A 71,479-nucleotide genomic window follows, 5' to 3' on the forward strand; every position below is an offset into this window, starting at 1 on the left:
ATCGGTTCCCCGCTCCGAGCATGGATCCTGGCCGGAAGCGATCAATTATTATCACCATCCCGGATGATGCCTAGGTTCTTTCCACCCCTGTCGGGGTAGATAGCTACCTCCGGTGCCTGGTAACCAAAGAAGACCAGGGAAAAATGAACGTAATGGATGTTCCATGCTTGTTCAACGAAGCACAACATGCGTTGAACCGGGTAAAGTGTTATTACACTCTTTATCTTCGAATTTAGTTTTTGATAACTCTAATGCCTTTTCTTTTTCATATTTTTTCAGGCCTCAGTACTCCACTATGAAACCTTTCTCTGGTATCGGGATGAGCTTAGCCAACTCGAGGCTGAGGTCAAAGAGCTTGTTGAGAAAAGGGACATGTATAAACTTCTCAGCGAGGAATGCGAAGGAGAAGTAAATAATCTCTAGGCTGAGTTGGGCGCGGCTAAGAAAGAACATGCCGACCTGGTGAAGGAGCTTGACCGGAGCGACCAGTTTCGAGCCGAGATGAAGGAGGTCAAGGCCATGGCCGAAGAGTGAAAGGAAAAAATGGACCGATTGGCTTCAGAGAAAGAGACTGCCTAGGAGCAGTTGGCCTCGGCGGCGGCCCAACTTCGAGCGGTGAGGGAGAAAGCTGATGTCACTACCCAAAATCTCACCTGACGCGATGGCGCCTATCTCAATACTAGGCAAGCCGACAATCTCAATAAAACACCATATCATTTAAATTTGAAAACATAATATTTAAATTCAGCGGAAGAAATCTCACAAATATAGATATAAATACTCCTAAACCCCGGTGTCACTAAGTACTTGAGCATCTAATATGAATACAAAGTCTGACTGATAAAACACTGTCTGAAAGTATAGAACAGTACAATAATTGAAGGAAAGAGAGTCAAGGTCAGCGAACGCCAGACAACTACCTTGATAGTCTCTAACTGATAGCACTCTGAGATCTAACAATCGTCGTGTCCGAAAGCACCTGGATGTGCATACGAGGTGCAGAGTGTAGTTTGAGTACAACCAACTCAATAAGTAACAAGACTAACCTCTGGACTGAAAGTAGTGACGAGCTCCGCAGGTGCAGTCCAGTACATAAATAATTGTACAAAAATATAGGCATACTTTCAAGTTCAACAGTTAAACTCAGTACAAGCAAAATAGATCAATAATATATGATATGAGGAACGTGAAATCTCAGTGAAAAGACCTCATGTACTACTAGTCACTAATCATTCGGTCACTCGGTACTGTTTATGGCCAATCCGGCCTAGGTATATTCCATTCTGTATATACATACACATCGACTGGCGGTTAGTCACTCAGTACCGTATAAGGCCAATTCAACCTTGGGGTAATTTATCCCCAAATGTAAATGATACAGACAAGATCCATGTCCAGGGAAAATTCGTCACAATATAAATAAGTAAGGCAAGTCCATGCCCTGGGAAGTCCATCCCAAATATATAATCATCTACGCTCACTCGGGGTGTGTACAGACTCCGGAAGGGCTCCTTCAGTCCAAACGTGATATAAAGCCAATATGGCCTACTGCAGGTGGGCAGTCCCGATCCTTAATAATAAAGCTTATAAGGCATGCTGCAGGCGGGCTATCCCGTTCCATATAGTAATAATATATATAAAGCCTATATGGTCTGTTGCAGGCGGGCAACCCCGATCCCATAAATATACTCACAATGGATGAACATGACTGAATATGAAATATATATTTTTAAAACAATTAAATTCAACAGCAACACAACCCTGTGGGTCCCAAAATATTGTCACGTAGCACAATCATGATCTTTAATACGAGTCTCAGCTCAATTTTCCTAACATGTGAAAAATGTTCAGATAATAACATGATTCTTTAATTTTACAACTTCACAAAATTTGTTCAAGACACAATTTCTATGGTGCATGTCCACACGCTCGTCAACTATCGTGTGCGTCACCTCCAAACAATTTATATAACACCAAATTCGGGGATTCATACCCTCAGAACCAAGTTTAGAAGTGTTACTTACCTCAAACTGTGTAATCTCTTACTCCGCTATGCCTTTGCCTCGCGAATCGGCCTCCAAACGCCTCGAATCTAGTCATAACTAATTTGATTCAGTCAATACAAATTATAAAAATTAATTCCATATAAAAATACAAATTTTTCATCAAAACCCCGAAATTTCACCCAAAAATTGCTCGTGGGGCACATGTCTCGGAAACCGTCAAAAGTTACAAATTAATTTCGCGAAGGGTTGGGCAGGTTGTGCATCGCGAACGCGAGGCAAGGGCAGCGTTTGCAAAGGAGGAAACTGGGTGAGACAAAATTGTGCTTCGCGAACACGAAGAGCAAATTTTTCCTAACCCTCAGTTCCTCTTCGCAAACGCCAGACTCCTCTCGCGAATGCGATGAAGGAAACTAGATAGTGCATCAGAAAAATTCCAGCATAGCTCCAAGTCCAAAAATTGATCTGTCAACCCTCTGAAACTCACCCGAGGCCCCCTGGACCTCAACCAAATACATCAACAACTCCTAAAACATCATTCAAACTTAGTCGAAACCTCAAATCACATCAAACAACGCTAAAACCACGAATCATATCCCAATTCAAGCCTAATGAAACTAAGAACTTTCAACTTCTACATTTGATGCTGAAACCTATCATTCAATTCCGATTGACCTCAAATTTTGCAAACAAATCATAAATGACATAACGAAGCTATGAAAATTTTCAGAACTGGATTTCGACTCCGATATCAAAAAATCAACTCCCCGGTCATACTTCCAAACTTAAATTTCTGTTTTAGCCATTTCAAGCCTAATTTAACTACGGACTTTCAAATAATTTTTCAGACATGCTCCTAAGTCCAAAATCACCATACAGACTTATTGGAATCATCAAAACTCTATTCCGGGGTCGTTTACACATATTTCGATATCTGGTCACTATTTTAACTTAAGCTTTAAACCTTGGAACTAAGTGTTCCAATTTATTCCAAAACCTCAACGAACACGAACCAATAACCCCGGCAAGTCACATAACAATTGTAAAGCAAAAATTAAGCAGTAAACGGGGGAACGAGGTTGTAATACTCAAAATGATCGGTCGGGTCATTACAGTTGAGGCTCGGTCCCAAAACATCGAAGACCTCCAGTCTCAACTGGGCTCGATTGTCGCTGAATGGGATGCCCTTGGTAAGGAGCTTAAAATAACTAAGTATGTGATCGAAACAACCAGGTTCGATGTTGAAGAGATGGTGGCCCAGTACAAAACTGACGCTGAGGCAGCCTATGACCGCCTTAAAGTCACTGTCGAGTACATGAAATGGCAATACCAAAGAGAGGCTCTCAAGGAGGTTCATGCCCGGGGTTTTAACCTGTCGGCCGAGATAAAAAATGTTAAGAGGCTCGAGGTCGAGTCCAAGAAGTTGGACGATCCCGAGGACGAGGAAGGCTCTGAGGGTTCCGGCAAATCCGAGGGCAGAGAAGACCCCGATGGCCCCGGTGACTAGGCGGGCTCTGGCGAAGATCAGGCTTAGGTGCCTTGTAGATTTTTATTTGTTTTTGTATTTTTGTATATTTTGTTGAGGTCGCTTGGCCTTTGTAAAGATCATTATCGGAATATTCATATATAAGGATTTTTCCCCTTTGACAATTTTTGAGTTTATTTCTTTCGGCTCCTTCTTTATGATTGCAAATATTTTGAATGCCTTAGCACAAAATAAATCGTAGTAATAGAGTTTTTCGATGTAATTTTGTTTAAAGCTCGTGGGGACTTGGTATGACCGGAAGCTTTCCCCAAAGTGCTTACCTAGATGTTTTTAGATTATAATTTTGCCAAGGGTAGCCTTTGAACCGGTTTGGAATTTTTAAAGGCCTTAGGTTTTGGTTACAGGCTTCAGACGTCTCTGAGCCATTTCTAGGATGGTCGTAGCCTTTTAAGTTTGGGTTTTGCCTAATAGACTTTGTACCCCAGGATTCGATACCCGAGTCGTCTGGGCTTTCCTAGGACGACAGTCCCCGAGTTGGGGTGGTCGTAGCTTTTAAAGTTTAGGCACTGCCTAATAGGTTTTTGTGCCCAAGTCGTCCGAGTTTGCCTTGGATGACAGTCCCCTAGTGGGGGTGATCTTTTGGATCTGGATAGAGGCGGCCCTTGGGCTCAATATCCTTAAGGAACAAAATGTAATAGTCTTAAGGGACAAAATTATGTATCTGCAAGGTAAAAACTATCTTTCATTTATGCGCGCAACATACAAGATTGCAAATGTGTACAAGCTTTGTGTTATGGCTCAAGTGGTCTATGTGTTATGGCTCAAGGGTAGCCTTTGACCGTTTGGCCCTTACAATAAATCATATCCACCGAACCCAGACTGTTCATGTTACAACCCATGTTTTCGTACGTACGAGTACGTCGTAAGTCAATTGATGTAAGCTCAGAAATGAAATCATATTTGAAAAGTTTACAAAGTAAGTTAATCATATTACCTCGGAGGTTACAAATATTGAAGATCATGAACAACAAGTACAAAGATAGTTGGAAGGTTTAGAAGCTAAAGGAATTGAAAAACATAATGTTTCGTCGAAAATCGACAAATTGGGAATGTTATAGCATGTACTTTTGGAGTGAGACCAGGGTGTTTAACATGATAAGGAGGCTATGTTATGAGTTATGTTAGTCGTATGATAGTCATGTGTTATATTCTGAAGTCAAGCGAGTGGTGGAACAAAAGTCGATGAAAGTTATCACAAGTTACGTTCATAAGTTTTACTGAAACTTTGGGTCCAATGTAACTGACATTTTCTCCCAATATACGTAGAGTTATGGGGTGTTCCACCCATCAAATTAAAGATCTATGAGTATATTTTCCAACGCATTAAACCGTTTGTCAATACGACATTGGAGTAGAGAGATATGAGAGTTTTTCCTAGACTGCACAGACTATCACCTACTTGCTTAAACGAAAATCCAAAAATTGGGCCTGTTCGGGTCATCCATAAATGGGCCAATTCGGGTCGTTCAAAGAGGCCTTTTTAAAGTCCTATCCCTTTCATATATTAGGCTGATAATAGGAAAAAATAACCAGACTTAATCTCTGCAAAAATCCTCCCAAATATTTCCCACAAACCCCAATTGATTTTCTCTCCCTTTCAAGTTCTAATTGGAGGTAAAGCCTAGAGTTTGAAGAACCAAGATAGGAGCTGAGTTATCCAACAAATAAGGTAAGTTTACTGCTCTCTTTCATCCATTTTTTCTGCTGTATATGCATAGTAAGTCGTTCTATATTTGTAAGAACTCACGGGATGGTGATCGGAAGCCGTGAGTTTGAGTTATTCACTTGTAGCGGACTGTTTTGTGGACTGCTTTATGAATTGTTTTGTGGTGCTGTTGGGCAGAATATTTTACTACTGCTTGTGGAGTTTTGGAGGAGGAAGGGTGTGGATAAACACCACATAAATGCAGGATGTTGGGCTGGTCGTTCATCGTAACAATTTCGGGTTGTTGACACTTCTACGGTGGTCGTTTTGTGTATGAAGAGATTGGGTTGTGTTGGACTATTTTGTAGTATTGTGTGGTGTGCATAAGGTTGGAAACTAATGTATATATGTTGTTATTGTTATTTTTGGTGTTGTGGTGTTATCTTGAATTTGGAGGAAGTAAGAATTATAGGGGAGATGCTGTCCGTTTTAATACAAAATAAGCTTGCCGTTCGTTGTGTGTTAGTTGTACCTTTCATAACTTAATGATAGTATTATTATCGTTGTTGCAGATTAAGGTGAGAAGAGGCGAGTCCAAGTTGGTGATTGAAAATATTGTGATAAGGTATGTTAAGGCTAAACCTTTCTTCATTTTGGCATGATCTCGTAACTACATGAGTTTGATAACGAGGCATAAAGAGAAGTTCGTATTCCTGAATTTATTCACATTATCCTAGTCTCAAAAGTTACAGTATTCTCCCATATCGGGACTTCATATTCAGTTTAGTATTGTCTTATTTCAGCTAAGAGAGCAGTGTGTGTGTGTGTGTGTGTGTGTGTGTGTGTGTGTATATATATATATATATATATATATATATATATATATATATATATATATATATATATAGTGTTACAGTATTTTTTTACCACCATCGAGCTATAATCGGTGGGCAGGCCCTTATTGGGCAACCTCTGATCAGATGGTAAGTTATATACCGAGCCTACTGTGGACGAGCGCCTATGAGCGAGCCCAGAATGGCCGAGATACAGAGCCTAGTATGGCCGAGCGCCTATGAGCAAGCCTACTATGGCAGGACAGTTACACATACCGAGCCTTATAAGGCCGGACAACTATTTTACATACTATATGGAGAGAGTTGATTCATATCAGCAGGTAAGCATATCTTCAGATTATTTTTGACTCCTAGTTACATTCCGTTATTATATCATCAATTCAGTTTCAGCTTTCAGTTATTTTGTTGCCTTACATACTCAGTACATTATTTGTACTGACGTCCCTTTGCTGGGGACGCTGCATTTCATGCCTGCAGGTCCTGATAGACAGCTGGATAGACCTTCCCAGTAGACAGAGACAAATATCAGCTTGGTTGGTAAGCTCCACATCCCCGGAGTTACCAAGTCTAGACCTTGGAGTCCGTTTTATATATATACAGGTTTGATGGGTAGGTCGAGGCCCTGTCCCGACCATGATACAGTTCAACTATCTCTAGAGGCTTGTAGACAAGTCTTGTATAGTTTGTATAACACTATATGAGTTTTTGGGTATGTTTACCCCTTAGATGAGACAAACGATATTTCCAGATGATTCAGAATATGGCCTTATCGGCCTAGGTTGAGGGTTATTCCTCTAGAGTTCACATTTACAGAGTGGTACGCTCGGACCGAGTATGGTACCGGGTGCCGGCCACGCCCCTTCAGGTTTGGGGCGTGACAGTTCAAGCACAAAGTTTCCTTCCTTACTAAAATTATTATCCGAGGGTGATGGCCTCCAGTATTCGAGGCCGATCGTAGAGAGGGTTCGGATACTGTTGATGTGATCCTCGACTCCGGTTCATAATCTGGTCTTCAATTCTAAGTTAGCACGATCTACCGTTGCCTCATTAAAAACCTTGCCGGAAAACCCATTTGGGACAAAATCGGTTCAAGGAAAAAAGAATGCAACGTGTGCTTTCGGACCTAATAACTGTATCATTCTTTGACCGTTGCCTGCAAGTGTTAGTCTAATTCGTAATATATGTAAAGAAAAGAATGGATGGGGCCATACCTTAGCAGTAGTATCGTGTTAAGTGGGCTACATTCCAGTTGTTCGGTAGTCGCTCACTGTTCCCTGCTTCGAGTTTGTATGATCCTTTTGTCGGTAATCTCGATAATTCGATATGGACCTTCCCAATTCGGTCCCAGCTTTCCCTCTTTCGGGTTTTCGGTGTTCAATGTCACCTTTCTTAACACCAAGTCCTTGATATTGAAGTGTTAGAGGTTGTCTCTCCAGTTGTAATACCTTTCGATTCGTTATTTTTGGGCAGCCAACCGGACGAGGGCGGCTTCGCGCCTCTCATCCAATAATTTCAAGCTCGTGCTCATGGCCTCATCATTTGATTTTTCGGTCGCATATTGGAACCTGAAACTCAATTCTCCTACTTTGACCGGTATTAACGCTTCGGCACCGTAGACTAACGAGAATGAGGTGGCCCCGATACTAGATTTTGAGGTCGTACGATATGCCCTTATGACTTCGGGCAAAAATTTCTTTCCATTTTCCTTTGGTGTCGGTCAACCTCTTCTTAAGGTTCTGGAGTATGGTCTTGTTCGTAGACTCCGCTTGCCCATTCCCACTAGGGTGATAGGGTGATGATAGGATCCTTTTGATCTTATTGTCCTCAAAAAATTTGCTCATCTTACTGCAAACGAACGGCTTCCCATTGTCGCATACGATCTCGGCCGGCATTCCGAACCGGCATATTATGTGGTCCCATATAAAATCAATAACTTCTTTCTTCCTAACTTTATCGAATGTCCGGGCTTCAACTCATTTAGAAAAATAGTCACTCATAAATAATATAAATTGAGCCTTACTGGGTGCCCATGGTCGGGGACCGACGATGTCCATCCCTCATTTTATGAATGACCAAGATGACAAGACCGAATGCAGTAGCTCCCCGGGCTGATGGATCATCAGTGTGTGCCTCTGACATCCGTCGCACTTTCGCATGAACTCCTTCGCATCTTTTTCCATATCGATCTAGTAGTAGCCAACTCTGATTATCTTACGAACTAGCGATTCAGCACCCAAATGATTCCCGCAAGTGCCTTAGTGAACTTCCCTCAAGACATATTCAGTATCTCCTAGTCCCAGCCATATGGCGAGTGGGCCATCAAATGTTCTCTTGAATAGGATATTATCTTTAGACAAACTGAACCTGGCCGCCTTTGTGCGTAAGGGTCTTGATTCTTTAGGATCCAAGGGCAGCTTCCCGGTGTTCAGGTAATCTATATACTTATTTATCCAGTCCCAGGTTAAGCTTGTCGAATTTATCTCAGCGTGGCCTTCTTTCACTACTAATTTCATAAGTTGTACGATCGTTACCGAGCTGGATTCATCGTCATCAACCTACGACCCCAAGTTGGCGAGAGCATCTGCTTCGTTATTTTGATCTCGAGGTACATGTTGCAGGGTCCATTCCTTGAACCGATGTAACGTTGCCTGTAGTTTATCCAGGTACCTTCGCATTCGTTCCTCTTTGACTTCGAACGTCCCATTGACTTGGTTCACCACAAGGAAGGAATTGCATTTAGCTTCAATAATATCATCCCCTAGGCTTTTAGCCAGTTCGAGACCTGCATTCATGGCTTTATACTCAGCCTCGTTGTTAGTTAATTTTACATTTCTAATAGATTGCCTAATTACGTTACCTGTCGGTGGATGTAACACGATGCCAAGCCCGGACCCCTTTGTGTTCGAGGAACCATCCGTAAAGAGGGTCCAGATCCTCGAGGAAGTCCCCGAGTTCAACAACAATTCCCTTTCGACCACGGGTATTAGGGCCGACGTGAGTCGGTCACGAAGTCCGCCAAAATTTAAGATTTGATGGCGGTTCGGAGACGATATTCGATATCGTACCCACTAATTTCCATGACCCATTTGGCCAATCTCCCTGAGAGCTCTGGTTTATGCATTATGCTTCTCAACAGGTAAGTAGTTACGACACATATGGGATGGCATTGAAAATACGGTTTTAACTTCCTAGAGGCGCTTAGCAAAGCGGGCACTAATAATTCCAGGTGAGGATACCTAGTTTCGGCCTCGCCCAGAGTCCTGCTAACATAATAGATAGAAAATTGCATACCTTCCTCTCCCGGGACCAAGACTCCACTTACCGCTATCTCGGATACCGCCAAGTACAGGTATAACTGCTCGTCTAATTTTGGAGTATGAATCAAAGATGGACTCGAAAGGTACCACTTGAGTTCTTCCAAGGCTTGTTGGCACTCCGGGGTCCACGAGAAGTTATTCTCCTTCAATAATGAGAAGAATCGATGGCTCTTGTCGGAAAACCTTAAAATAAATCGACCCAAGACGACTATGCACCCGGTTAACCTTTGGACGACCTTGACATTGTCCACCACGGTAATGTCCTCTATGGCCTTGATCTTATCGGGGTTGATCTCGATTCCTCAGTTGGACACCATGAATCCGAGGAATTTCCCGGACCTGACTCTGAATGCACATTTCTTCTGGTTTAGCTTCATATTATATTTCTTCAATATGTTGAAGGTCTCTTGCAAATGTTTCAAATGGTCCTTTGCTCTCACGGACTTAACTAACATGTCGTCAATATAAACTTCCATTTATTTTCCTATTTGCTCTTCGAACATCCGATTTACTAGGCGTTGGTAAGTGGCACAAACGTTTTTTTAGTCCAAATGGCATTATACGTTATAACAATAGGTGCCGTATTTAGTGATGAAGGATATTTTTTCCTGGTCGCCCGGGTCCATCTAACTTTGATTATACCCAGAATAGGCATCGAGAATACTAAGGATCTCGTGGCCGGCCATCGTATCAATCATGCAATCGATGTTGGGCAAAGGAAAAGAGTCCTTGGGGCATGCCTTGTTCAAGTCTTTATAGTCTACACATATTCTTAATTTATTCCCCTTTTGGGGACTACCACTACGTTTGCTAACCAATCCGGGTATTTAACTTCCCGAATAGATCCTATTTTAAGGAGTTTAGATATTTCGTCTTTGATGAACGTATGTTTGACTTCAGACTGAGGCCTCATCTTCTGTTTGACCGGTGGAACTTCAGATCCACGCTCAGCTTATGAGTAGTTACTTCTGACGGGATCTCTGTCATGTCAAGGTGGGACGGGGCGAAACAATCTAAGTTAGCTATAAGGAATTCAATGAGTTTTTTCTTAAGCTCGGGACTTAACCCCTTGCCCAGGTGTACCTTCCGATCGGGCAGGTGTTCGATCAATATGACTTACTCCAGCTCCTCGACCGTTGATTTGGTGGCATCAGTATCATTGGGGGATATGAAAGACTTGGGAACTCCGTAGTCATCATCCTCACCCGTCCCCTATTTTTCTAGCTCGGTGGGGGCTGGTGTCGGTGATTACTATTTGGTATCTTCCTTCATGACCAAGCTCAGATCCGTTGATGTCGAAAGTGCGGATATCGGGACCACCTCATCGATTGCGAATATCTCTTTTGTGGCTGGTTATTCTCCGTAAATTGTTTGAATCCCTCCTGGTGTTAGGAATTTCAACACCCGGTGCAGTGACGAGGGCACTGCCCTCATGTTGTGAATCTATGGTCTCTCGAATAGAGCATTGTATCTCATATCTCATTCGATCACGTAGAACTTTATTTCCTGAACGGTTCCGACGGTGTTCACCGGTAGTGTTATCTCCCCTTTAGTGGTCTTACATGCCATGTTGAATCCGTTTAGAACTCGGACTGCAGGCACAATTTGGTCTTGTAGACCCAACTGTTCTATGGCCTTCGATATGATAATATTGGCCGAGATACCTAGATCAATTAATACACGCTTAACTCAAGATTTATTCATGAGTATATAAATTACCAGTGCATCATTATGCGGTTGTACGATGCCTTCAGCGTCCTCATCATTGAAGGATAAGGTTCCTTCTGGCATGTAATCCCGAGTCCGTTTTTCCTTTGGGGGTGCGACTTTGGTGCGTTTTAGCATCGGTCCTTGGGGGACGTCGACCCCACCAATGATCATATTGATGACGTGCTGAGGTTTCTCTTTCTTGGTCTGCTTATTGGATTCCCTATTCCTGAAGTGAATTTTGGCTCGATCGCTCAGGAACTCTCGGAGGTATTCGTTGTTGAATAACTGGGCTACTTCCTCTCTCAGTTGTCGGCAACCTTCAGTTATGTGGTCGTGAGTGCCATGATATTTACACATTAGGTTGGGGTCCCTTTGGGCAGGATCATACTGTAAAGGTCGAGGCCACTTGGTGTCTTTGATGCGTTCGATGGTAGATACGATGGCAGCAACATCGACGTTGAAATTGTATTCCGATAACCTTGGCGCTTACTTAGGCCCGATGGGCCTGTCAAAACCGCTTTTGCTCATGAGCCTCCAGTTATTTTATCCTCGGTCGCCTCTCATTTCACTTCTCACAAGGTTTCGTCCAGGCCCATTACCTCTTTGATCTTCATTGTATGGTTGATACCGGTCTCTATTTGATCTTGGTTCACGATCAACGCCTCTTATTGATCTGTCATTACTTTGACTGGATAAACGGACTCGGAATAGGCCCTAAGCTGATCATTTTCGACCTTGATTTTTTATTGTTACTGGTTATGGACGTCGGCCCAAGTTACCGCCGAATATTCTATCAGATTTTGCTTCAACTGCTGTGAAGCCAATGAGCTTCGAGCATTGAGTCCTTGGATAAAGGCTTGGACGGCCCAATCGTCTGCGACCAGAGGCAGGTCCATTAGTTCCATTTAAAATCGGGACACGAATTTCCTGAGCATCTCATTATCTGTTTGCTTCACTTGAAAAGGTCTGACATTCTGGTCTCGACCTTGATGGCTCCGGCGTGTGCTTTCATGAAGGCGTCTGCAAGCATAGAAAATGATTCAATAGAATTAGGGGGTAAGTTATGATACCATATCATAGCTCCTTTTGACAAGATCTCTTGGAATATTTTCAGCAGGACAGACTCGATCTCATCATCTTCCAAGTCGTTCCCCTTGATGGCGCACATGTAGGAAGTTACGTGTTCATTTGGGTCAATTGTTCCGTTGTACTTAGGAATTTCGTGCATGCAAAACTTCTTTGGGATCGACTTCGGAGCTGCGCTCGAAGGGAAAGGTTTTTGGACAAACTTCTTGGAATTCAGGCCCTTCAATATCGGTGGTGCTCCTAGGATTTGGTCGACCCTAGAATTGTAGGTTTTCACCTTTTTGTCATTGACTTCGACTCTGTTTCAGGCTCGACTCTGTTGGGGGTGCGACTCTGGTTCTGCAATTGGCTATCGCTGCTTGTTGAGCCTGCAAAATTTTAAAGATTACTCGCAAGTTGATTCCATCACCTTTACCGTCATGTGTATTTTAGGCTACAGAACGGACTCCCCCACGGATGTTGTTCTCAGGATCAGTAGGCAAATTCACATTTATGGCCACACGGGAGTTAGCGTCGATTGGGTCCGCGGCCGAAACTCCGTTGGAGTCGACATGGGGCACCTCGTTACTGAGTGTCATATTGTTGTTCTCACCATGATGGCCAAACTCAGTATCCATGTTCAGAGGAGCATATTGGGAGTTCGACATTTTAAACTTTGACCTGAAATTAAAAACACTTAAAAGAACAAGTGTAAAATAGGGTGTGTTACGGAGATTTGTATCAAATTGTCACTATTATTTTTAGCCCCACGGTGGGCGCCAAACTGTTTACCCTAAAAACGGATAACAATTAAATTTATTAGTAGTTTTAAGAATACGTGAATTAATTCAATACAAACGGTAAATATTGCTAAATTGAACAAATAAAAGATGTAATAAATTGTCAAGCCATTCAAAAACAAGGGGAAAGGGATAATTCTGGACTCGACGGCAGCCTCAATGAGATATCTGTCCTCGATCCCAGACTTATAGTAATGGAACGCTGATCAACAAGTGTAAGAACTTTGAATAACAGAAAAATAATAGTATATTACCTTGGTATGCGTGTTATAATATGTTCAATGAACAATCAGACCCCCCTTTATATAGTAGGGGAGTCCTACTCTAGGTACAATTCCATAAAAGGTAAAAAATCTTCCGTTTAACTAATCACCGGATTTTTGCAGGTACGTGCCGAGATATACACCGTGATACCCGGCTGGTCACATATATCACAGCCTTCTATTAATCATGTCCGGTTGCCCGATAATGCTCTCTGAAGTCTTTTGGGATTTGGACCGATTCCGGGGTCATGGCCCCGATATTCCCGAAGACGAGCGTCGTGCCCCCGGACCCTGTCTCGATGAGACCCTTGCCTCGATTCCGGCTCCTTATCATCACGTCTCTTGCTTGATTTACCTTATCGGAAACCGCAACGTCCTATAGGCCTGATTTTACCCGTATACACTTATCTTGCAACATATGTGTACGATTTCTTCTTTAGATTGGTAGCGTTAAGGCACGAATCTGATATTGATCGTAGTTTGTTGGAATTGAGGACAAGAGCAGGAGATGTGGAATTTCCATAGTGACATGACACGTGTCCCATGAGGTGCCAGGCCGCACTGCCAAATTGTCAGTATTATGGAATTGGGCATTCACATTGGACAATGCGTATAAGATGGTGCTTTAACTCATTCCGTTGCTTTTCTTTGCCGTGACTCATTCGTTTTCTTAACTATAGTGACAAAGTAATATAATCAATAATACATGGATTAATAATACAGTAAATTATATAATGCCAGCAATGATTATAATGTTTTAGTTGAATATATACTTTTTTTTTTTGTGCAAAAAATAATATTCATTAATTAAACTTATGCGTACAAAGAGATTGGTGCGTAGGTAGCACCATATTATAAAGTACTGGACTAGTACAAACTACTAAACTACTATTAGTATCTAAGTTGTTTGTGGTATTCTTAATGGAACTCGTATACTATAAAATATTTATTTGCTATAAGCAAAATAATTTTTTTACTAATATGAAAGTTTAGTTTGGTCATTCTAAAATTATTAATAAATGTATTACTAATACTAGTGTTCTTATTTCACATACTATCCCGCATAAAATAATATATATATATATTTATGCATGACTTATATATGTATTATTTATAAGGAAAACAAAAAAGAGCAACCAAACATTATATAATTAATGCTAATATCTATGTGAAAATTAATGGTCCGTTTGGTCAAGCTTCTTTTGATTTAAAAGAATTTGTTTTTCAACGTTAAGGTATTTGACCAAGCTTCAAATGAAAAAAAAAAATACTTTTGAGAAGAAGCAAAATAATTTTTGAGAAGCAGAAAAAATAGTTTCTCCCCATAATTACTTTTTTAATTTTTTTTGAGAAAAATACACTTAAAAGTACTTTTTAAAAAATTGGCCAAATATTGATTACTGCTCAAAAGTACTTTTCAAATTAAATAGTCAAACACAAACTATTTCTCACGAAAAATATTTTTGTGAAAATTATTTTTGAGAAAAGTACTTCTTCATAGTTATACTTGGTTGAAATAAAACTTTTTTATTTTGACAAAAAAATACTACTTATAATAAGTTGAGTGTAGAAGCTTGGCCAAATAGAACATAGCCTGTTTGGCCAAGCTTCTCAGCAGGCCAAAAGTATTTTTTTTTCTTTTCAAAAAAGTATTTTTTCCCCTCAATTTGAGGTGTTTGACCAACCTTTTTGTTTTTAAAAAAAAAAGTGCTTTTAGCTAGAAGCAGAAAAAAGTAGCCTCTCTCCAGAAGCAGAAGCAGAAATAATTTTGACTATTAAGCAAATCTCTTCATGTCCTTATTTGTAATTTGACACATAAAAGCACTTTTTGAAAAGCTTGATCAAACACAAATTATTGTTCAAAAGTGTTTTTCAAATTGATTAGCCAAACACAAATTGCTTTTCTCCAAAAGTATTTTTTTGAAAAGCACTTTTAAAAAAAATACTTCTCAAAATAAGCTGATTTTTCGAGTTTCGTGAAACATGCTAATAAATTCCCTCAAATCTCAACCAAACATTATATACTACCTCCTAACACCCAAACCAAACGGCCCCTAATTAGTAATTTCAAATATATAGTACTTATTACTTTCTGAAACGAAAAAAAGATATTGATGCCATTTGTGATTCGGGCTTAATGAACCATTATACACTACCCGACGGGAAATCGGGTTTTTGGGAGGTCCGCTTAACAATGGCGGATTTACTTCTCTCCTTTCACTTGTCGGAACACTACCAAATAATAAATCCCTCCTCAAACATTAAACTCAAACCCTAACCCTAATTGTGAAAAAATCAACTCACAAATTATAGTTAATAGATCAACGAGATGGAAACTCACATGGCTCACCATCTGTTTGAGAGACGCCCCATATACAAGTCCAAAGCTCCTGCTGCCAAATGGTTCAAAGAATGGTAAGGAAACAAAAGTTTAAAATAAATCTCAATTTCGCATTAATCACTTGTTCAATCATACTTTTAATTTGTATCTGTTAAAAATTCTAGCTCCTTTGTTGTACCATATCTAGCCGGTCCTTGCCTGCGCAAGCAATAATAACTACGAATTGAATTCGGTTTTTGTTTTTTTCTTTCTAATTATAATTAGATGTTATAACTTCATCTTGTATCTAATTGGGTTTGATTTCAGTCTGGTGGTGCATTATTGGGGGAAATAGTTATAAGTAGCTTTGTGATTAACCAAGGATATATCAAATCAATCAATCAACTAAGCCTCAATGTCAAATTAGTCAATCCCGACTGTTTAAATCATTTATATGCATTCAACTCTATCCAAAGAATTCATCATGGTTGAACTGGCTATCCTTTATGAAGCTCACATAGGGAATGTCAATTGTCAGAAAAAGGTAAAGATGCTAAAAGGGAAGTCTTTGTGGTGAAAAGAAAAATGATGTGATTCAGTATGAATCAGTTGTATTGTTACCTTGAATTTGCAACTTCTTTACTTGGAACTTTTTGTTAGAAGGTAAGAACCTATAATTCATAATTCGTACGTTAAAAGCTGCAATAGAGACCACAGGACAAATTGGTTTCTTTAGCTCCAAGCAAACTTGTCAGTTCACAATCATGTCAGGGAGGACTGGAGGAGGACTACAAATTATAAATCTAGAAAATCACCTTCGACTATGCTTCTTATATTGCTAACGTTCTAAAACATGCATGAACTTTTAGTAGTTCAGACACGTGTTTGATTTCATTTAACCTGTCCTTTAATTATCTCAGAGGATCAGTCACTAGTCACTGAGTTGGGTGAGAAGAGTGTTTTTAGCCATGCGATTTCATTATAGTTCATACTGTGTTTTAATTCTTTTACTATTATCATTTTTCCCAGGGTCCCGCAAGATGTCGTAGCAACTGGTGGGAAGTGCTACCTCTTAAAGTGGGTGAATGGTTGGTTCAATTCTGAAAGCTCCTATACATCTTTCTTATAGTTTTATGTTGGTTCACTTTATATTCTTTATTTTTCTGGATCTTTGCAGGATTATTAACTGCTTTTTTCGTCATATGCTGTGGCTTTTAGGTTGTACATTGAGTTTGACCTTATATTTCTCCCTGTCTACTTTGTTTATCAGAGGCCACATTAAAAGCTCTGAAGGAGAAGCCCAAAGAGCCAGAAGTACCCGTGCCAGAGCCGGAGCCAACTACTGAAGTTCTTTTCCTTTGTAGCTATGACGGTTGTGGAAAGACATTTATTGATGCCGGGGCGTTGAGGAAGCATTCTCACATCCACGGGGAGAGGCAGTATGTATGTCACTATGAGGGCTGCGGAAAGGTAAGAGTTTATTGTCTTTGCATTAAGACTGCACTATATGCTTGGTCATTTCATTTCATGATTTTTTTCTTTTTGCAAAGAGCATCTCATTGTATTGCTCTTTCTTCTATTTTACTTATTTTGCTTTCATGACATTGTCCTCTGGTAGGGTTGAGTGGGGGAAAGAGATGGAACATGGAATTCATTCCTTGTCGCAACTATATTACTGTTTTATATGTACTGTTCCTTTTAGAAGTCCGTAGTTCATATGGGGACTCTGTTTCTCGATGGATACCATATGTTCTCCTTGAACTCATTAGATATTTTCGTAATGAGTTGGTTGGCAGAGGAGTTTATTGAAGTTGTATTATAGGAGTGTATTGTTTCATTTACAATTGAACCTTCTTCAACCATTTTGAGCCTCAGATTCAGTGTGTGCTAATCATGGGTAGATTGGATTTGTAGTTTGTCATACTGTTTAGGATCAACTTAATCTTCTGTCTTGAGGAGAAAAAAATCCATCTTATTTCTATGATATGCAAGTTCAAGCATATGGTTCCTTCATTTATTTCTTGTGTTTTTTTCCTGTGAGTCCATTTGGGCTAGTTGTACAGGTCTTCAATTGTATCTCATCTTCTTTTTGCAGAAATTTTTGGATAGTTCCAAGCTAAAACGGCACTTTCTTATTCACACTGGGGAAAGAGACTATGTATGTCCACATGAAGGCTGTGGCAAGGTAATAAATCATCAGCTATCAAATAGTTCTTCCTGTTTATGCTTTCCCTTTACCCTATCCAGGGCCTCTCCCTCTTACCCACCAAAAGAAATAAAACAAAGAAAAAAAGGTGACAAGAAGCGAAAAAGTGCGCCAGCTGGCCCTCAGGGATTTCTTGGTTATCAGGAAAAAGTGTTTCCAAATTCTCTGTTACTGTGGGAATTCTATGTTGTTTCTTGTTTCTTTCGGGATATACGTCCAGGAACACAGACATGCTTGCATGTATATGGCGCATGTACACTACTATTGTTTTAGATAGCTTGTCGTAATTATTGTGCTTCGATTTTACCGATTTCCTTTGAAACCAATGCAGGCATTCTCACTGGATTTTAACTTAAGATCACATATGAAAACACACTCCCAGGAGAACTATCATATCTGCCCGTATCCAGAATGTGGAAAGCGATATGCACATGAGTACAAGCTTAAAAATCATATTGCATCTAGTCACCAGAAGGTTTGCAATTTCTCTACCGCCCTTGTTTTGACCATGAAATACTAATACGTACTTTATAATTTCTCAATTTTTCCTCTTTGATCACAAACAAGGTGACACGTGTCCTAAATGTATCATCAATAACCACCACCTGTTTTGTCCCAACTATTTTGGATTCTTAACATTTTTTGGTTAATTCCTCTCTGTAAACCAGTCTGTACTTTGGGTAATGTACACAAATAAAATAATTATTTCACATGCACATGTAATACTTTTTGAATACATATTTCTTATAAGTTTTTCTTTTTTCATAATTTGCAATGCTTTTGAGCGGGGGGGGGGGGCACTTTTGCTCCTTGTTGGTATTTTCATATGTTTCAGATTAACCGCCACCCCTCCCTGCCCCATGTTCGCCCTTCATTTCCTCGTCAAACATCTTTAAAGGGAAAATACTCTTCTCAATGTGTAATCTTTTTCGTAATATGAATGTGTAGATGGAACTTTGGTGTCCTGTCAATGGTTGGCTTTACGGCCACTGTAAGCATACTGACCGTACTTATCAGAAAAGACAATAGTTTTGCATGAATTTATGTCCTGTATCCCCCTGTGCGTCACTAAGTAGGTCCCAATTTGAAGTTTGACTTTTATGCTGACAGTTTCCTCTAATGATTTAGTAGATGTTTAAGCTAACATTTTCCTAAAGAAATGCCAATGTGGATGCACCTTTCTTTGCATCTTCTAAAGTAGCACTTGAAGCAGGATTCGACTATCGATTTTAAATCTTTTCATTTTGTAGAACTCTACACCAGATGCTCCAAAGTATACCCCACCGGTGGAGAAGCCAATGAAAACACCAAAATCTTCTTCAGCAGCATATGCCTCATCATCATCTGACCGCCCATATAGCTGTCCGTACGAAGGGTGTGACAAATCTTACATCCATGAATACAAGCTGAATCTTCATTTAAGGAACATGCACCCTGGTCATTTTCCAGAGGATAATGCCAAAAATGCTCAATCTAATGCTGACAATGAGATGGATGAAGGCAGTGATCAAGATGCATATGCTGCAAAACGTGGAAACGGAAAAATTCAGAAACAGAGCAGGCCAAAACCAAGCTTAAAGCAGCCAGCTTTAAAAGTTGCACGCAAAAGCTCTAGTGCTTCTCCAGCCAATATCAGTATAGCAGCGAAGAAGCCCTGGTCGGTTAAAGAAGAGAACTACCATGAAGAAGATAGTGAAGAAACAGAAGAGGAGCGGGATGATGTTGGGGACGGATGGAGGTACGGTGAAAACGATGACGACGACGACGACGAAGAGACTGAAGAAGATGAGTAGAGGCTCATTTATAGGTACTTCTGGGATAAATGGTTGTCACCGTCTAGAAAATGGGATGAGACCTTGTTATTACTGTACAATCCCTTTTGAGTTTTATGACGCATGAGGTTTCGGTATTTCCCACACCCCACCCTCTCTAATCCTCTCACTCTCAGCATAGTACACACCGTGGAACTTGGAGCTTTTCGTTATTGTTCAAGCTTCTTATTCATTCAATTGAAATATCCTATTTTATTACGTAAAAATTTGACCATATCGAGGACTTCAGATCCATAAATTGTCATACAGTAATTCTAACAATACAAAGTATTCTTAAAATTCAATGTACATTTGAAGATGGTCAAAATGTAGTTTAGACATTATCAATGAAAGTTGCACCTAATGTCAATTTAGAAATAATAGTTAGAAAAGTGGTCATAAATACACATTTCAATAGCTGTAAATGCTGTGTACTAATTTGGCTACCAGTATTCGCAAATATTGAAAATTGACGAAATTTTAAAAATAGTCAGATGGAATAATGATTTTTTTTCAATAAACTGAAATTTATATGCAAACATACTGGAGTACTAGTTTTAGTGTACGTGCATTACACGTGTGCATCACGTTAATCAGTGTAAATGTATACAAGAAGAAGAAATTGTTGAAAATAACAATTGATAAATCAAATATTAGTTTAAATCATAAAAATAAGAATCATTAAATTGACACAATAATTGTGAATTTAATATCTTCTGAATATGTAAAGATGATGAATTTAATTGAATTAGCTGTATAATATTTTGTGGTTAATAGATATTTTATTATTTAAAATACAAATATATTATGTTATTATATCTCATCTAACATCTCTTTAAAAACTCTATATTTATAATATTATTATACAAAAAATAATTTTTTATTAAATAAAAGAGAGTGCACAGTCTTTCAGTAGATACAAAATGGAGTATAAAAATTTTATGCGAATTATTACATGAATCAATCTGTTTTTTATTTTTCTGGAGAATAAAATGATAGAATCTAATTTTAAAATAAATATTATATGTTAAAAATATAAAGTTAAGCTACTTTTATAACAAAAGAGACAAAGTTTAAAAAGCGCTCTGAATTTTTCGTTGTTTCTTTTTTTCTTTTCTCGGGTTGGAGTCTAATATTAAAACCTTTCTGTTTGATAGTTAATGTCTTTTTAAGCATGGTGATGGAATTTGTTCTTTGTAACCTAATTATATAAGTTTTTTTTTTTTTTTTTAATCAAAGTTCATTAAAATTATATGTAAGTTAAGTGGACCTCTTCTTGTAAAAATAAAATAAAAACTTTGTAGTTATTTTAACGTTCCAAATATATAAGTTTATCAAAATATTAAAATAATAATTGTAGTTATAATATTAAATAGTATGGTTGTAGCTCGATTTATTTTTAAAATTAATATTATCATGTTAATTTAAACTTATAGAAATTTATACTTAGAATTAAAATTAACTCGTAAAAAGTCAAAACGAAAAAGAACATGCATTGATGATTTCCAATAATTTTTAGGTATTCTATTATAAGTAATATTTGGGGAAAGAATCTAAGAACATGAAAAATTTTAAGTGCCACGTATTAAATTCCAAAAAAAATTAAGTCCATGCATAAGGACATAAAAGTTGGTCAAATAAGGAAAAATATTATATAAAACAAAATTTATATTAAATTTAAAGTCCTGAATATTAAGAATTTTTACATGATCCAAATAAGAAAAAATTTAATAAGTAAAATATTAGTTGATTTTTAAGTACTAAATATTGAAAAAATAATCAAATGACTATTATACATGTACATGACCGCTTCCTAAAATGGTTTTCTTAAAGTCACAGTCTCACGCTTTGAGTGACAATATTAGACCCAGCACGAAACTCGCTTCCCTCTTCTTCATCAGTCCGTCACTATACACCACAAAGAGGAATTAAGAAAAAACTAAGTAGAATTTGCACAAAAGAGTTTGATTTTTAAACACCACCTTCGGGCAGGTATAAATCCACTGTAAAATCTCTGTTCTTTCTATTTTCACTCCTCTGTTACTTTTATTGCTAAGATTCTTGATGACCCTTTTCGAATTTTTGATAAAAAGCTTAGGTTTGAGAATGAATAAAGGAGGGGTTGGTGGTGGAAGTGGTGGAGGGGGCGGACCTACTGCCGCGGCGGCGGCGGCCGCAGCTCAAAAGCAGAAAAGCTTGCTTCAGAGAGTGGATGCTGATATTGGCAATATTGTTGACAATTTTAGCTTCCTTGTTAACGTTGCACGGGTACATATCTCCATTTCCTTCACCTTCTCCCTTTTCACATGTATACACACTGAAAAACAGATCCAAGATTTTTAAACCAGCGGGGGTACCAAATAGAGATAGCCCATTATCCCAATGTGACAATGGGTGTAGGTTTTTTCAACTGTTTATATTCTGAGTTTATGGCCTAAAATCTGTACCATCACTGTATACTCATGGTCTAAAATTAACCTCAGGTTGGAATACACACACCCAAAATTGGAAGATACAGATCAAGAATCTATTACTAACATATATATGAATCTCAATCCTGGAAATATAGCACCCCACTTTCCTTTACTACCCTGGACTTCGATACATTTAGAAATAATGAAGAAAAATTAAGTTTTTAGCATTAGAATTTCACACTTGTACAAGTCCGTTCGTCGGGGGACAAAGGCAAAAACAAGACTTTTTTCCTAATGGAGGGATAATATTAGACCAAAAGTTTAACGGAAGGCAAAGTTTCTCTTTCGAATAGTACAGTAGCAAATTTGATCCTTTCCTTTCTTATTATTACTTCCTTGCAGAATCTTAAATAGATGTTCGCCCGAAGAAAAGTCAAATGATTTTTAAAATTTGTTCTTTTTTAGATATGATCTTCGTGAACGATTAATGGGTTAACCTTTGAGATGGTATGGATTGGAGAAAAGGAAAAAAGTGTACAGCAATTTCCGTCTTGAACACTTCTTTTGCTGCTTATTTGTTAGATTGCGGCTCTAGATGCCATTATGCTAGATTCAAACTGTTAAAGTGAAATTAGGAGATATATTTGTTTATCTTCTTGCAGATGATTAATGCATTTGTTTTTCACTTGATGACAACTGCTTATAATAGGTCAATGATCCACCTGTCAGAAACTCGCAAGAAGCATTTATGATGGAGATGCGTGCATCTCGAATGGTGAGGATTTTTTCTTCTCAGTTGTACATAGCTCTGATGTTCAATGAGATGTACATCTCAAATTACATGTGAATGTGCATATAAAAAGAATACATTTTGTATTAGCAAATCGACAATATTCATTGCAGGAAAAGTGGCCTACTGACCTGAATTTACATATTGCAAAAACTTTATCTTTTGGTGCTCTTTTATTGAAATATGGCTGAACAGCGGAAACAAAGGCCATCACCATGTTAAAATGGTTCTGTGATTTATGGTGTTTTACTCATTATCCACTTCTTGTTATACCACATATACTTAGAATTCTCAAACTGGCAAAGAACCTAGGTCTTTGTGTTTTTTAAACGGAATCTCCACTTTTGAGTAAAGAATTTAGGTTAAAGTCTCTCTGTCTCTTCTCAATTCTCATAGCTTCGGTGCATTTTTTGTGAGTGCTAGTCAGCTATCATCATTGAACAGCTTGTTCTCCTCTACGTTTCTGCATCAAGTAAGACTTGATGTGGTTTTATCCTTTTTGAGTTGATGCAAAGACCAAATTCACCAAGATGCATAGATTTTAATCTATTGAATTATGCTCCTCTTTCATTACTGTCTCTGTTGCTTTAATGCTGCGACTATGTTGGCTTGAGTCGGGGGTCTATCGGAAATAGCCTCTCTACCTGCACAAGGTAGGGGTAAGATTGCGTACACACTACCCTCCCCAGACCCCACTTGTGGGATTACAGTGGGTTTGTTGTTGAATTATGCTTGAATCAAAGCTGCTTTCAAAAACAGTATTATCCTATTCTTATATGCCTTTTTCTCTCTCATATAGTAATTGTATTGGATGCGTAAACAACAGGTCCAAGCAGCTGACACACTGCTTAAGTTGGTGTCAGAGTTGAAGCAAACAGCTATATTTTCAGGATTTGCATCTCTAAATGATCATGTGGAGCAGAGAACAGAAGAATTTACTGAACAGGTTGAGAAAACAGAATGCATGTTATCTAGAATTGGAGAGGAAGCAGCTGCTAGCCTTAAGGAGCTTGAATCACATTATTATTCTTCTGCAGAAAGAACCAGTAGTCTGCCTTCTTACAGCCAAGAAACAATGCCCTGAAAATGGCTCTACCACCATTTATACTTTCCCTTCGATCTGTCCTTTCTCTATTTCCGCTCCCGCTCTATCGGCTGGGGATAATGTGGCAAGAACTTCAGCTGTTGGCCCCCGTCCTCTTGCTAAGTATATTTGTCTTCCTTGAAGGTGTACGTACCATGAGGTTATTGGACAAACGATCTCTAATGATGAGAAATTCAGTTTGTTTCCAACTTACTATTACTCCAAAACCTTTCAGTTGTATTTGTTATTATCCGTCGACTACATTCTATTCTAAGGAAAATTAGGGGTACCAATTATAGTGGAGGGAGCATAGTTCAAACTTTTACAGCTACTCTTTTGCCTCTAGGCTTCTACATAAAGTAAATCCAAAGATAGGTATTAGTTATCCCAGGATTGTTATCCCACCTTCTTATAGGGATAAAAATAATACTAAATTGTGGTATAATTGATTTCATAATTAGTTATACAACTATTTTGCCTCTATGTCTTTTAAAGGCAGGGTACACTTTACCCTCCCCGACCCTACTTGTGGGAATACACCGGATATGTTGTTGTAGTTATACTGTTATTTTATCTCAATCAAATGTGGGATCAACTCATTTCAAATTTAATTTCGAGATTAATTATCCCTTATTTTTTGTACCAGACGAGCCCTTAGAGAATCTCTTTTTTGCCTTACCTCAAACCGGAGAACTCTTCCCTTCAAAGATGATTGTTACCTCCGGTCAGAGGCTGAGCCTCTCCGCCTCTTTTTTGCCCTAACAAGCAAGCCGGAGAACTCTTCCCTTCAAAGATGATTGTTTAACCTCCGGTCAGATGCGGAGCCTCTGCCTCTGCCTATTACGGGTTCGGATGAATCTAGTAGCTTTGATTCAAATCATGTATTTGTCCTAAAATAATTATTAAATATATATAAATTATTAATTTAGAACCCAATAATTTAAAAGAATTAGAATTCCGAACCTATAAACTTGAAATATTAGCTCCGCTTCTGCCGCCAATATTGCACTTCGTTGTGGTAATTACATATTACGTTATCCAAATATATTTCAAAGGTCAGATTTCCAAAATTGATCGCTCTTGCCTCTTGGGCTCTACTACCATATTCTTACACCATCAAGTTAGCCTACAAGAGGTTTGACTTTTCATAGCAAATTAGCCATAGTAGAATTAGATAATCAACCTGCTATATTTTCAGATGAGAAAACAAAACTAAACTGGGAGGACACTACAACAGCTGAAGAGTTTCTACCTAGTCTTAAAAACTTCAAAACAAGTGCAGGTACACAACTAGTGTATTCCTGATATCGTTTTGGTAGGGTGAAAGGGGTTTGGAGGGGAACAGGGTTTCATAAGCAAAGGTCCTGTTAACAAGAGATCTTTATATGCCCGACCAATTTAATGGGACTTCACGTACTCCTGAACAATATGCAGACCCTCAGTCTCTTCTCCATAATCCTGCAAAATTATCAGAAGATTGAATAAGATAGAGAAACCCCTTATCTCTTTTGGCAACATATCAGGTTCTATTTATTTCAGCATTTGCAAAAAAAGAAATCTAGTCCAAGTCATTTTTCCTTCAATTATAGGAGGATATGGAACCAAATTATACACATGCTAGAAAAAGATTATGATGCACAGCAGTTCATGGATATACCTTCACAACAACACAGCCGCAGCCAACCACCTTCCTCGCTTTCCCTTCAGAATCAATCTTACACAACTGTAAACAAAGCCCAACAATAAGTTCACAAAAAAAAAGACCGAAAGTTTATATACTCCAATAATTAACATGTCACGTGAAAATGTACATCGAGATGAGTCAAGAAGTTAATTTGTATCTCTCCTGTGCAGCCAACTCCCTTAAAAATGACAATCCATAAATCCAGTGTTTTTTTTTCTGAATGATCGAGAAATTCTAGAGCCTACCCCTCTCCACTAAATAACAGATTTTGTCCACAGCAAGGTTCGAACCTATGGCATGCACCTAACAGACTTGTCCGCGTTGCGCTCTTACCACTAGACAATCAATAGGTAAAAACAATACATATTCCAGGTCATTTTCAAAATCAGAAGGTAACAGTGGTAGACAGTAAAACTGAGAGTCTTATAGCTAAAAAGTAGCAAGTAGCAACCATAAGTAAAACTTACACCAGCCCATTCGCCAAGAGTTTTTGCATTCGGCACCGTAATCAAACTGACATTGTGATCAGCACAGAGTGCTTTGACCAATTTGACATAATCTGGCTGATCACAGTCCTCTGCTAACACACAAAGTTGTGCAGCATGCTTCTCAATCACCTTTGCACCTTCATGAAGTCCCCGAGCTAGGCCTCCATGAGCCTTAGACTTCCTCAGCACCAGCTGCAAAGCCAGTCATGATGTCCATGGGCTCTCCAAGTGCTGGAGCAGGAGTCTCGGCAACAGCAACTGCAACATCCTCTCTACAATCGAAGGGAGTATTAAGTAGAGAACCTTATGGGTAAGTTAAAGGAAGCGAAAAACTAAAAGAGCAAAATTGATTAAGCAACTAATAACTTTCCAATGTGGCATGACTAATGGAAGAAAAGTAAAAAAAAACAAATGTCCAGTTTCTGCAAAGGCAAGCTGGAAGGGATATCCCTATCCATTAAGTGCTACATTACATGAAACTTTGGAGACAGTTTAACTTAGAATACCAAGTCCAATGTAAGGTTTGCCAGGGAATAAAGATACCTCCCGTGACTTGAAGTTTCAGAATATATGCTGATTTTCAAAATTTATGACTAAACTAAAATATTTACATGACATATAACAATGTCTGATACAGGCTGAGAACAGTAGTGGATCAAGAATTTAAATTTTATGGGTTCAATCTTTAAGCCTTTTAGCATTGAACCCATTATATTTTTAAAGTTATAGGTTCTTATCTACTATTTCTTGCAATTTCAGCAGGTTCAGCTGGTACCGGTACTCTACATCAGCCTCTGGCTGAGAACTATTTTTTTACTTGTTAGTCGAGAACTGTTATCGATGGCTCATTGTACAATTTTCAGAAACAAGGAAAGGAATGCCACTCCATATAAACCAAAGCCTTCGTGGTGAGTCTTTCTACTTGCTGTTTAAGTTTTACATCTACTTAATAAAAAGCTGGAGGGAGATCTCATGATATTCATGTTAAATAAAGAAAGGAACTGATAAAGAGATGCTATGGAAGGATGAAGATGAAGGAGGAGAGCAAAGGAGAATGCAAGAAGAATTTCCCCGAGAGCTGATGACCGTCTCAAGTCATTATCAAGACTTGATAGGTTCCCTAAAACTATAGATTCTCAACAAACTTATCCTACACTGACATACAAATTGCTAACCAACCTAAAAAGACTCCAAGCAAACACAGGACCTAATTTGAGCTTAAAAGAATAATTCAAATAGCACTCTGATACACATACAAAAATAATTGCACACTAAGTTGCAAAAACTACTCGTAAAGCAGATCAAATACTTAAATCAAGTTGTGCACTTCTGAGTTTTCACTTGTGTCTACAAGAACATTTAGAATCAAGTAAACTATAATTTGACAATAAAATTAAGGGAATTAATAAAATTCCACTTACCCTGACATTTTTCGAGCAATATGGTATACCAAAAGATCTGCAACCTGTTCCTCTCAAAGTAAAACACGGAACTTAGTCAGGTAAATAGAATCAATAATAGACTCCATAAACCCTCATCCCAAATATACCGTGCATATCCTGATCCAACATTTGGGTGCCAAATACTACTAATTTTAACAAGGGCTACATCCTTAGTACGCATATATATATTTTAAAAAAATACCAGTGTCTATAAATCGAAGTGTGAAAATCCCAGAAATAATATTATGCAATGAGTAAAAGATCTAAGTTACGACTTCCCATAAAACAAAAAGAAAAAAGAAACGTAAAAATGCATCTTGAAGTATAAAGATGGTAACTTTTTGCCAAGATTTAGCGATGGTAAAAAAAAGGGTCACCTCAAAGAATGTAGATGTGAAGCGCAGCTATTGGTGAATGGTAACGAGGGGAAGAAGACTATAGGAAAGATTTATATGAGATGACCACTTTGAAGTTTGAACCCTAAAGTAGTGACAGTCTAAATTACTAAACTACCCTTTTCGTAATTTTCTTTTAAAGTCGCATTTTTGGTCCCTCAATTATTGTAAACTAGTAATGAAAATAACGAAGAAATCAAAAGGAATTAAAATGGACAGAAAACACACTAATAAAAATGAAGAGGCATAAGACACACCAAAAACTGAAAAGACAACACATTAAATATAAAATAAAGCCAGATAAAACAACCAAAATACTTAGTTACCTCTTTCAAACTAAAATTTTGACAGTTACTCTATCTCGAGAGATCAAGTAATGTCAAATTTACCACCAAAATTCAGAATAAGACGATGATGAAGTCTGTTGGGACACCATATTTATCATTCCATACTTCTTCAACAAATAAGAAATGGAAGGAGAAGAGGGACGTATTTGGTGCTAACAAAATGTTGCAACTTAGGCCCAAGAAAATTATGCATATCTAACATTCAAAGAAAATAAATTAATAGCCAAAAGCACTAAAGAAAACATATATAACGATGGCATTAAAGCTTACACAAAAAAAAAAAGCTCTCCTTATTATTTTAGACTCGTAATATGATTTCAACAACTTGCTAACTTAAGAAAAATACATTAATAATAACTCACTGTTGCAATTAGTAAATTGGCACAAAAAATACATTAATAATAAAATACCATTAGAGAACGTACACACATGAATGCCTAAAATCTTGATGTGGCTATGACCCAACAAACTCCAAATACCTTTGAGCCAAATTCAGAAACCTCTTATTTTCGGAAGAACAAAGGCGTGATTTTTATTCCCCACTGAAAGCGAAAGCCAAAGCTTAATTGGGTAGTGTCTTCCTGTTGATTGGAATATGTTTATTTCTTGTGTGTTTCAAATGTTTTCGACTTTCATCATAACTGCCATATCAGTTTTATGGTGTTGACGAATATTTTATCTGTATTTAAAGTTGTGCACCAATTAATACAGTTTAATAACATTAACTATAGGGAAGAAGAAAGATAATCAGAATTTGTGGAGACTTTAATGCTTTTTAAAGTAAAATTTTGAATAGGAAAAGACAGTTCAACCACGTGCCACTATAATTTAAATCCAGTAGTTCTAACTGTATATTTCAGCAACTGAAGTGTTGCAACTAATACATTTTTTTGTTGGTAAAAAATATAGATATTTATACGTAGAAAAATAACAAAAGAGGCAAAAAATTGACAAAAAAGATGAATGTCTTTCCAAGCCAAAGAGAGGTGTCAAGTCATCACTCTTTGTCCCTCCTTTATATATATATATATATATATATAGCTATATATAGATATAGATATATGTGTCTCTTTCTAGGTTTCAATTGATAATTATATTACTTCTTTTAATCTCTTGATTTTTCTTTTGTTTTAGTTTTTTATAACATGGATAATTGTCATTTGACAATCAAAAAATGTAAAAAAAAAAATTAATTGTAGCTCGAAAATAAATCTTTACATACCTTTATCAGATAATATATTAATGTTTGTGCAATAATATCTTATTTAAGTTATTTTTTTCATAATTATTTATGTATATCGTTCAGTAATACTAAACATATTTATTAAAAAATCAAGTACTTACACTTAGTATAATTTTAAAACTAATGTAAAAGTAAACACGAGGAGAACACCTTAGAGTCTTGCACCATTTACAGATCTTGTTAGTTGATCTTAAATTTATATATGTTTCTCTTCAAGAATAAAAGAAAGAGTAATTACCTAGAATCTTGCTGATAATTCATTTGGTTTGGAGCTTTTGTGTCCAAAATCTTGTCTCTCAAGTCTTCTTTGGGTTATAATTTAAATAAGACGTTGTAATTATTTGGTTAAAATTCGTTTCTTTACTTTAAAAACTTAGCCAACGGTAGCGATGGTTCAAAATAAATTACACCTCTTCAATTAATTTTTTTAATAAATAGGGTATTTAAAAAAGGGTAATTTGGTAATTTAACAGTAGCACCTATTGAAACCAAACCAAATAGAAAATAACGGTAGTTACATTAGTGACTAATTATTTGAAGGATTACACCCCCTTTAAATAAATTTGTTGTTTTATTAATTTAGAAGGGATACAATATTTGTAGTTACTCTATAAAAGAGAACACAACTTTTAGAAGAGGCACTTTAAATTAAATTTTCTTTTCTTTATTTAAATATTATTTAATATTAATTTTAGATATCTAAATAAGATATTTGGGTTATTTAAAAGGGTAATTCAGTAATTAAACTTTAATTTTAATTTTCATCCTTGTATTTGTGATATATAACACGAATTTCTTCGGTTCATTGCTTTTTACTACGCCCAGCATTTGGCCTATCAAGTGGTCCACATCATCAAATGCATTTACATTCTTTGGCTAAGCAAATTTATATAAGAGTTTAAGTCTGTATCTCTGTTGTATTGGTTCATGCTTAATGGTTCTGTGGTTGTATTATCATAGCAATGGAAGAACCATAATATAGGTATCTTGTTATTTGAATTATGCTAATTGTTAAATGTTGAAAATTTCTGGGCTTTATCTTTTCCTCCATCATATTTAAGATTTTTTTTCTGGTAGGTTTCTTTTTTCAGGTGTGTTAGTTTGTTGTGTTAACGGTTAACTTTTATTCTGATTTGAGGATACATATTGATATGCCAGCTTATTGAAGTTATACTTTTTTTTTGTTAACTTTGCTAGCCTCTAAAGGGGCTTTGGAGCAATGGTAAAGTTGTATGCGACTTATAGGTCATGGATTTTAGTCACGTAATCAGCCACTGATGCTTGTACGAGGGTAGGTTGCCTACATCACGCCCCTTAGGGTGCGGCCCTTCCCCGGACCCTTTTTTTAACTTTGCTACCCTCTGAAAACTACATGTGGGAATTTGGGAAGGTTTTTATTCGCGACATCAACTTAACCTCTCTTGAAGTGCAACTTAGATAACATAATTTTTTGGTAACTACAAGAACAAATGTATTTCATGGTCTACAAAAATGTTGCAGAATTTTAATGTTAGGGACATGTATTCTTCATTTTGTGTTCAGTGTTCTCTAAGATGGAGAATTTTATTTACCATACTGAAATAAGCATACAAAATTTCCAACTCCCTATGACTAGTGATAAAAATGCACCAAAAGCATTTCAAGTCACTTAGTTGATCTCTGCAGTAGGTTTGTTGCTGAGGGTGATATAAACCTTTTTCAGTTTTTAATAAAACTTTTAGCTCTCCAATATGATATCTTTCTTCTACTGCTGCCTCTGGAAATGTGTGAAGCGAGATCGAGTCTGTAATTCTGCTAAGCCGTACTTTTGGATCTCATAAAATACTCCTTTATCAGTTTTGAGAAGAAAGAATCCTCTCTTTCCAATAGCTTTGCTGGTGAATCATATTCAGCTATTCTTCCTGTTCAAGGACAAGTGAAGGAATTCACACAGTTAGGATCGACAAATTGACAGCTTATTCAATTCAAGAGGATATAAAGACTTTAAATGCATTAAAAATCTTACCTTCATTCAAGACTAAGACAAGATCGCTATTAATGACTGTATGGATCCTGTGTGCTATTGTGATAACTGTTCGATTTCTGAACTCTTGACTGATGATCTTTTGTAACACTGCATCAGTTGCAGCATCAACTGATGCTGTTGCTTCATCTAGAATGAGAATGCTGCTTTTCTTTAGCAAGGCTCGTCCGAGACAGAAAAGTTGCCTTTGACCTACACTCCAGTTTTCTCCGTTTTCAGCCACTGTGAAACTGACCACATTAGTAGCTTTCAATAAGGAAATACGCCATAGCTTTCATCAGAAAAGGCCGTGGCTTAAATTACTACTCCTGGCGGTGTTTGATACTTGTAGTCTAAAACAAATTATAGATATTTGTGTGGCTGTAAATCAATTCATTAAGAGTAAAGTGGAAATTCTAAAGATAAATTGTTTCTAAATAAGGAAAGGTGTCATTCTTTTTGGTAATGACTCAAAAAGGAAAGAGTGTCACAAGAATTGGGATGGAAAGAGTATTAATTAAGAAATTTATAGGCTGACCTGAAGATTCTAGCTTTTCTGGCTTTGCACGCATTATATCACCAAGTTGGCATTTGTCCAGAGCCTGAGAAAAGAAGATCACTGTACATTATTCATATCCAAATCACTAATGCTTAAGTTGATTTCAACTTTTTCCTTGACTGGATGATGGAAATTGGTTAAAGTTTACATTCCAATAATTTAGACTTTGCAAAACAAGAACAAGATCAATCAAAGGAGTTAACAAGATACATTTTCTTTTGACTTGTTACCATGCAAAGATGTTGATTTATATGACAATATGTGGATTTAAGTGGACACACTTTTACATAATTATTTTGTTAGAAATAAAGCCCAAAAATCGGAGTACTAGCGTCTTGCATCATTATGGATTGTGCATAATTGTTTGTGTAATGTTCAGTGCAATAAGTACCTCCCAGATTTCAGTATCAGAGTGCTGTGCTAGTGGATCTAGGTTTCCTCTAACTGTTCCGTCGAACATTGTTGGATCTTGAGGAATAATACTAAGCCTTGACCTCAAATCATGAAGACCTATCTTGCAAATATCTATATTGTCAATGATAATGCTTCCTTCTCTGGGTTCTACGATCCGGAAAAGGGCTTGAGTGAGGGTTGATTTACCACTTCCTGTCCTGCCCACAACACCAATTTTCTTACTTCCTGGAAATGTGCATGTGATGTTTTTCAAAACAGACGGGAGGTGTTCAGCATATCGTATCTGCAGATATAGGTATTGCAATAATATCAGATGGTGCAAGTTTTAAGCCAATCATGCTAAAAAAAGAAGTAAAGATATCGTGCATCGAAGCAAATCTCATAACTGAGTCTAGTTTTATCTAAAGGCATGTGACTGTTGTCATTACCTGTAAATTTTGGAAGGAAATTGTTCCAGTTTCTGGCCAGGTGCTTGATAGTCTGCAATTTTCAATCACGAGGGGTGCTTCACTGGCGAGGTCTGAATACTGGAGAATCCTTTCAACTGATATCATTTTGTTTTCAGTACCGCAAATATTCCATATTACTGCAGCTTGTGAATAGTTCAAATAGATGCCGTATGTTACTGCTAATCCTGCAATGCCTGTAGAAAATAAAGCAACATCAGTTTCCTCCTATGGTAAATAATATGCGTTTGACATCTTGGTTTCCTACTTCTGCTCTAAATAACATAAAGAAAAGCCTAAGTTATTTCTGATTCTTACTTGGATTTATAATTCCTTCGGGGAGTGTGACTAGCAGAACAAGGAAGAAGGCAAAAACAAAAGTAGAAAGCTGATTCAGTCTAAAAGATAGCCATTCTTGTGCTGATATATTGTGGAACCATGGCCTTGAATGACCATCTATGAGACTAAGGTTTGCATGAGCAAAGCGATCTTTTTGGTTGAAAGCACGAATTGTTGCTGCTCCTGACAGTGATTCTGCAAAGTGATGGAGGATTGGAGCTCTTTGAACTCCAGATAAACGAGCAAGTTCCCTTGCGGTTGGTATGTAGTATTGCTGGCATTTTTAACAATAATATATCTTAAAAGGAAATCTTTGGAAACTTAAGAAACACAAAGTGTGTTGATCCTTGATCTTTAGATAAATTTTGCTAGTATTCATTTATCATGTAAAGAAAAACTTTTAGAAAGGTGACTAAATTAGAGCAGCGAGCTTGTTTTATCACTGCGCCAGCCTCCCCTAACTTGACCACTAGAGTACTTTTCCCAAAACAAGCTACCAACTTCTTGTTTAATAAGTATATGAAATCTAAACATGTACAGCTTACTTACCTGGTACCAGACATAAACTGCTGTTATTGGAATAAAGAGGACAAATACTTCCCATGCGACCTGCGACATGACAGCAATTGTCCCAAGAAGCTGAATAATGGAGAGGGCACACCAACCCAACTTGAGTGCAATTTCCAAGTCCACAACACTTTGGTCGGTGGATGCCTGTTCATGTTATAACATGTTTTTCAGTGATTGATCCAATATAATTGCTTTAAACTGAATTTCAGCCTTAAGTTCTCTAGGTTATGGCAAGATTTTAGACATTTTACTGTGTTTTTGTCAAGTTACTATCTTGATTATCTGATTCTGATATTTTTCTGCATATTAACTTGTGAGTTACAGTTGGTTGAGAGGATAAATTCAGATATTCGTGTCTATGCAGGATAACCAAAACTACCCGGCTATTAGTACGTATGCTGTATGAATACTTAGATAAATCCACACCTCATTCAGATTAAGGGAAGTACACTACAGCTGATCGATCTTCTGTCCTAACGTATCAGCAAATTTTGAGTTACTTACGCGGTTTAAGATTCTTCCAGTAGGAGTAGAGTCAAAGAATGACATAGGAGCGTGAAAGATGCTGTGCAGCATGTTGCTAAAGAGCTTTTCTGCTGTTTGAAGGCCTGTTATAGCCACAAATGATGCCCGCACTAGCACGCAAAGGGAACTTCCAACAGCGAGAAGCACATAAACAAAAAGTATGAAGTTCATCTTCTCAGCTATTGGTGCTACATCATCACCTGTGGGACATGCCGATGCCATCCAGTAGTTGCTGGCTATCTGAAGCACTTGAAATGATGATTGCGCTATAAGAATTATTGGGACAAAGGCACCACCTTTCACAGAGGTCAAGTAAGAATAGTAAACTTCCTTTCCAATGCTTCCTTTGACTCTCTCCTCATCCTGCACAAGTCTTCCATCCTTTTCTGGTATCTCTACACAGAGACTGTGTTCTGAATCCTGCTTAGTTTCTGTAATTATGTTACTCTCTGTATCCATCTCACTACCAGTAATTGCTTTTTCAGATATTCTACTTGAGCTTTCAACTGTTAATATTGATTCTAAAGCCTGGTTGTGTGCTCCAACTAGAACTTCAAATCCAATATTTTGTTTCAGTAGTTCTTCAAAAGTTCCAGCTTGTGCAATTCTTCCATTTTGCATCACCTGTTGATATTAAGGAGTTAGATTCTGGAATTAAAAATTTGCAACTCAGAGTCTTGAATTTTGGTCAAAATTCTGTAAATCTTAAGAAGCATGAAGTATTTTCCATAAGAGTCTCCCTATTATTGTTTATCTTGAATAGGCAACCTCCAAATATTTAGAAATGTATAAAAAAAATCCAGCTTGTTTGGAACTGTGCAACATGTATACACTTGATGTGTTCATGTAAACATTTGTATATGCTAAAAGCTCTCAAAATTCTTCTGTCTGAATCATCAACAGAATCACTGTATAGGCAGATCATTGTTTTGTGAGGGTGATGCTTTCTATTACTTAAATGACATTAATTAAGTGCATCAATGGAAAACTTTGAAACTTGTGCCATTTTCCTGCATACCAGAATGAGATCTGCTGCAGGAAGAAACTCAACTTGGTGTGTAACATAAAGTATGGTCTTGTCCTTGAGAACCCCCCTCAAGCACTCCTGCACCACGTGGAAAATGTATAAATATAGTACTACTTAAGTACCATAACATTACCTTCACACTAGATGGATAGTGAGGTTTTTGAAAATCCAATCCCAGAATTGTTCTTTGATAGACATGCTTAACTACTCACCTGAAAGAGCTGCGTGCCTGTGTGAGCATCAACGGCACTGAAAGGGTCATCGAGCAGATATATATCAGCATCTTGGTAAGCTGCACGAGCGATTTGTATTCTTTGCTTCTGACCTCCGCTCATATTTATCCCTCTTTCTCCAATTTCTGTAAGATCACCGGCAGGGAATAGTTCAAAATCTTTTTTCAGCGCGCATGCTTCAACTGTTCTGTCATACTTAACACTCTCATAAGTTTTTCCAAATAGAATATTCTCCTTGATATTTCCAGTAAGTATCCAAGGAGACTGAGGAACATATGCCACTTCACCGCTGATCTTCACATTCCCCGACAATTTTGGCATCTCTCCTAGTACACAAGAGAGCAAGCTTGACTTTCCTGATCCAACAGTGCCACAAATTGCCACCTTCATTCCCCTCTTAACTTGTAATTCTATTCCATCAAGGGTTGGGGGAGTTCCTGATTCTGTGTCCCAGCTGAATTTCCCACTCTTTATCTCAACCCCATATTGCGTTTCAGCTTTAGGAACAAATTCAACTGCATCGGGTTGAATCTCATCTTCCTGCAGGTAGGAAGCAACTCTATCAGCAGAAACTTTTCCTCGTGCTATGACATTTAGCAAATCTGGCAAATTGAATATAGGATCTTGAAGCATCCGAAATGTGGCCAATGTAGATAAGACCCTGCCTGCAGTCAGTGGTATGCCCATCATAACACATCCGGAAAAGGTTGCCACAGAAATAAATGCAGGTGATCCCCAGAAGAAAAAATCAGATAAGGCTGACAATCTTAGTGATTTCCACAGCCAATTATGTTCCACCTTTCTTAAGATTTCCAACTTATGGAGATAATAACTATCCCATGCCTGAAGTTTAATAGTCTTCATATTTCGCAGAATCTCTGAAGTAGATTTCATTCTTTCATCCTTGGATTCCATTATCTTAGTTTGATATCCCTTTTGGATCCTTGTCAGGGGTACGTTGGCGGTCATCACTATCAGGGTTGCCCCTAGCGCCACAAGTGCCCCGTTCCCTAGATTCATGTGTAAAACATAGATTGCCAATGATATCTGGATGGGTAACATCCATATTGAGTTAAGGTGCCATATAAAATCCGTAATCCTTTCGACATCTACGCTCATGTAGTTGATTATCTCTCCACTCGTGTAGCTTTGGTGTGATTGACTTGATAAAGCTAGGCCCTTTTGGTAAATGTGAGATATCAGAGCAGCTCTGAGCCGAAGGCTTAGTTGCCGAGCTCCAAACATCCACTGCCTTTGTGTTGTTGTCTCAACCATTTTTGCACAACAAAAAGCTAGTGCTAAAAGATAGCCATTTTGTAACCCCCGAAGTTCCTTTTCATTGAGGAAAATTACAAAGTCATTCATAAGGTATGGACCAACATAAGATGATCCTGCACTAATGACTGCAAAGAGCGCGTTGATTGCTGCTTTCTTCCTTGCAAATACATAAATGGCCTTATATATAGATGGGTTTGTGGCTCCATTCCTTCCCTTTACGTACTTCAGGCTTTCATCAAAGGAATCAGATAGAAATTTTGCAGAGTCCCTGAAGTCAATATCGGGGATTTCATCCTGATCAAGGGGTTTCTTGATTCCAACTTCAAATAGTGGATTGAGCCAAGAAAAGGTGATCAGTTGGAGAAGACTAGCTTTTCCATATGTACTGTCCCTTTTGTCTTCTGGATGCTTTTCATTCTTCCCATTTAAAAGTGGCTCAGTTGTACTGTCCGAGATGTCAAGAATTATGCCTGTCTTCCCTCTGATTGAGATACCGAGAAGACAGGCAGATGCAATAAGACCAATGATGTCCACATAGTCTGCAAGTCCTAGATGTTCATCACTAGTGATGGCAAAATGGGCATCCAAAATCGCACGAGCAAAATATATAAAGAAGCTGGAAATCCACCAGATTCTAAGGACCCAAGGAAAGTTGTTTATTTTCCTACTCCGACTTCTGTAGAGCACGAAAAATGAGACTGCCCATGATGTTGATTGCAGAATCTCAGAGGAAAGAACTGGAAGTTTGAATTGGCAGTGAGCACCATTTCTCTTTTGCAATATCAAGAGCATTATGAGATGAGTGCTCGATAACACAGTCGTGCAAATAATGCTAAATATGTAGGAGTAGGAAACACGGAATTCTGTTCCAACAGTGTACTTCTGATCAACTGTCATAACCTTCTTTCTGCATTTGCATAGTAGTGAATCCAGCAGTAAGATTCCTAGGAATCCAAGAAAGACAATGATGCTGGCATCCTCCCACAAGCAGCGCGACATTGGTTGCAGCCACGCACTCTTCAATTCGGGGAAATTTGTATCTGCCATTGAAAAAGAAGAAGCATCATCTCATCAATATAAAGCAGACAAAACTATACTCCAACTAGCTAGCATCCATTTTTTCCGCAGTCCATGTTAAATTTTTCATCAACTTCTATCCTCATCACTTGATATTTTATTCAGTTAAATGCACTTCATCACTCTATCCTCATCACTTGATATTTTATTCAGTTAAATGTTGCCTCGTGACCAAGAGGTCATAGGTTCGAGCTGTGCAAACAGTCTAATATGCAGAAATGCATGGTAAGAATGCGTACAATAGACCCTTATGGTCCGGTGCTTCCCTAGACCCCGCGCATAGCAGGAACTTAGTGTACCGGGCTGCCCTATTACTGCTTTTATTTAGACTTTAACATGCAGTTTCTTGATTTTTTTTTCTTTTCTTATCTCAGGTAGAACAATAACTGCTAATTAATGCTCATAAATTCATGAATCTTTACCACTGTGTTTTCTCACGAAGAAGGAACAGTTAACTGAATCTTGATTCTAACTTGCTCTGCTAAAATGTTCATTTTTATTATGGAAAGCGCATAACATCACATGCTTTAGTTCGCCAGGTTCTTCAATAGAATCAAATAACTTTAACCTTTTTCAGCTCATACTTATCAAAGCTTACAAATATATAATTGTACATCTCAAAAGATGGCAATAATATGGAGAGTTTGGCATGTTAGTAGACTGACATGCATGCAGTCTAAACTAAGATCCTTCTGAAGAGAGTTTGATTTTGGAACTTCTAACGGCAGCCCGGTGTACTAAGCTCCTGTGCGGGGTCGGGAAAGGGCCGGACCACAAAGGTCTATTGTACGCAGCCTTACCATGCATTTCTGCAAGAGGCTGTTTCCACAACTCGATTAGCAACAACTTTACCAATTACGCCAGAGTTCCCTTATGATTTTGGAACTTCTAACGTCTATATATGCAACAGATCAAACAACAGAACTCTCAAGAAAGAAAATATAGAAAATAAGGAAAAAGGGCTTAATTTACTTGCTGTATTAGGGAGCTTGGAGATGGATTCTAACACCACAGTTTCCTTCCCCCAGTCTCTCTTTACTTGTTATAAAAGAGAAATGAAAAAAGCTTATGGAAGTCTGGGATCCAATGCTATATTTATACAAGAAAACAAGCCTTGAGTTAAGACTTCTAACCATTTGTATTAGTATATTATAAATTTACCCTTAAATACACTGAAAGTGTGAAGTTTTTTCTACTATCAAATTATTTATTAAATACTCTATATATAACTACCTATAAAAAGTACGTAATAGAATGTAAGCGTCATATTTGAAATGTGATGAGAATATATGACCTAATCATCCCACTAGTCTAAAAGTTAAGGAAGGGTTGGTTAGGAGGCAATATATGGTTTAAAGTATAGTAGATTAAAGTGTATGACCTAATCATCCCACTAGTCTCTAACTCTACTTATATATTTACTGACATTAGAATACAAAAATTTAAAATAAGACAGAGACTGGTGTCTGTATGCTTTTATCAGACTAAGGAAGCAGTTTCAGAAATTTCTATGTCGCTACCAACTTTTGCTTTGTCCGTTTGTGTATAGAAAGAAAAAGAAAGGATGATGTGATTCAGAATACACTGAGTAATGGAACTTACATAATACTTGCTCTACAAGTCTAATTATTGGTTACAAATCCTTTTTAAAATTAATTATTATTTAACAGAATAGATTACTAGCTAGTAAACAACTTGAGTCCTTTAAGATGCTACCAGAGACCGAGTAACGTCTCTATGTATAAAATTATTTAAGTAGACCTGTAATTTTGGACAGGTGGAGCTAGGGGCACAACAGAATTCCCTTCGTCGTTAGTATATATACAAGGTCAAAATTAATTTAGTTCCCTTGATTTTTTGTTTATTTGTTACTATATTTTAAATCTCCTTGTTCTGACCAAAGTTGTTGTGGGCTTCGATGGAGTGAGCTTGCAATAATGTAGCAGCTGGCTTTATTTTTATATGATAAAAGAAACAAGCCTGTCTACCAACTATGACTTCAAAGTTAAAAACATTATTTTTCTAGTCTCATAACTTGGCATGCAAGTACCATCTACTTCATCTTTGATGTGAGCTGACAATAATATAAATATACACAGCTTATGACTGTCAAACTTCTTTTTGGGCCAAAAGCGTTTTTTTTTTTTTTGGTTAAATTTTTTTTTTTTTGGGGGTCAAAATCACTTTTGACCAAAAATTAAGGTGTTTGGCCAAGCTTTTGGAAGGAAAAGAAATACCTTTGAGGAGAAACAAAAGTAGTTTTTGAGAAGCAGAAAAAAGTAGTTTCTTTCCAAAAGCACTTTTCTAAGAAGCACTTTTGAAAAAAATACACTTAGAAGCAATTTTCAAAAGCTTGGCCAAACACTAATTAGTGCTCAAAAGTACTTTTCAAATTAATTAGTCAAACACAAACTGCTTCTCACCAAAACCACTTTTTTAAAAAGTACTTTTGAAAAAAATACTTCTCAAAATAAGCTGATTTTAGGAGCTTGGCCAAAGAGGCTTTAAATTTTCTTTCACCTCAGACATTGGGCCACACTTAAGTTATTATATATTCCAAACTTTTGTTGTTCTCCTTTTGAAGAAGTGCGGAAAGGGTAGGACCACTGTACAGATATAACAATAAAAAATCACGTATAATCTCATACGTAAAATTTGGAAAAGGTAGAATATACACAAACCTTACTTCTATCTTACGTAATTTTTTGAACTTTTCATAAATATGCAAAGTTTGGGAGATGTCGTTAGTATTTAGTAACTTGAAAATTGTATTGCTGGAAAACTTACATCCCATTTGTTGAATACGTGCGACTTATAAGGAATTTTCTGGACTTATAAATCGTATTTGATAAATACGACTTATAAATCGCAATTGGGGAATGCAGTTTTTTGTTTTATAAATCCCCTTCTCTCACGTTTGAAAGACGGCAAATTTCGTCGACCATTGAAGAGTGTTCTACGCCGGCTTCACTCAGCAACTCGTTCCGCCAACGCCTTGTCGTCGCAGTCGCAACCACATCCAGTGATCGCTAGCCATATATATATATGTCATAATGTCAAACCCCTATGCTATATCGCTAGCCATATATGACAAATACACACAGCTCATTCCATGTCATTATGTGATTTGTTTGGACTTGCATTGACTATTTGCTTTGATCCAACTTGTATGGGTGTTTGAGTTTAATTACTTATAATTGAGTTGTAGGGATATTGTCCGCTCATGTTAAGAATGTTTTTGGGATGGTTGAGCTCAACAGTTTTCATTGGGATTTGGCAATTATTGGACATTCAGCTAGATCATGCATGCACTAGACTCCCATTTGTTTATTTGCATACTATTCACGTCTAGAGTTTATGACGTTTATTTGATACAGTAGTTCTAGAGTTGAGAGTAAGCTGGTGAAATTAAGTAATAATAACAATTGTAGAAACAAATGCTTTCATAGCCTAAAGTAGAAAGGAAATATTGAGCCGACGGAGCTCTACCATTAATGCTTACAAGTCAATGTTCATGAAAATGCACCTGAGAAGGTCAAAATTGTGGAACCAATAGATGGGAAATTTTACAACATACAAATGAGAAATCATGCTGGAATTAACCACCTCAGGTGAGTCAACTGCCACAAATGCGAATTCCCTAGCACTGACCACCAGGCGCACATAAAAAGATCAATCACTACGCTTAACAAACAAAGTTGAGGGGATACATACTATGATAGAAATTAGAATCGCTGCCAGAAGGTGGAGGCAAAGCTTCTGAGAGAGAGCACAAGGACGACAAGAGCTCTTCTTGACCATGCTTTTTGTCATTCGCCAGGAAAAATCAGCTGAGGGAGAGTCAGCAAGAAGATGTGATTTACGTCCTAGCTACAGTCAGAGTCACATGTGAAGTTGGCCTGAACCGTCTTTATGTTTCAAACAGATGTTTGCAAATTGTTGATCAAGATCCCTACTAGTGCTGCGCCGACGGCTGGAAGATGATTGCTGTTGCTGCTGTGACTGTGGCAGTTGCTGTTGCTGATATAATGCTCGTAGTCTTCCTCTTTCTCTTTCGAGTACTTCATGCTCCACTGCACAGAATAAAATTTAACTTTCTACTATAGTAACTAGTAGCTTTCTAGTCACCACTACCCCCAAAACAAAACAGGTTTTCCTATTTGAAGTGCATAACTAATTCAACTACGAAAGTCCCTCAGCCATAATCAACATGACAATTAAGCTCTGAAAAGTTTAAGTTTAATTAGTTGAGTTTCTTTTTCTTTTTCTGATATTGGAGAAATCGCCTCCGGGCCCACTTTGAGACCTCGGCATCACTTTGTGAGGTATCCTGTGACTCCGGGGAGTATGGGCCCGCCCCTCTACCCTCTTCCCAACTCAAAATACTCGAGTTTCTTATGGTTACAGATTGCAGTATCCCCTTATGCTCTTTAGTAAAGGTAGATTTTGCACTTTACATAAACTTTCTAAAGCCAACAATTAACCCCATTAATCAATAATGATAAAAGCATGGTAACCACATTTCTTTTTTGCTCTCTTTGTTTTACGAAGGTAAAATTTTTAATGTTGAAGGCCTGAAGCACAAAAGATGGACGCCTCTTATGTCTGAGCATCTTCTAAAAGCCAATGATATTTTTGGAGCGGAGAAAAATGTTTGCTTAGTTCTTTAAAAAACTTTGACCTAGTTACGTTATCCATTTGAAAAGCAGATAACTTTGGTCATCTCCCAAGAAGCACCAAAGTTTTGGTTGATTCAACTCCAATATCTCCTTTGGTCATCTCCAAAGAAGCCATTCACCTTGTTAGGAGATTGATGGAGCAATATAAGGAGAGAAAGAAGGACTTGCATATGGTATTCATCGACTTAGAAACGGCGTACGATAAAGTTCTGAGGGAGGTTTTGTGGAGATGTTTGGAGGCTAGAGGTGTACTTGTTGCCTACGTTAGGTTGATTAAGGATATGTATGATGGAGTAAAGACCCGAGTGAGGACGGTGGGTGGGGACTCGGACCATTTTTCGGTTATGATGGGGTTGCATCAGGGGTCGGCACTCAGCCTTTTTTTGTTTGCTCTGGTGATGGACGTACTGACGCGCCACATCCAGGGGGGTGCCGTGGTGCGTACTATTTGCAAATGATATTGTATTGATTGACGAGACGCGAGACGGTATGAACGCGCAATTAGAGGTATGGAGGCAGACTCTGGAAAGTTGAGCAGGACCAAGACAGAATAATTGGAGTGTAAGTTCAGTGACGAGACTCAAGGAGGGGAAGGGGAGGTGAGGCTGGACTCGCAGGTCATCCCTAGGAGAGGGAATTTTAAGTACCTTGGGTGTATTATTCAGGGGGATGGAGAGATTGATGAAGATGTCACACATAGTATTGGGGCGGGATGGATGAAATGGAGACTCGCTTCCGGTGTTTTGTGCGACAAGAAGTGACACCAAAACTTAAGGGTAAGTTCTACAGAGTGGTGGTCAGACCAACGATGTTGTATGGGGCTGAGTGTTGGCCAGTCAAGATCGCTCATGTCCAGAAGATGAAGGTAGCAGAGATGATTATGTTGACATGGATGTGCGGGCACACCAGGTTAGATAGGATCAGAAATGAGGTTATTCGCGATAAGGTGGGTGTGACCCCTATTGAGGACAAGATGCGGGAAGCGCGACTTAGGTGGTTTGGTCATGTGAGGAGGAGGAGCACAGACGCACCGGTGAGGAGGTGAGAGGTTGACATTGGAGGGCCTACGAAGAGCTAGATGGAGGCCAAAGAAGAGGTGGGGAGAGGTGATTAGATAAGACATGGCGCAGCTTCAGCTAACCGAGGACATGACCCTTGATGGGAAGGTATGGAGGTCGAGGATTAAGGTAGTAGAGTAGGTAGTCTAGAGTGTTCATAACAGTAGTATTGGTATGCAGTCTCGCTTTCTGTTGGTAGTAGGTTTTTATGACTAACCGTTGTTTTTTTCATTGTTGATTACCTTACTGTCTTGTTGTTTTCATTCTGCTTTTATATGGCTTTTTGGTACTGTTCCTTCTTGTCTATATTTTCATTAATGTGGTGCTTATGCTTTCCTGAGCCGAGGGTCTATTGAAAATAACCTCTCTATCCTCACAAGGTAGGGTAAGGTCTGCGTACACACTAACCTCCCCAGACCCCACGGTGTAGGATAATACTAGGTATGTTGTTGTATTAATTCCAATATTGTTTTCCACAGTTAAAAGCACCTTTGTAACAAAGATATGTTTATTCTTTCCAAAGTGATAGACATTAATAATAAAGCAAGCTGCTGCATATGCAGCTCCTAAAAAAGCTAAACAAAATTCATAAATTCACAGAAAAAGTTGGCGATTTCCAGGATAATCATTTTTTCCACCAAAAAAAAAAAAGTATGTTTTCTGTAATTACCACTAATTATCTCCATTTCTCCAAGAAAACAAGTCATTTGCTAATGAAGTCGAGCATTGCTCCAAACGATGTATTTCCAGTTTTAGGAAAACAACACCCACTTTCCCAGCTCATCTGAATCAAAAACCAATCTTACTTTAAGATTTTTATTCACCGTGAGAACATTATCCATGTGATACTTCATGATAACCCTAACTTCCAATTATGTCGTTTAGACTCATTATATTAGCTGCATATTCAACTTTGTAACACCAATTCAAGCATTGTAAATAGAAGGTACAGCAATAAAGTATAACAGATAAAGAAGAGACTTACAATACTTAATCATCTGTTCTTGCGCTAAGTTTTCTAAGCGCTGCTTTAGGGCTTTATTCTCCATGCTGAGAATAAGACTCTGCTGGTTAAGGAATTCAAGCTCAGCGGATACCTCAGAACCTTCAGCCTGGAATCAAAACAGTGATCAAATCAGCAATTATAACAACATACATCCATTTATCACTGTATATTACTTCAAGCTTCTGCAGATACATGCCTGCAGAACTTGAACATTTCTTTCCAGTTCAGATATGTATTGAAGCTTCCTAACTCGTGAACGTTGAGCAAATTGTCTGCATTACATGGCAACTTGTCTTAGTAAACTTCAATATGGTAAATAACACTGCATAATGTCCAAATAAACAATACGAATAGCAGATAAGCGTCTGTTGGCAAATCACATAATAAAAGAGAAAAACATTGTAGACCAAACATATACTTCCACACCTAAAAATCAAAATACTCCCTCTCTATCAAGTTAGATGACAGATGACCATTTGATTGGTGCAAAGATTAAGAAAAATTCTTGAGTAAGTTGCTACATTGAAATTAGCTAGATATGTATGCTAAATACAAATAGAAATGCATCAATAGTGGTGAAATTTATCTAGTATAAATCACGTAATAGGAAAAGTGATATGGATTGTCTTAGTATTATATTGAATTGTTGAAGGTAGGGAAGGTTACTTTTAGTAAAGGGGTCCAGGAAATACAAGAGGATGAAAAAAAGAACAAGGTCAAGTAAGTTGAGATGGTGACAAGAAGAAATGTTTCTGACACATTTCCGTAGCATAAAAATGAATGACTAATATTTTTTGATGAAGAGCAAAAAAATGAATGACTATGTTGTTAAATGTTAAATCCACCTATATTTGTTAACATTTATGGATTGGTAAAGTTATTATACGTCATGGTTTCGAGCCGTGGAAGCAATCATTAATGCTTGCATTAGGGTAGGATATCTACATCACACCCCTTAGGCTGCGACCCTTCCCCGAACACTGCGTGAACGCGGGATGTTATGTGCACCGGGCTGCCCTATCTATGGATTGGTAGGATTCGGACACCATAGGCTTTCCTTGAAAAAATCGAAGAGCACAGACTAGCCTACAGCATTGGCCATAGGCCTGTCGCCTGTTCAGTGTATAATATTATCAAAGTTTAGAACATTAAAACCTCAAAATTGCAATAGTTATTATTATTGCATTTTTAAAAAGATTCAGAAGAAAATAACATGCTAAAATCCAAATATTTACCTTATTTGCTTTTTAGCAATAAAAAAAGAAGAAAAGTTATAACATGCTAAAAATACTTACAAGTGAAAGTTAGAATACCATTTATGGATCTCATATCCTGGTTAAAAGCCTCCAACTAACCAAAACATCCAGTTAACTGATAGTACGGGCATGCAATGAAAATAAAGTAAAACAATAGACAAACAATGGAAACAGAAACAAACTATACTATAAAACAGAAAAAAAGAATTATCTTAGATATTAACTATCTTTTCTTGCAACTATCAACAAACTGAAACTACTTGTATTCACTTCCCAACTAAGTCCTTTCGGGTTGCTGAGATAGTTACACTTACTGCTTTGCACGTTTCATGTCATTTTCTGATGCAGAACTCTTACTGTGAGAAGAATCCTTTTTTTCACCAGATCCCTTTGGATCAGGAGTGACAGACTCAAGTAAATCCTGCTTGTCACTTCCTGCAGATTTGGGCCCCTCTCCTTCTTGTGGAAGAAATGATGATCCCAAGCTCTGAGTCTTGACATTTTCCCTAGAAGGTGGAAAACCACGGAGATGTGGTTTGGCATTTGGAGACGCATCCCTTGACCTACTCTTTTGTTGGTTTGAGGAGTTTCGATCAACATGAAATGTGGCATGCCGAGCATCTTTGTAATAATCAAAGTCTTGGGATCCCCAGGAAGCGACAGGAGTTATATTTCTGAATTTGTTATCATCTTGCGCTATGTAATCTAAGTTTGCAATATTAGCAGCATCAAAATATGTAAAGGAGTCACTAGATGAACGCCGGTGGCCACCTCTGCGTACAGGAGTTTCCGGCTCATTAAGAAGATCATCTAACCAAGATGGTTGCTCCTCTATAAGACAGCTTTCAGAAGAAGTACGCTGATGGTGTGAACCATCTCTGCATTTCGAGATGCCCTTTTGGGTGACTGCAGAACTAGGGGGATAATCAACATACGAGGGACATGTGCTAGGAAACGGACTTTTAGGAGGCAGTAAAGAGCTCTTTCCATTGTACATCATATGTCTCATGCTAGATGGCCCTTTGGAATTTGCCATAGCAAAGCACGCAAGATCCCTGCTAAATGATGAAATAGAGGTAAAATATATAAAAGAAACAAAGCAAACAATTGTTTCCAAAAGTAAGAGCATAAAATTACCAATTTAAATCAATATAAGATAAATTAGAAGTAACTTATATTCCCTCTCCCCCCCAATTCAAACCAGACAAAAGAAAAACAAAAAAGGAAGAAAAGAAAAAGGTAAACAAATAAGCAGTCAAATTGAAAAAGAATCTAACTTTACAATGGTAAACTTATCCAGTGATCGATTCTCATTACACCACGAGGCAAAATTCACAAGAAGTCCAAAATATTTCTATACTAAAGACAAATTAATAAAAGCCAGTCTTCCAACCAAATATTAAGAGGAACTAAGAGTCATTGCTAACATTCATGTTACTATACAAAAATATCACACCGAATCATGGAATAAAAGTTACACACAAATTGGAAAAGCTCGCTGCCTCTGCAGCAGGTGAAGAAAGAGCACGTACGGAAATGGACCACATGAATCTTGGACGTTTTATTTAAGGATACTAAAAGCGAAAGGAGGGTGGAGGAAGAAAAGATGAAGGAGCATATTTATCACCAGCAGAGGAGCAAAGAAGAATGAATGCTCCCCTCAAATTTGCAAAAGCTGTCAAGACACATATTCCAAAAGAACTGCCATCTTCTCATTTGTGCAATTCTTTTCTTTTTTCTTCGTTTCAGGAAAGAAGATTAAATGGTTATTGCATACAACATGTGGGAATCCAACAATTGATTAAAGCACTAAGCTTGTTACAAATCAAAGTCTGAACTATCTGCCCGTGGCTATATGTAGTTATGTACCACTCTTTCATGATAAATTTACACTACCATTTTAGGGAGAGGGACCCACAATAAAAAGAACAACAAGGGAAATAAGAATATATAGTATCACAACTTCATCAAATGGATAAAAAAATAATTTCCTAACTTTGCAACAGGAAGCTATGTTTTTCTTTAGTTATGCCGTTTTGTGTAAAACAAAGAAGCATAGGTCTGACTTGGGGCCTGTAATTAAGAAGAAACTCCAATGGCATTGGAGTTGGATGTTGTTTTGAATTTCTAGCTTCTGTATTTCATCAGAATAGTGTTGGCAATGGTCAAAACATTTTGGTGGACAGGTACAAATTCTGGATCAAACTTTGAGGAATCCTGTTATAGGCTTTAGTTCAATTTAGGAGCAAATAGAATGGAATAGAAGATTGGATTGAAGAGTGCATCTCCTCTAGCTTGGGTAGCCATTACCAAAAGCATCATTTTGCTATACATGGTTGAAAGAACACATTGAATGTCAATCAAGTGTAGCGTAAGTGTGTAACTCTAGATCACTACAAACAAGTAGCTCCAGGCATCCAAGTTTAAGGAAATAAATAAAACCCCTGCCTTGATGAAGAGCTTATGAAACTAGTTGTCATTTAAAAATTGAAAACCACACATAAGCAGGACAATAAGGCTTTCAGCAACATTATCTCTTCAGGTATGCATTTGAAAACTATTAAATCATAGCACAAAATTTCCAGCCAGGATAACCCAAACTGCTTTTTATGACACTCGAAAGGTCAAACTGTAGCTTTGCTTCCTCTCTACGGGCACTTAAGGATCAATCTCTCTCGACTAATTGATTATATCATGGGAACCCCATGTGTAACCAACAACAACGATTACTAAGCCTCAATCCAAAGTAGTTGGGATTGACGACATGAATCATTTTTATCCAATATGGTATATCTGGGCATGTTTCTTTCCACTATTCGATAACACTTGCTGTTTAAGACAAATTATGGTCTCTCTAAAACTAGACGTTCTCTAAATCTCACACCTATTCTTGCATTGACATACAAATCTCGAGATAAACAAAAAAACTCCTGGAAAACACCAGAAGTAATCAAAAGAATACCGACATGATGAAGACTTAACCCCAACTAGTTGGTACAATCAGAGCTTATTTCCATGTTGAACATCTAAAAGAGGAACCATGAATTGCCATTAACTCTACTAATGAACAATTAGGAAACCAAGTAAATTAAAAAAAGACCCAAATCTCAGGTTAACAGAATAACTTATTATTTTAAATTTTTTTTTCTCAACCAACATGCAAATCCAATTGATCACTCAAAAAAGAAAAAAAAAAAAAAAAAGATTCAACCTTTCCCCTCTTTTTCCCCTTCGAATTCTTCCCCATTTCATTAACCCACATCCCCCAGCAACCAAATAGATAACTTCAACAATAATTATAATTTTTTTTTTAAAAAAAAAAAAGATAACTAATGAAGATGTGAACATAATTTTACCAATGAAAATGCTGATCTCAAGGCAATGTGATTCAGGGATGAAAAATTGAAGATTCAATCAACTTTCAAACTCACTATATTCGAATCTCTTTCTTCTTTGCTAAATCTATCAACTACTTTCTCGTTGACGTCTCAATTCTCATGTCGAAAAAGGGAGACAGACAGCTCAAAATGAGATGGTTTTATTACTTTTATTATTTTTGCAGTATCATCCCCAATGTTCTTGGATATTCCTGTATAGATCCCTACTATTTTGCCCCTTTTCAACTTTTACGTAGAGAACAAATAGCAGGTTGCAGATTTGGATAAACATATATTTATTATTTATAGCTAGTGTATGAATTGTTTGTTTATAATATATCCTCGAAATAATGTACCTAAACAAGACGAATATATACAGAGAATTGATTTTCATGAATTTGGACTTGTTGTATTATTGACTGTTTGATTTTAAAGAGTAAAAATGAGTGAGGTGATTCAAAATTTGAGTCATGATAGATTTACTTGTGGCCTCTTAGTTACTAAATTGTATAATAATTAATAATTATGAACAATGTATACCAGAAAATGAATGTCATTAATTTGAAATTAAGTATTTTCTTGACTTTTTCTGGTGTTAGTTAATATCCGAAGCCATTAATGAGTACTTTTTCCTTTTAAGTATTGTGAGGGAAAAGATTTTGCCATTAAAATTTTTAGTATTATTGTTGTCAAGAAGTGTCACAATCATATACAATGAGGACGGCTCATAACTCACTCACTAGTGTTGTATAAGTTGCAGGCATAATCTTTACAACTCATTTTATAGTACCACATTATGTTTTCCAATAATAGTGCATTCTTAAAAGAATTTAAATTTTAATAACTCGTAAACGTTTGACATGTTCGATGTTTAATTTTTTGCAATACCAGCATTTAGTATTTAAATTCCTTCAATACATATCGTAATTTCATTTATCAATGTGATACTAAATATGTTGTACTGTCAAGTGAAGCACAAACATTAAAATACACAATATAATTCGTATGAATTACACTAGTTTGAAATGACGAGAAATAAATTTACAATATCATTATAGTTTTATTAGCTTCAATGAAAAATAGGATAATTAGTTTTAGACACCGAAATACATGAACTCTATTAATTTGCACAAAGTTAGAGGTAAAAAAAATTCAGTATGAAGATTTTATTACTTACAGGGTCTTTTGTAATAGTTGGTTAAAAAATTGGAAGAAAACGGAAGGACATGAGGGTAAAACGACTATAGGATTATTCTAAGGTATGTGTACACGCTTCTGAAATAAATCACATCAATTATACATTATATTCCTACCTCCTCTCAAAAGAAACGAAGAAGACGAACAATCATAAAGCTCGAACTTTTACGAACGTAGTGAAGATTAAATGTTTTATATAGTCAAATTAGTGATTCTTAAGTAACGAATGTGAAATATCAATGTACTTGTTGTTGGTATTATTCCTCTTTAGGCCTTACTCTAATTTGATAATGCAAAAAACAAAAAGCACTTCTAATCTACAATTAATCCGTGGTTAATTGTCATACATCTCCACCATTAATTTGTTGTAATATTTCTAGATTTTATGTATATGCAGAGTGGGAGAATGAAGTTACTACTTCATAAATGGTTCACATTCATTCATATGACAGTTTCTTAACTTTTGTGACTTCGTTTGTGAAAGGATACAACTTTTCAGAAGGTTTTGAAGTTACTGTCTTTATGACAATTTTGTCATTAAACCAAAATAAATGTTGCATAACTGTAAAGACCCGACCGGTCGTTTCGAGAGTTATAACCCTGTTTTTTCCATTTCTACTTCTTTTTGTGTTATTCAGCTATATTATGTTATATCGGGTTAGTTGGTTCGAGTCCGGAAGGAACTCGGAGTGAAATGAGACACTTAGTCTCATAATTAAAAATTTTAAGTTAAAAAAGTGGACCGGATATGGACCTATATGTAAATGACCTCGGATTTGAATTTTGATGATTCCAATAGCTCCGTATGGTGATTTTGGACTTAGGAGCGTGTCCGGTATATTATTTAGGAGTCCGTAGAGGAATTAGGCTTGAAATGCCGAAAGTTTTATTTTTGAGAAGTTTGACCGGGGGGTTGACTTTTTGATATCGGGATCAGAATCCGATTCTGAAAATTGGAATACCTCTGTTATGTCATTTAGGACTTGTGTGTAAAATTTGAGGTCAATCGGACGTGATTTGATAGGTTCCGGAGTTGTTTGTAGAAATTAGAAATTCCAACGTTCATTAGGCTTGAATTGGGGTGTAATTCATGGTTTTAGCGTTGTTTGAGGTGATTTGAGGATTCGACTAAGTTCGTATGATGTTTTAGGACTTGTTGGTATATTTGGTTGAGGTCCCGAGGGCCTCGGGTGAGTTTCGGATGGTTAACGGATCAAAAAATTGAACTAGAACAGCTGCTGCAATTTCCTTTTGTTGGAAATTGCTTCTGCCCAGAAATCAAGCCCAGATCGAGCTCAGGGTCGAGGGTCACGGTTGAAGGCCGGGTCGAAGTCATAATCGAAGGCAGGACCGAGGACCAGGATCGAAGGCAGGACCGAGGACCTCGATCGAAGGCCAAGATCGAGGGCCAAGATCGAGGCAGAACCGAGGATGTCTGGGCAGAATTATAAAAATAGGGACTTCATCCCATTTGCCATTTTTGACAAATTGGAGCTTGGGGAGAGGCAATTTTGATATATTTTCAAGGAAAACTTGAGGTAAGTCCCTTGTGATCATTTCTACTCCATAATATTGAATTATCATCGAATAATTCGACTAGATTACATGATTTTGAGGTGAAAATCGGAGATTGGAACTTAGAAATTTGGAAATTAGATTTGTAGATTTGAGGGTCAAGTTGAGGTCAGATTTTGGTAAAATTGGTATAGGTAGACTCGTGGTTGAATGGGCTTTCGAATTTTGTAATTTTTGTCGGGTTTCGAGATGTGGGTCCCACAGGCGATTTTTGAGCCAATTTCGGGTTTTGGTCTAATTTTGAAGCTTTTCTTGTGAAATTCATTCCATTAGCGTATATTGATGGTATTATACTGATTGTGAATAGATTTGGAGCATTTGGAGGCAGAGTCTAGAGGCAAGAGCATTGCGGGGTAGAGATTTGACCGGTTTGAGGTAAGTAACGATTATAAATCTAGTCCTGAGGGTATGAAACCCCGGATTTCGTATCATTCTATTATTTTGAAGTGACGCACATGCTAGGTGACGGGCGTGTGGGCGTGCACTGTTGGGGATTTGTGACTTGGTCTGTCCCGTAGCAACTGTAAAGTTGCATACTTTGTTGAAACCATTTGATACTTATATGTTTTAGAAAGAATTTCTATAAATTGGGCTGAATGCCATGTTTGGGCCTTGCGCCAATGCTGTTTGGACCCTTAGGGGCTGTTTCTTACCATCCTCTCACTGTTTTTGATTGAAAATCTATACTCAATCATGTTTATATTTGTTTACCGCATAACTCAGTTTTATGACTCTATTTTGATGCATATAAATATTTTGGGCCAAATGCCCTGTTTTACTGAAATGCCCGAGGGCCTGATTTGTGAGGATGAGTGTGGATCGGGGCTGCCCGCCGGCAGCATACTTTATGACTGAGTGAGGCCGAGGGCCTAATTTGTGAGGATGAGTGTGGATCGGGGCTGCCCGCTTGCAGAATACTTTATTATTATCGCACGTGAGTTTTCCGTGCAGATTATAGCACTTGGGCTGAAGGAGCCCCTCCGAAGTCTGTACACCCCCCCAGTGAGCACAGGTACCTATTGAGTGCGAGTGCCGAGTGCCGAGTGTCGAGTGCTGAGTGACTGGGAGGCAAGAGTGATTGTGAGGTATGCTCGAGTGGCAAGAGTGATTGTGAGGCGTGCCCGAGTGGCACGAGTGACTGTGAGGTTTGCCCGAGGGGTTGTTTATGATTTCATTATTTTTGCTCACATTTGCATTGAGCCTTTATTTGAAAAATTATTGGAAAAATGTCTTTGAATGATTTTTACTGGAACTGGGTTTAAACGAGATGTTTGATTCAAATCCTGATTTTTAAAAGCATGTGGTATTTTACTGAGATTTTCCTGATATGAACGTTATATGCTTTATTTCTCGTCACTACTGCTCAGTCTTTATTTATTATTGTTACTTATTGAGTTGGCGTACTCACGTTACTCCCTGCACCTTGTGTGCAGATTCAGGTGTAGCTGGACACGGTAGCGGTTATTGAGTGTTCTGGTTGCAGATTTTCTTGGAGATAGCAAGGTAGCTGTTTGGCGATCGCAACCCCTGCTCTTCTCCCTCTTATCTTCCTCTAGTAGTATTTAGCTATTTTTCCAGGCTGAGTTAGCCTTGATATTGTTAGACAGATTATAGTAGATGCTCATGACTAGTGACACCCCGATGTCGGGCTTTTCTTTTCCGCACTTCTGTTTTTCTTTGATTTGAACTCTTTAAATGGAGGTTTTATGTTAAATAACCTTAAAATTATCTTTGAAATAAAAATATCGTTTTGTTTTGGAAATGAGTCGGCTTGCCTAGTTCCACGATAGGCGCCATCACGACAGGGGGTTAGTTTTGGGTCGTGACAGATTGGTATCAGAGCCTAGGTTACATAGATCTCACGAGTCATGAGCGGGTTTAGTAGAGTCTTGCGGATCGGTATAGAGACGTCTGTACTTATCTTCAGGAGGCTGCAGAACCTTTAGGAAACTCCACATTCTTGAATTCTTGTCGTGCGAATCTGTTGATTCTAGTAACTAAACATCTGTTGTTTTATTCTCTCACAGATGGTGAGGACTCATGCTACCGGTCAGGAGGGCCAACTACCAGTACCACCAGCCAGGAACGCGAGAGGCCGAGGTCACGGTAGAGGCAATGGTAGGGGCAGAGGTGTAGCCCGTACCGCAGTTTGGGCAGTACCTACAGATCTACCGGTTGTCCCAGATCAGGACCAAGTTCCAGTTGTTGATGCACCAGTTCAAGCACTACCTGTGCCTATTGTGATTCCAGGCCTTCAGGAGGCCCTAACTCAGATTCTGATAGCATGTACTGGCCTTGCTCAGGCGGTCTCTATTTCGACGGCCGCAACCACTTCTCGGGCAGGGGAGGCACTCAGACTCCCATCGCTCGCACACCCGAGCAGGTTATTCAGGGACTTCAGACACCAGAGGCACCACTAACCCATCCGGTTACTGTTGCTCAGGATTATGTGGTTCCTGCTATGCCTGAGGATGATCAGCGTAGGTTGGAGAGGTTTGGGAGACTTCAGCCACCACCTTTCAGTGGCATAGAGAGAGAGGATGCTCAGGACTTTTTGGACAGGTGTCAGAGAATAGTCCATACTGCTGGTATTTTGGAGACTTGTGGGGTCTCATTCACTACCTTTCAGTTTTCTGGGGCTGCACTCAGATGGTGGGAGACTTACGAGAGGCGTAGGCCTGTTGGCGCAACACCCCTTACTTGGCAGCAGTTCTCCGTGGTCTTTTTAGAGAAGTTCGTGCCTCGATCTCGCAGAGAGGAGCTGCGTAAACAGTTTGAGCGGCTATGCCAGGGTGATATGTCTGTGACGCAGTATGAGATGCGGTTCTCCGAGTTGGCCCGTCATGCTATCTGGTTGGTTCCCACGGGCATAGAGAGGATCATGAGGTTTATTGATGGCCTCACTTATCAGCTACAGTTGCTCATGACCAGGGAGCAAGTTTCAGGTGCTACCTTTGATGAGGTTGTCGACATTGCTCGGTAGATCAAGATGGTTCACGGTCAGGAGAGGGTTGAGCGGGAGGCCAAGAGGCCTCGTGGTCAGGGTGGATTCAGCGGTGCTCCTTTTGGGGGTCAGTTCCAGCGCGGTAGAGGTCATCATTTCAGACAGGCTCAGTCAGCTCGGCCATTTCATCGGGGTGCATCATCTGGCCATGGTTCTCACAGTTCTCATTAGGGCCACTCATCACTTAGTGCCCTTCTAGTTCAGAGTTCGTCCCGTGCTCCACCTGTTCAGGGTTTTTCCATGCCAGGTTCTTCTACCAGTCATCCCGGTGCTAGGGGTTCCCTTCAGTTTCCGCCGCCGGCACCAGAGAGTTGTTTTGAGTGTGGGGAGCTTGGGAATATGTGGAGGCAGTGTCCCTGTCGTCATGGAGGTCTATCTCAGCAGAGGAGTCAGCCTCCGACTACAGCACCAACTACCTCACCATCCGCCCAGTCAGCTCGGGGTGGAGGTCAGTCAGCTAGGGGTCGCCCTAGAGGGAGAGGCAGATCAGGGGTGGCCAGGCCCATTTCTATGCCCTCCCTGCCAGACCAGATGCTATTGCTTCAGATGCTGTGATTACAGGTATTGTCTCAGTTTGCCACAGAGATGCCTTAGTATTATTTGACCCTGGTTTTACGTATTCATATGTTTTCTCGTATTTTGCCCATTTTCTGGATATGCCCCGTGAGTCCTTAATTTTATCTGTACATGTATCTACTCTTATAGGCGATACTATTATTGTGGACCGCGTATATCGGTCATGTGTGGTGACTATTGGGGGTCTGGAGACCCGAGTAGATCTATTGTTACTCAGTATGGTTGACTTTGATGTGATATTGGGTATGGATTGGTTATCTCCATGTCATGCTGTTCTAGATTGTCACGCTAAGACGGTGACGTTGGCTATGCCGGGAATTTCGAGGGTTGAGTGGAGCGGTTCTATAGATTATGTACCAAGTAGGGTGATTTCATATTTGAAGGCTCAACGCATGGTTGAGAAGGGTTGCCTATCTTATTTGGATTTTGTGAGGGATGTTAGTGCAGAGACTCCTGTCATTTATTCTGTTTCGGTGGTACGTGATTTTCCGGATGTGTTTCCTGCAGACCTACTGGGCATGCCGCCTGACAGGGATATTGACTTTGGTATTGATTTGGTGCCGGGCACTCAGCCCATTTCTATTCCACCGTATCGTATGGCACCGGAGGAGTTGAAGGAATTGAAAGAACAGCTTCAGGAGCTCCTTGATAAGGGGTTTATTCGGCCTAGTGTGTCACCTTGGGATGTACCGGTTCTATTTGTGAAAAAGAAGGATGGTTCCATGAGAATGTGTATTGATTACAGGCAGTTGAACAAAGTCACAGTCAAGAACAAGTATCCTTTGCCTCGTATTGATGATTTATTCGACCAGCTTCAGGGAGCGAGGGTGTTCTCCAAGATTGATTTGAGGTCCGGTTATCACCAGCCGAAGATTTAGGATTCAGATATTCTCAAGACAGCCTTCAGAATCCGATATGGCCATTTTGAGTTTTTGGTGATGTCTTTTGGGCTGACCAATGCCCCAGCAGCGTTCATGCATCTGATGAACAGTGTATTCCAGCCCTATTTGGACTCATTCATCGTTGTATTCATTGATGACATCCTGGTGTACTCTCGTAGCCAGGAAGAGCACTCTCAGCATTTGAGGGTTGTATTGCAGAGATTGAAGGAGGAGAAGCTTTATGCAAAGTTCTCTAAATGTGAGTTTTGGCTCAGTTTAGTAGCATTCTTGGGGCATGTGGTGTCCAGTGAGGGTATTCAGGTGGATCCAAAGAAGATAGAGGCGGTGCAGAGTTGGCCCAGACCGTCCTCAGCCACGGAGATTAGGAGCTTTCTTGGTTTGGCGGGTTACTACCGTCGCTTTGTGGAGGGATTTTCATCTATTGCATCGCCCTTGACCAAATTGACCCAAAAGGGTGCTCCATTCAGGTGGTCGGATGAATGTGAGGAGAGCTTTCAGAAGCTCAAGACTGCTTTGACCACAACTCCAGTGTTAATTTTGCCATCAGCTTCAGGTTCTTACACCGTGTATTGTGATGCCTCGAGGATAGACATTGGTTGTGTTTTGATGCAGGAGGGTAGGGTGATTGCCTATGCCTCACGCCAGTTGAAGACCCATGAGAAGAACTATCCTATCCATGATCTTGAGTTAGATTGTTCACGCCTTGAAGATTTGGCGTCATTATTTGTATGGGGTTCATTTTGAGATCTATACTGATCACCGGAGTCTGCAGTATCTGTTAAAGTAGAAGGATCTTAATTTGCGTCAGCGGAGATGGTTGGAGCTTCTTAAGGACTATGATATCACTATCTTGTACCATCCGGGGAAGGCCAATGTGGTGGCCGATGCTTTGAGTCGCCGGGCAGAGAGTTTGGGGAGTTTAGCATATCTTCCAGCAGCAGAGAGACCTTTAGCATTAGATGTTCAGACCTTGGCAGGCCAGCTTGTCAGATTGGATATTTCGGAGCCTAGTCGGGTATTGGCTTGTGTGGCCTCCAAGTCTTCTCTTTATGACCGTATCAGGGAGCGTCAGTATGATGACCCTCACTTGCTCGTTCTTCAGGACAGGCTTCGGAGAGGCGATGCTAGGGATGTGACTATTGGTGATGACGGGGTGCTGAGAATTTAGGGCCGGATATGTGTGCCTAATGTATATGGGCTTCGAGAGCTGATTCTTGAAGAGGCCCACAAATCGCGGTATTCCATCCATCTGGGTGCCGCGAAGATGTACCAGGATTTGAGGCAGCACTATTGGTGGAGGCGGATGAAGAAGGATATAGTTGGGTTTGTGGCTCGGTGTCTAAACTGTTAGCAGGTTAAGTATGAGCATCAGAGACTGGGTGGCTTGCTTCAGAGGTTAGAGATCCCAGAGTGGAAGTGGGAGCGGATCACTATGGACTTTGTAGTTGGGATCCCACGGACTTCGAGGAAGTTCGGCGCTATTTGGTTTATTGTGGATCGGCTGACTAAGTCCGCCCACTTCATTCCAATTGGTACTACTTACTCTTTAGAGCGGTTGGCTGAAATTTACATCCGAGAGATCGTTCGCCGGCATGGTGTCCCAGTTTCCATCATTTTAGATAGGGGTACTCAGTTCACATCGCAGTTTTGGAGGGCCGTGCAGCGAGAGTTGGGTACTCAGGTTGAGTTAAGCACAACTTTTCACCATCAGACAGACAGGCAGTCTGAGCGCACTATTCAAATATTGGAGGACATGTTGCGTGCTTGTGTCATTAATTTTGGGGGTTCATGGGACCAGTTTCTGCCACTCGCGGAGTTTGCATATAACAATAGTTATCAGTCGAGTATTCATATGGCTTCGTACAAGGCTTTGTATGGGAGGAGGTGTAGATCTCCGGTTGGATGGTTTGAGCCGGGTGAGGCTAGGCTCTTAGGTACAGACTTGGTCCAGGACGCATTAGATAAGGTGAAATTGATTCAGGAGCTGCTTCGCAAGGCGCAGTCTAGGCAGAAGAGCTATGCGGATAGGAAGGTCCGTGATGTGTCTTTTATGGTTGGGGAGAAGGTTTTCCTGAAGGTATCACCCATGAAGGGTGTTACGAGGTTTGGGAAGAGGGGCAAGTTGAGCCCCCGGTTCATTGGGCCTTTTGAGGTGCTTCAGAGGATAGGAGAAGTGGCTTATAAGCTTGCCTTGCCACCCATCTTGTCGAGTGTGCATCCACTGTTTCATGTTTCCATGCTCCAGAAGTATATTGGAGATCCGTCCCATATTTTGGATTTCAGCACGGTTCAGTTAGAGGGTGATATGATTTATGATGTGGAGCCGGTGGCTATTTTGGATCGGCAGGTTCGAAGGTTGAGGTCAAAGGATATAGCTTCAGTGAAGGTGCAATGAAGAGGTCAGCCTGTGGAGGAGGCCACTTGGGAGACCGAGCGGGAGATGCGGAGCAGATATCCATGCCTATTCGAGACTCCAGGTATATTTCTAGACCCGTTCGAGGACGAACGGATGTTTAAGAGGGGGAGGATGTAACGACCCGGCCGGTCGTTTCGAGAGTTATAACCCTATTTTCCCCATTCCTACTTCTTTTTGTGTTATTCAGCTATATTATGTTATATCGGGTTAGTTGGTTCGAGTCCGGAAGGAACTCGGAGTGAAATGAGACACTTAGTCTCATAATTGAAAATTTTAAGTTAGAAAAGTGGACCGGATATGGACCTATATGTAAACGACCTCTGATTTGAATTTTGATGATTCCAATAGCTCCGTATGGTGATTTTAGGCTTAGGAGCGTGTCCGAAATATTATTTGGGGAGTCCGTAGAGGAATTAGGCTTGAAATGCCGAAAGTTTTATTTTTGAGAAGTTTGACCGGGGGGTTGACTTTTTGATATCGGGGTCGGAATCCGATTCTGAAAATTGGAATACCTATGTTATGTCATTTAGGACTTGTGTGTAAAATTTGAGGTCAATCGGACGTGATTTGTTAGGTTCCGGAGTTGTTTGTAGAAATTAGAAATTCCAACGTTTATTAGGCTTGAATTAGGGTGTAATTCATGATTTTAGCGTTGTTTGAGGTGATTTGAGGATTCGACTAAGTTCGTATGATATTTTAGGACTTGTTGGTATATTTGGTTGAGGTCCCGAGGGCCTCGGGTGAGTTTCGGATGGTTAACAGATCAAAAAATTGAACTAGAACAGCTGCTGCAATTTCCTTCTGTTGGAAATTGCTTCTGCCCAGAAATCAAGCCCAGATCGAGCTCAGGGTCGAGGGCCACGATCAAAGCCCAAATCGAGCTCAGGGTCGAGGGCCACGATCGAAGCCCAGATCGAGCTCAGGGTCGAGGGCCACGATCGAAGGCATGATCGAGCCCAGGGTCGAGGGTCACGGTCGAAGGCCAAGTCGAAGTCATAATCGAAGGTAGGACCGAGGACCAGGATCGAAGGCAGGACCGAGGACCAGGATCGAGGACCTCGATCGAAGGCCAAGATCGAGGGCCAAGATCGAGGCAGAACCGAGGATGTCTAGGCAGAATTATAAAAATAGGGACTTCATCCCATTTGTCATTTTTGACAAATTGGAGCTTGGGGAAAGGCGATTTTGATATATTTTCAAGGAAAACTTGAGGTAAGTCCCTTGTGATCATTTCTACTCCATAATATTGAATTATCATCGAATAATCCGACTAGATTACATGATTTTGAGGTGTAAATCGGAGATTGGAACTTAGAAATTTGGAAATTAGATTTGTAGATTTGAGGGTCGAGTTGAGGTCGGATTTTGGTAAAATTGATATGGGTAGACTCGTGGTTGAATGGGCTTTCGGATTTTATAACTTTTGTCGGGTTCCGAGACGTGGGTCCCACAGGCAATTTTTGAGCCAATTTCGGGTTTTGGTCTAATTTTGAAGCTTTTCTTATGGAATTCATTCCATTAGCGTATATTGATGGTATTATACTGATTGTGAATAGATTTGGAGTATTTGGAGGCAGAGTCCAGAGGCACGAGCATTGCGGGGTAGAGATTTGACCGGTTTGAGGTAAGTAACGATTGTAAATCTAGTCCTGAGGGTATGAAACCCCGAATTTCGTATCATTCTATTATTTTGAAGTGACGCACATGCTAGGTGACGAGCGTGTGGGCGTGCACTATTGGGGATTTGTGACTTGGTCCGTCCTGTAGCAACTATAAAGTTGCATACTTTGTTGAAACCATTTGATACTTATATGTTTTAGAAAGAATTTATGTAAATTGGGCTGAATGCCATGTTTGGGCCTTGCGCCAATGCTGTTTGGACCCTTAGGGGCTGTTTCTTACCATCCTCTCACTGTTTTTGATTGAAAATCTATACTCAGTCATGTTTATATTTGTTTACCGCATAACTCAGCTTTATGACTCTATTTTGATTCATATAAATGTTTTGGGCCAAATGCCCTGTTTTACTGAAATGCCCGAGGGCCTGATTTGTGAGGATGAGTGTGGATCGGGGTTGCCCGCCTGCAGCATACTTTATGACTGAGTGAGGCCGAGGGCCTGATTTGTGATGATGAGTGTGGATCGGGGCTGCCCGCCTGCAGCATACTTTATTATTATCGCACGTGAGTTTTCCGTGCAGATTATAGCGCTTGGGCTGAAGGAGCCCCTCCGGAGTCTGTACACCCCCCTAGTGAGCACAGGTACCTATTGAGTGCGAGTGCCGAGTGCCGAGTGTCGAGTGTCGAGTGCTGAGTGACTGGGAGGCAAGAGTGATTGTGAGGTATGCCCGAGTGGCAAGAGTGATTGTGAGGTATGCCCGAGTGGCACGAGTGACTATGAGGTTTTCCCGAGGGGCTGTTTATGATTTCATAATTTTTGCTCACCTTTGCATTGAGCCTTTGTTTGAAAAACTGTTGGAAAAATGTCTTTGAATGATTTTTACCGGAACTAGGTTTAAACGAGATGTTTGATTCAAATCCTGATTTTTAAAAGCATGTGGTATTTTACTGAGATTTTCCTGATATGAACGTTATATGCTTTATTTCTCGTCACTACTGCTCAGTCTTTATTTATTGTTGTTACTTACTGAGTTGGCATACTCACGTTACTCCCTGCATCTTGTGTGCAGATTCAGGTGTAGCTGGATACGGTAGCGGTTATTGAGTGTTCAGGTTACAGATTTTCTTGGAGATAGCAAGGTAGCTGTTTGGCGATCGCAGCCCCTGCTCTTCTCCCTCTTATCTTCCTCTAGTAGTATTTAGCTATTTTTCTAGGCTGAGTTAGCGTTGATATTGTTAGACAGATTATAGTAGATGCTCATGACTAGTGACACCCCGATGTCGGGCTTTTCTTTTTCGCACTTCTGTTTTTCTTTGATTTGAACTCTTTAAATGGAGTTTTTTATGTTAAATAACCTTGAAATTATCTTTGAAATAAAAATATCGTTTGTTTTGGAAATGAGTCGGCTTGCCTAGTTCCACGATAGGCACCATTATGACAGAGGGTTAGTTTTGGGTCGTGACAATAACATTAACTCACATTTGACCTCTTATGATTTTCTGATGGAAGAAAACGTAAATGATTTGCCTATATAAACATCATGATTTGTGAGCTAAAACTCCAACCAAAAACATTATTCTCTCATCCTCTCAAAAGACTATTCTTCTTCCTATTTTTCATGGGCAATTCTTTTTTGCAAAATCCAAACTTCCAGCCACGAGTGCACGTGTTTGGAAGTACTGTGGAACCTTGGGGAGCGACCGGCCTTAATGATTTGCACCCAGTCGGTCCGAACTGAAATCTCTTTCAAGGCAGTGACTTGCCACGACACAGTATTTATTCGATAAGTTATTTGTATTCTTGGTCAATATTATCTACTATTTTTCTTACAATTTGAAAGCGATTTTGTATATAATATTGACTAATGGCTACCACTTTGAACAAAACACTTCCTGATCTGTCAAAGCTTGAGCCTTTAGATGCTACAATTATAAGCGTTGGTCCCAGAAACTTCTAGTTTTCTTTGAACAATTAGAAGTGGATTACGTTTTGTTTAACGAACATCCTGCTGATGTTGTTTCCAATACTACTAATGTTGCTGATAGTTCTAATATAACTGCTACTGTTGTTGCTGATGATGTTGCTAAAAAGAAATTTGAAAAGGATAATAAAACTGTTCGAGGGCATCTGCTTAACCATATGACTAATACTCTCTTTGATTTGTTTATAAATTATAAATCTGCTAAAGTCATATGGGACAATTTGGAGAAGAAATACGGTGCGAATGATGCGGGAAAAAAGAAGTATGCAGTTGGAAAGTGGATCAAGTTTCAGATGGTTGATGATAAGCCAATCACGGAGCAGGTTCACGAGTATGAGAATTTGACTACTGATGTTCTGAACGAAGGCGTGGAGATGTGTGAGATTCTTCAAGCTAATGTTCTGCTTGAAAAATTTCCACCTTCCTGGAGTGATTATAGGAATCAACTGAAATACAAGAAAAAAAACTTAACTCTTCAAGAATTGATCAGTCACATGAGGACTGAGGAAGCAAACCGTCTCAAAGATGAGGAGGAAGAATGACTTAAGGATAAGATGAAATTTCTCTCTCTTAATTCTTTTAAAGCTAACCTTATGGAATCTACTAGTACTTTTATGAAAGACAGGTTTAAAAGTAAACAGAAGAAAGACCAGAAGAAAGGATATGTAAAAAAGCCTAATTACTTCAATAAACCAGAGGGCCAAATCCAAAAGTCGAAAGGACCTTGCGATGTCTGTGGAAAAATTTGTCACAAGGCTTTCCAGTGCAATCAAAGACAAGGACAAAGCTCGAAGCAGAGAGGGAAAACTCCACCCCAAGCTAACCTTACTGAAAGTGGTGATGTGATTGCTGTTGTGGTCGTTGAGGCAAATATGGTGGCTAACAAGACTGATTGGATACTGGACACAGGCGCTTCAAGGCACCTCTGCGCCAACAAGGAATTGTTCCATGACTTTGAGGAGTCTACTGATGGCGAGTGTGTTTACATGGGTAACTCCACTACCGCAGGAGTTATGGGTAAAGGAAAAGTTCTTCTTAAGTTAACTTCTGGGAAAACGTTAGCCTTGAACAATGTTCTGTACGTTCCCTCCATTCGTAGAAACTTAGTTTCTGATGCACTTCTCAACAAAGCAGGCCTTAAACTTGTTTTTGAATCTAATAAAATTGTATTTCTCGTGGAGGAGACTTTGTTGGGAAGGGTTACCTCAATGGAGGTTTATTTGTACTGAATATTGTTCAAGAGATTACTAGTTACTAGTAATGCAAGTACTTTTAATTCTGCTTATATTGCTGAGTCAATTGATTTGTGGCATGGTAGGCTAGGTCATATTAATATTACTTCTATAAAAAGACTTAAAAAATAGAATTAATTCCTGCGATTAATGTTGATAATTTTTCTAAATGTCCTATTTGTATAGAAGCAAAATATGCCAAAAAGCCTTTTAAAAATGTAACTAGTAGAAAGACAGAATTGCTTGAACTAGTGCATTCAGACTTAGCTGATTTTAAGAATACTGTTAGTAAGGGTGGGAAGAAATACTACATCACTTTTGTAGATGACTTTTCGAGATACACTAAGGTATATTTTCTTAAGTCTAAGGATGAGGTTAAAGCATGTTTTTAAAATACAAAGCAGAAGTAGAAAACCAATTAGACAGGAAAATCAAGAGACTTAGATCTGATAGGGGTGGTGAATATAGTACTAATACTCTAGAAGCTTTTTGTGAGAAAAATGGTATTATACATGAGGTTAGTGCTCACTATACTCCCCAACAAAATGGTGTAGCTGAACGAAAAAATCGAACCCTTAAAGAAATGATGAATTCTATGCTTTTGAGTTCAGGTTTATCTGACAAGATGTGGGGGGAAGCTCTCTTATCTGCATGTTATGTTCTTAATATAGTTCCTCATAAGAAGTTAGATAAAACTCCTTATGAGTTATGGAAAGGATTTTCCCCTAACTTGAAATTTCTAAAAGTGTGGGGGTGTTTGGCTAAAGTTGGTCTACATGAATTTAAACAAGTAACTATAGGACCTAAGACTTTTGATGCCGCTTTTATTGGTTATGCTCAAAACAGTACTGCATATAGATTTCTATCTTTGAATGATCATTCTATTTGCGAATCTAGAGATACAGATTTTTTGAGCATGTTTTTCCATTGAATTATAATGTTCCCACTGATGTACCTAATAATACTTTCTACATCTATATCTTTTAATTCTCATATGGTGCCTTCTTCTAGTATTACTGCTAATGATCATGAAAATGAACTTAGAAGGAGTAAGAGGCGTAGAATTGAAGCTAGCTTTGGTCCTAACTTTATCACTACTTTCTTGACTGAAAATATTGAGCTTGATCTTTTGAATTATAAATTAGTGTCTACCTATTTAATAGAAGAAGACCCTAAGACTTATGATGAAACAATGAAGTCAATAGATGCTAATTTTTAGAAAAAGGTCATTAAAAGTGAATTAGACTCTATAGTTTCTAATCACACTTGGGACTTGTCTGATTTCCCTAAAGGTTGTAAACCCATAAGTAACAAGTGGATATTTACAGGAGAATAAAGTATGCAAATTGAGAAAGTATCTATATGGTCTTAAACAGGCACCTAAGCAATATTATGAAAAGTTTAATAGCACGCTAGTAGATAATGTGTTTGTTGTTAATGCATATGATACTTGTGTTTATTCCAAGATGGTGGGATCAGATTGTGTGATTATATGTCTGTATGTGGATGACATGCTAATCTTTGGCCCTAATGTGGATATTGTAAATGAGACTAAGAATTTGTTATCTTCTAAATTTGAAATGAAAGATATTGGAGAAGAAGATGTAATTTTAGGTATTAAAATCAAAAGAACTACTAATAGTTTTTCATTGTCTCAGTCTCATTATATTGAGATAATGTTGAAAATATTTGATTGTTTTGATGCAGCTCATATGAGAACTCCTTATGATCCTAGCATACACTTGAGAAAGAATAAAGAATCTAATATTTCTCAAACTGAATATGCTAAGATAATTGGTAGTATAATATTTTTCATGAATTATACGCGGCCTGATATTGCTTATGCTGTTAGTAGATTAAGTAGATATACTCACAACCCCAGTAGTGAACACTGGAATGCTCTTCATCGCTTGCTAAGGTATTTGAGAGGTACTATGGATTGGTGTTTGCATTTTAATAATTTTTCTGCTATTTTAGAGGGATTTTGTGATGCAAATTGGGTTACTGACAATGATGAAGTTAGCTCTACTAGTGGCTATGTGTTTACTTTGGGTGCATGTGCTATTTCGTAGAAGTCTTCAAAACAAACTTGTATAGCACGTTCGACCATGGAATCTGAATTTATTGCTCTTGAGTTAGCAGGGAAAGAAGCTGAATGGTTGAGAAACTTATTGGCAGGCGTGCCTTTGTGGGGAAGACAAACTTCACCAGTGTCTTTACATTATGACTCACAAACGGCAATTGGAATTGCCAATAATAGTGTGTACAATGGGAAAAGAAGACATATTCGCATTAGACATGGTGCGGTGAAACAATTATTAAAATATAGTGTTATTTCCTTGGAATGTGCAAGGTCCGAAAGAAATTTGGCGGATCCTTTAACCAAGGGTTTGGCAAGGAGAGTTATCCTTGAAACGTCGAGGGGGATGGGGCTAAAGCCCAAGGATTGAGGAAGTATGATGGATACCCGTTCGTGGTCAAACGAAGCCATATGAGACTTCAATATGTACTATATTTCCTATCCCTATGACGACTTTTGTAGAATTTTAGGAATTTTTATTTTTATTTATTTGGCATTCATTTGCACTTTTAACATGTTTTAGTAGCATTTCAAATCACGAAAATGATCAAAAATATATTTTCTCTTTTTTGATTTTTTGCATTTTACTTGCATTATTAACATTTAGTTTGCATTATTAAAATACAAAAATATATTAGTTTGTTTTTCCTTGTTTAGCATTTTAATTTTAATTAATAAGTTAATTCGTTAAATAATTGATCAATTAGGAAAATAGGTAATTTGGTTAATGCTGCAAAGTTAATTTTAATTAGAATTAAATTGGTTAATTTAGAAAACATTAAAACAAGAAAAATAAAGGTTGTTTGTTCGGTTTTATATTGAATTTGGGCCAAAGAAGCTCTCAATAGCCCAATTCCTCACAAATCCACCCCAGCCCAACTCCCTAAACCTAGCCGACCCGCCTGCCCGTCACAATTCCCTTTTAAATCACAACCCTTCATCCCCAATAGATCCAACAACCTATATTTCTTCCCACTACCATATAAAAACCCAATTATAACTGTAACGACTCGATCGGTCGTTTTGAGCATTTGCACTTCGCTCGGTTGTTTGAGGGCATGAGTAGCTCCGTATGATGTATTATGACTTATGTGAATCATCGATTTTGGTTTACAGGTTATTCGAAAATTGATTTGGAAGAATGATTCTCAGCTAAAAGCTTTAAATTTGAAAGGTTTGACTTCGGATTGAATTTTTGATGGTTCTGCTAGCTCCGTTGGGTGATTTTGGACTTAGGAGCGCGTCCGGATCATGATTTGGAGGTCCGTAGTAGAATTTGGCTTGAAATGGTGAAAGTTGGAATTTTGGAAAGTTTGACCGGAAGTGGACTTTTTGATATCGGGGTTGGATTTCGATTCCGAAAGTTGGAGCAGGTCTGTAATGTCAAATGTGACTTGTGTGCAAAATTTGAGCTCAATCAGACGTGATTTGATAGGTTTCGGCATCGGTTGTGAAAGTTTGAAGTTTCAAGTTCATCAATTTCTGAATTGAGGCGTGATTCATCATTTCGATGTTGTTATGTGTACTTTGAGGCCTCGAGTAGGTCCGTGCTATGTTATGGGACTTGTTGGTATGTTTGGATGGGGACCTGAGGGGCTCGGGCGTGTTTCAGATTGATTTCGGGCTATTTTTCCTTCATTTTTGCACTGCTGTGTTCTGCTGGTTCTGGTATGACCGCACCTACGGCTGGTTTGCGCAGGTGCGATGGTAGCAGAAGCGAGAAGAGGAGTTGCAGAAACGAGAAGAAGCTGGGCGAGGAAGACCGCAAAAATGGATTTTTGTAGCGCACCTGCGTGAGCGCAGATGCGGGATTTGGATCGCAGGTGCGTAAGGCTTCGCAGAAGTGGGATTTGACATCCGCAGTTGCGGGGATTTCTAGGCAAGGCTATTTTCGCAGAAGCAAAGTTCTTACCACAGATGCGGTGGTCGCATATGCGACTATTTGTCCGCAAATGCGAAAAGTGCTGGCAGAAGTTATAAAAATCGAGGGTTTTGTTCTTTCTTCATATTTTGAGATGTGGGACTCGGATTAAGGCGATTTTTGAAGTAAATTTCATCACAAGGATTGGGGTAAGTGTTCTCTACTCAGCTTTGATTATATTTCATGAATCTATATTCATTTTTGGCAATTGGTTGAGGAAGTTTAAAGAGAAATTGGGGGTTTTGGCCTAAAGATTCATAATATGAATTTTTGACTTTTTAACACCGAATTGGAGTCAGATTTGAGTGAAACTAGTATGGTTGGACTCGTAATTGAATGGGTTGTCAGATTTTAGGAGTTTTGTCGGGTTCCGAGGTGCGGGCTCGGGTGTGATTTTTGGCCGGATTTGGGATTTGATTTAGGTTCGATCTTTATCATTTGGAATTATTTTTTTGGGCTTTATTTGATGTATTTGAGTTGCTTTTGGCTAGTTTTGAGCCGTTCATAGGTCGCTACGCGCGTTATGGCATTCTTAGAGCATCGCTTGGCTTGCTCGGTATTGGAATTGGCTTGTTCGAGATAAGTAACTCTTCTAAACTTAGTGTTGAGGGTATGAAACCCCAAATTTTGTGTTGTGTGATTGGTATTGAGGTCACGCACATGCTAGGTGACGGACGTGTGGGCGTGCACCCTGTGAATTGTGACTCTGTTGTTTCCATGGCACTGTATAGTGGCCCTATCTTGTTGACATCTGTATTTTCATCATGTGATAAAGTAACTGAGCTGTCAATCATGCTAGAAATCATGTATAGGCTTTATGCTGAAATTGTTAGGACCCATAGAGGTCATTGCTTGCTGTCATCTCACTGATTTCATTGATATTTCGTACTCAGTCATATTCATGCATTCATATCATATCTCAGTCTCAGTTGTTACTTATTAATACATCATATAATTTTTCCGGGTCAGTTTTCATGACATTGTGAGCCCGTGGGTGAGACTGGAGAGATTGATGATTGAGTGAGGCTGAGAGCATGATTATGAGTGACAGTTATGGGATCGGGGTGCACACCGCAGTAGTTATATTGATGATTATGATAGCGCTTGGGCTGCAGGAGCCCTTCCGGAGTCTATAACACACTCCCAGTGAGCGCGGATGATACTATCGAGGGATGGATTTTCCTGGGCATGGATTTGTCCGAAGTACTTACTACCTGGAGATGGATTTCTCCACAGGGTTAAATTGCCCTTTTTCCTCAGTACTAGGTTACTTATAGTCAGTGTTGTATATGTTCCGGGATGGATTTTCCTGGGCCGTATGGGTCATATACAATACCGAGTGGTTGAGCATGATGAGTGAAAAGTGCGAAGCTATGAGATTGAGTACTCTAAGAGTATGAGTACATTATTCATCTCTGAGATACATGGCATTGGTATGCACACATGACATACAGGTATAGAGATGTATTTTTCCTCATGCTGTACGGTATCACGTCATTCATGATTTTTTTACACACATTGATATGTGGGCATAGAGAGGCATTTTACACTTGCTATCTGGAAAGAAAACGAAACATCTAATTTATTGTGGAGAGGATTTTTGGAAACATTTACAGTTTTCAAACTATCTCATATTTTACGATGATTTCGCTAAAGGATTTGAGTTTTTCACTGATATTCTTGAAAAGTGGAACTATTTTCGGAAAACTATGAAAAAAACTGAGCATTTTTATCTCTGAGTTATTTTTCTATTTATATGCTCTACGTTGTTATGAACTGCTATTGGTTATTGGTGTTGGACCCGACCTATGTTCTAGCTCGTCACTGCTTTTAACCTAAGGTTAGGTTTGTTACTTACTCAGTACATGGGGTCAGTTGTACTGATACTACACTTCTGCACATTGCGTGCAGATGTTGGCTGCTGTTGTTGCTATGCTCGATGGTTGCCGGATTTGAAGATGTACATGCGTTCCTGTTGTAGCTACCTCTTGTTCATGATAGCCTTAGATTTATAAAAACTCTGTTTATGTACTTTTCAAACAGAAGATGTATTTACTTCATATCAGCTTTATAAATTCTATTCTTAGAAACTCATGATTTGTACTACCAGTTCTTGGGAAAATGTATTAGTTTCATATAATTTTTCTTGTTTAATTGTCTTATTAAAAAGTTAATTGAAATTGGATAATATTAGTTGGCTTACCTAGCGGGTTGGGTTAGGTGCCATCACGACTAGTGAATTTTGGGTCGTGACAATAACACCCCCAAACCCCTAAACCTAATTCCCCATCTCCCAAACGGCTCCCCACCCCTCTCACACCCTCTGTCCGCGCCACCACCACCCAAACCAATCGAAAAATTCCCCCCAACCAATCACGTGGTCTCTCCTTTCATCCCCTTCCACGTGGCCTGACAAATAACGGATTTCGTACTATTCGAATCTTCCCTCATCTCTCTCACGCGCTCCTCCCCCCTCTTGGACGTTTGTTGATTAATGGGAGTCGTAGGATTAGGAGTGAAACTCTTAATCCTAGCCTTCCATTTCTCAGAAATCGGCCTATATAAGGGTGGTTTTCAGGATTTTTTTGGGGGAGGATTTTGGGGACAGAAAATTTTGAGAAGAATTCTAGGGTTTGAGGAGCTTTTGAATTTTGGTCTAACTTTCGTGCTTTTTTTTACCTTCCAGTAAAAATCACGAAAAAATTGTTTTCAAATATCTTCTTCTTATTTCGATTTTCATTTCTAATCATGGAGTGAGTTTGAACTCCGAAGTTCTGTTCGAGGGTCGATTTCAATCGTCGGTTCGAGCTCCGCTCGTAGTTTGCTATTACATTTGAGTCGAGGCCCTTTTCTCTGTTGTTGCGCAGAGGTTTTGCTCAAGTTCTAGTTTGGACGTCGTTTTCTTCATTGTAATTCTGGTCAACACAATAATCTATTGAAGTTGCTGTTCATTTGAAAGCACTGACAGAATTGGAATGGGAAGAACGTTAAAGTCAGAATGGGTTATTACTGTAAAGTGGCTATCACTGTAATGTCCAGAAATGACTTCATTCTCTATATGAAGGTTCATCTCTCTTTCTGTTCTTTTTTCTCACTAAAGTTTTGGATCACTTTTGTTTTGATTTAACTTGCCTGATATTAATAAGTTTGGTTTCTGAGTGATTCTATGCTTTGTTCATTATTCTGTTGAATATGTTTCATGTTTAGTTCATTGTTTTCAGCCAATCGTATGGTTAATCGTATGGTTATTTCTCTTAAGTTGCTAATTTTATATAGGAAACATCGTTACTCTGTATTAGCGTGTTCTTTTGCTTGTTATCTTTATATAGTATTAATTCATTTCTCTCCAGATATGGCATTAACAATGTTTTGGGTTATACTGTTCCTTTAGTTAAAATGCTCGTTTTTGGTTGGTCCGTTGACTTGTTCTTTGGATAATTTTCTTTAACTGTTTCATTATTCTTTTGGTATTTTTATTCTTATTTGAAAGTACTTTAACGAATGTTTGAGATTGTGAGTTTGCGTATTTACGTTGATGGATTTCTTTAACTCATGAGTCATATTAATATTAGTGATTGGAGTTTAGACTTTAGTAAAGAAAGAGCTTTAGGAAGTAACTGACTTAAATTCCTTAGGAGACCTATCCTTCGCAAATGTTGCAGTATGTTGGGATTTATTAATTTAGACTTAATACATCAAAGT

At 38.6% G+C, this 71,479-nt stretch overlaps 4 protein-coding genes and 1 pseudogene across 6 annotated transcripts; 2 read left to right on the top strand and 3 right to left on the bottom strand.

Moving 5' to 3' along the window:
* The first annotated feature begins 15,376 nt into the window (after positions 1–15,376).
* On the top strand, positions 15,377–19,767 carry LOC104087185 (zinc finger transcription factor YY1). Its single transcript, XM_009591593.4, has 6 exons — positions 15,377–15,618; positions 16,553–16,611; positions 16,794–16,993; positions 17,619–17,708; positions 18,061–18,204; positions 18,980–19,767. The coding sequence occupies exons 1-6, from the start codon at positions 15,533–15,535 to the stop codon at positions 19,520–19,522; spliced, it is 1,122 nt and encodes a 373-aa protein (XP_009589888.1). The 5' UTR covers positions 15,377–15,532; the 3' UTR covers positions 19,523–19,767.
* A 1,623-nt stretch (positions 19,768–21,390) lies between these two features.
* Positions 21,391–24,124, top strand: LOC104087184 (mediator of RNA polymerase II transcription subunit 22a-like). Of its 2 annotated transcripts, none has more exons than XM_009591591.3 (4): positions 21,391–21,532; positions 21,634–21,808; positions 22,664–22,729; positions 23,571–24,124. In XM_009591591.3, exons 2-4 carry the CDS (start codon positions 21,647–21,649, stop codon positions 23,826–23,828), a joined length of 486 nt encoding a protein of 161 aa, XP_009589886.1. In that variant the 5' UTR covers positions 21,391–21,532; positions 21,634–21,646; the 3' UTR covers positions 23,829–24,124. The 2 variants fall into 2 exon arrangements, with proteins under 2 accessions (XP_009589886.1, XP_009589887.1); XM_009591592.4 differs by having other exon boundaries at positions 21,639–21,808.
* Positions 24,125–24,998: 874 nt separating this feature from the next.
* LOC104087183 (small ribosomal subunit protein eS12-like) lies at positions 24,999–27,565 on the bottom strand (annotated as a pseudogene).
* A 3,392-nt stretch (positions 27,566–30,957) lies between these two features.
* Positions 30,958–39,026, bottom strand: LOC104087182 (putative ABC transporter C family member 15). The gene is made up of 11 exons (XM_009591590.4): positions 38,870–39,026; positions 35,522–37,860; positions 35,301–35,387; positions 34,262–34,906; positions 33,737–33,901; positions 33,167–33,461; positions 32,831–33,045; positions 32,380–32,685; positions 31,968–32,031; positions 31,433–31,672; positions 30,958–31,328 (listed from the first exon to the last, which is right to left on the bottom strand). The coding sequence occupies exons 2-11, from the start codon at positions 37,817–37,819 to the stop codon at positions 31,222–31,224; spliced, it is 4,422 nt and encodes a 1,473-aa protein (XP_009589885.1). The 5' UTR covers positions 37,820–37,860; positions 38,870–39,026; the 3' UTR covers positions 30,958–31,221.
* Positions 39,027–41,353: 2,327 nt separating this feature from the next.
* LOC104087181 (uncharacterized protein At4g06598-like) lies at positions 41,354–49,532 on the bottom strand. 2 transcript variants are annotated; one of them, XM_070197241.1, is made up of 5 exons: positions 49,253–49,532; positions 46,211–46,954; positions 44,837–44,912; positions 44,620–44,746; positions 41,354–41,970 (listed from the first exon to the last, which is right to left on the bottom strand). In XM_070197241.1, the coding sequence occupies exons 2-5, from the start codon at positions 46,930–46,932 to the stop codon at positions 41,780–41,782; spliced, it is 1,116 nt and encodes a 371-aa protein (XP_070053342.1). In that variant the 5' UTR covers positions 46,933–46,954; positions 49,253–49,532; the 3' UTR covers positions 41,354–41,779. The 2 variants fall into 2 exon arrangements, with proteins under 2 accessions (XP_070053342.1, XP_009589882.1); XM_009591587.4 differs by having other exon boundaries at positions 46,211–46,951; positions 49,253–49,529.
* Positions 49,533–71,479: the final 21,947 nt, after the last annotated feature.

The sequence above is a fragment of the Nicotiana tomentosiformis genome, chromosome 3 (assembly GCF_000390325.3).
Source record: "Nicotiana tomentosiformis chromosome 3, ASM39032v3, whole genome shotgun sequence".
Classification (NCBI taxonomy): Eukaryota; Viridiplantae; Streptophyta; class Magnoliopsida; order Solanales; family Solanaceae; genus Nicotiana; species Nicotiana tomentosiformis.

Excerpts from the sequence above, each read along its gene's own strand:
- LOC104087185 (XM_009591593.4), top strand. The coding sequence starts at position 15,533 with ATGGAAACTCACATGGCTCACCATCTGTTTGAGAGACGCCCCATATAC. Across the intron at positions 16,612-16,793 it reads CCTCTTAAAGTGGGTGAATG|AGGCCACATTAAAAGCTCTG; the intron begins GTTGGTTCAATT and ends TTTGTTTATCAG. Across the intron at positions 16,994-17,618 it reads ACTATGAGGGCTGCGGAAAG|AAATTTTTGGATAGTTCCAA; the intron begins GTAAGAGTTTAT and ends TTCTTTTTGCAG.
- LOC104087184 (XM_009591591.3), top strand. The coding sequence starts at position 21,647 with ATGAATAAAGGAGGGGTTGGTGGTGGAAGTGGTGGAGGGGGCGGACCT. Across the intron at positions 21,809-22,663 it reads TCCTTGTTAACGTTGCACGG|GTCAATGATCCACCTGTCAG; the intron begins GTACATATCTCC and ends TGCTTATAATAG. Across the intron at positions 22,730-23,570 it reads AGATGCGTGCATCTCGAATG|GTCCAAGCAGCTGACACACT; the intron begins GTGAGGATTTTT and ends CGTAAACAACAG.
- LOC104087182 (XM_009591590.4), bottom strand. The coding sequence starts at position 37,819 with ATGTCGCGCTGCTTGTGGGAGGATGCCAGCATCATTGTCTTTCTTGGA. Across the intron at positions 33,902-34,261 it reads CTGGAAGAATCTTAAACCGC|GCATCCACCGACCAAAGTGT; the intron begins GTAAGTAACTCA and ends TAACATGAACAG. Across the intron at positions 31,329-31,432 it reads TGTCTTAGTCTTGAATGAAG|GAAGAATAGCTGAATATGAT; the intron begins GTAAGATTTTTA and ends GTCCTTGAACAG.
- LOC104087181 (XM_070197241.1), bottom strand. The coding sequence starts at position 46,932 with ATGGCAAATTCCAAAGGGCCATCTAGCATGAGACATATGATGTACAAT. Across the intron at positions 44,913-46,210 it reads GACATGAAACGTGCAAAGCA|ACAATTTGCTCAACGTTCAC; the intron begins GTAAGTGTAACT and ends CATGTAATGCAG. Across the intron at positions 41,971-44,619 it reads AGAACAGATGATTAAGTATT|TGGAGCATGAAGTACTCGAA; the intron begins GTAAGTCTCTTC and ends TATTCTGTGCAG.